The sequence below is a fragment of the Phyllostomus hastatus genome, unplaced genomic scaffold (assembly GCF_019186645.2).
Source record: "Phyllostomus hastatus isolate PE091 unplaced genomic scaffold, TTU_PhHast_1.1 phas_scaffold_93, whole genome shotgun sequence".
Classification (NCBI taxonomy): domain Eukaryota; kingdom Metazoa; phylum Chordata; class Mammalia; order Chiroptera; family Phyllostomidae; genus Phyllostomus; species Phyllostomus hastatus.
This window is the reverse complement of record NW_025334042.1, coordinates 4371669-4443757: the sequence shown is the minus strand read 5'-3', so window position 1 is coordinate 4443757 and position 72089 is coordinate 4371669. Positions and strand designations below refer to the sequence as shown.

The following is a 72089-nucleotide window of genomic DNA, read 5'->3' as shown; positions in this document are numbered from 1 at the left end:
TGGAGAGAAATATTCCAAGTCATGAAAGGCAAAGACCTACATCCAAGATTACTCTATCCAGCAAAACTATCATTTCAAATGGAAGGGCAGATAAAGTACTTTTCAGATAAGGTCAAGTTAAAGGAGTTCATCATCACCAAGCCTTTATTTTATGAAATATTAAAGGGACTTACCTAAGAAAAAGAAGAAGACAAAAAACTATAAACAGTAAAATGACAACAAACTCACAACTATCAACAACTGAACCTAAAAAAAAAAACTCCACAAAAACAAGCTAAACAAACAACCAGAACAGGAACAGAATCAGAGAAATAGGAGTCATACGGAGGGTTATCAGTGGGAGAGGGAAGGGAGAGAGAAGGGGAAAAGGTACAGGGAATAAGTAGTATAAATAGTAAGTAGAAAATAGACACGGGGAGGTTAACAATAGTATAGGAAATGGAGAAGTCAAAGAACTTATATGTATGACCCATGGGCATGAACTAAGGGGGTGGGGGGTTGTCATTGAGAAGGGGTGTACAGGGCAGAGGGGAATAAAGGGGGTGAAATGGGACAACTTTAATACTATAATCTTTAAAATATACTTTAAAAAAAAGGTCAGATTCCAAGATGGCCTCTGATCTCCAGCAGATAAGGATCACCATGTTATGGAAGACTGGAAATTTATAGTCTTAAGAGTGAAAAAAAAAATTTGCCCTAGAAGATACCAACATAGTCACTGGAGGTATGCCATACTGAATTCAAGAAAATAAAGGAATATTTCATACCAAATACTAGAACTTTCAGCCCTCTCCCCCATCTCTGCCTTTAGAAAACTGGCAGTCAGGGTTATACCTTCTAGGCAGGGGAGTAGGAGTCTTCCCCAGAAACTCTGGCCAGCCTAAAGAAAAAGATCTAAAAATACTGACAGCAAGAATTCCCTAGAAAAATAGTCCAACCTGCTCTCCACCATCAAGCCTATTGTCCACAATGCAGAATGTACCTAACTCTTTCAGAACGTTCCATCGGCTCTTTAATACTGTAACAGGGTGCAGCCAAGAGGGGAGCCTCAAATAGGGATCTGTAATAAGATCCAGAAGAGCCTGGAGATAACTGGCTCCACACCACAGGGCCACACCTGCCCAGAATCTGGCAGCTGTAGCCAATTGTGAGAGGAGCCGGAAATGGGGCTTCAGAGGAAGATTGGCGCTGGGATTTAAACCGAGACATGGCAGCCATTTGAGGGGGAGAACCATGCGCAGCCCTGCAAGAGAGAACCACACAGCTTTAGCAGAGTGAAGACTCTCGCGGCCCTGAGGGAGAGAACCACGCGGCTCTGGCAGAGTGGAGACTCCCATGGTCCGGGGAGAGAGGACCACGTGCCTTTGCCAGAGTAGGGACCCCCACAGCGTTAGGAGATATGGTACTCTGGACTGGGCAAAGGGGAAAGGAAGGAAGGACTGTGTCTGTTTATGGGTGCTTTAAGGGACTTTAGGATTTTTGGTGAAGACATTAGGTCCCTACTTTAAGTTTGTATAGCATTAAATAAACGTTTCCTTTCCTTTTCACAAATCTCTGGCATTGAGAGACGTCTTTCCTCTGGCAGCGGACATAACAGACCTGGGGGCTTCTTTCAGTAATAGTATATCGTCTCAGCCTCCCCCCCCCCCCGCCTTGTTTGCTCTGTAACAGTACTACGACTTTAAACATGAGCAGTCAAGGAACCCCAGACAACTAAAGAAAACCTCTAACATGAAAGACAGAGAACAAAAAAAAAAAAAAAGCAGCAAATAATCAACAATGCAAGGAGATAAAAACTTCAAAAAACTACCATTCATATAGTCAGAGAGGGAAAGTGAAATATGAACAATATATAAATAAAGGGAGCAATTAAAGAGTAAGAAAGAGCTCTTATAAAAATAAAAATGCTTGCAGAAATTAAAAACTTAGAAAAAGGATTAGAAGATATTCAGGAAACCTATAATGTACATCAAAAGTAAGGAAATAGGTAATATGGAAAAGAAAATTGGAGAATTGTTCAAAGAAGTCCAATATTCAAATAACAGAAGTTTCATAAAAATGAACAGAGAAAATAAAGGAAAGGAAATCACTAAGTAACAAATTCAACATTTCTTACATTGAAAGCATCCAGACTTCTTTCTGGTCAAGATGGGGTATAGGTAAAGGTGGCTCACCTCCTTGCACAACAACAGAAAATCACAGCTAAACTACAGAACAAATATCACTCAGAACCATCAGAAAATTGAGCCAAATTGGAAGTCCAACAACTGAGGAAGTAAAGAAACCACATTCATCCAGACAGGGAGGAGGGACACAGCGGCAGAGACACGGAATGGGCTGATCTCAAACACATGTGTGGTGGATATACAATGGAGGGATATCTCAGGAGTGAGGGATCCCAGCCTCACACAAGACCACTCAGCCCAGGGTTCCAGTGCCAGGAAGATAAGATCCCATAACTCCTAGCTGGAAAAGGCCAGTGGGGATTAGGTCAGCAGAAGAAACTGTGGAATTCTCGGGTGTCTCCTCAGACTTATTCAGACTCATCCTGATGGGATCAAGCACTGGGGCAGCACCTTGAGGGGCAGCACCTTGAAGGGCACCAGTGGCATACGGGGAGAAACTGAAGTGTCTGGCATCAGGGCGAGAGCTGGAGACAGCTTCCTCCCAGACAAAACTGCCAACAGTAGCATTGTCACTTTTCAGAGACCTCCCCCACACAGACCCACAGTGTGGCGGCACCATATCCTAGTCTCCACCAACCTGGGTCACACGGTAAGTAAGCCTTGCCCTAATGTATACCTAAGGGTCTGCCCCATCCAACTTACAGGCCCACCCAAGATGGTAATAGTGGCTTTTCCATATGAATGGCTGGGCTAGGCACAGGCTTCAGATCTATCTAAATATGCTCAGAAAGCAACAGCTGAACCCAGCCCCCATACCTCTCATTGAGTGGTCCTAGGCCCGGCACTACCAACAGTCATCCACAGATCACTTTATAACTTACACCAAGGAACCCCACATAGAACATAGGTGGAGGCTGACCTTGGCACCACCTGGACAACTCCAGAGTTTGTGCACCCTGTAGACAGTCACAGACCATGTTAGAGCACCACCACCCAACCACCTCTACAAACCATAGAGGTAGGTGGTTTCTGGCCATGGGTCACAGACAGTCCTACCAGTGCTGTGGACTGCATAAATCCCTCCTATAGACCTGCTGATAGCAATTAAGTCTCAACCACAAGAGGTGGGAGTACTCAGTCCCCGTGGAGGGCACACCTCAGGTACCCAGCTTGAGACACAGGGGAGGCTATACCACTGGGCCCTAAAGGACACCTATTACATTAGGCCACACAACCCTGCGAGACACAGCAGCTCCACCTAATATATACAAACAAACACAGGGAGGCTGCCAAAATGAGGAAAAAAAGAAATATGGCCCAAATGAAAGAACATAACAAAACTTCAGGAAAAGAACTAAACAAAGTGGAGATAAGCAATTTATCAGAGGCAGAGTTCAAACCACTGATTATAAGGATGCTCAGGGAATTCAGTGGGTACTTCAACAGCATAAAAATGATCCAATCAGAAATGAAGGAGACACCTATTGAAATAAAGAACAAATTATAGGGAATCAACAGAGGAGGGGATGAAGCCAAGAATCAAATCAAAGTTTTGGAACTTAAAGATGAAAAAGACATCCAATCAGTACAGCAAGAAAAAAAAAAGAATCTATAAAGCTGAGTATAGTATAAGGAGCCTCTAGGACAACTTCAAGCATTCCAACATTCACATCATAGGGGCGCCAGAAGCAGAAGAGAAAGAGCAAGAAATCAGAAACTGATTTGAAAAAAACAGTAAAAGAAAACTTGCATAATTCAGTGAAAGAAATAGACATACAAGTCCAGGAAGTACATAGCATCAGTCCCAAACAAGATAGACACAAAGAGAATGACACCAAGACACATCATAATTAAAATGCCTAAGGTTACAAATAGAGAATCTTAAAAGCAACAAGAGAAAGGCAAATAAGTACCTACAAAGGGATTCCCATAAGACAGTCAGCTGATTTCTTAGCAGAAACTTTGAAGACTATAAGGGACTAGCAAAAAGTATTCAAAGTGATGAAAAGCAAGTATCTACAACCCAAATTATCCTATCCAGCAAAGCTATCATTTAGAATTGAAGGGCAGATAAATTGCTTCCCCGATAAGGTAAAGCTAAAGGGGTTCATCATCACCAAACCATTATTATATGAAATGTTAATTGGACTTATTTAAGAAAAAGAAGATAAAAACTATGAATATTAAAATGGTAACAAATACATAACTATCAACAATTGAATCTAAAAAAACAAACTAAGCAAAGAAGCAAAACAGAAACAGAATCATAGATACGGAGATCACTGGGATGGTGGCTAGTGGGGACGGGCGTCTGAGGGAAATGGGGGAAAGGGTGAAGGGATTAAGAAGCACAAATTTAAGCCCTGGCTGGCATAGCTCAGTGGATTGAGCACAGGCTGCGAACCAAAGTGTCACGGTTCGATTCCCAGTGAGGGTACATGCCTGGATTGCAGGCCATGACCCCCAGCAACCACACACTGATGTTTCTCTCTCTCTTTTTTTCCCTCCCTTCCCTCTCTAAAAATGAATAAATAATTTTTTTTAAAAAAAAGAAGCACAAATTTGTAGTTACAGAATAGGCAGGGGGATGTTAAGAGCAAATATAGGAAATAGAGAAGCCAGAGAACTTATGTGCATGACCCATGGACATGAACATAGGAGAGGGGATTGCCAGAGGGAGCAGGGGCTACTGGATGGAAGGGGGCAAAGGGGGAAAAATTGGGACAACTTTAATAACATAATCAATAAAAAAAATTTAAAAGCCTCCATGGAGTTGCCCCCAAATATAACAGATTAAAACACATTCATATTAAGGCATATCCTGAGAAATTTCAGAACACTGGACAATATATATTCTTAGAAAGTGACTAGAGAGAAAAATAAAGTGAAACATAAGCAAAATTAAGTCACCTGCAAAAGATTAGGAATTAGAATGGCTTTGGATTTTTTTTTAACGACACAGAAACAATGGCAGAATGGCTGTAAAGTTCAAAGGGCAAGTAATTTCTGACTCTGAATTCTAGACTCAAAATACAGCTACACTACCAATTAGGTCTGATGATAGACTGCACACATGGTTAGACATTCAAGAACCCAAAATATTTATACGCATCCCCCATGCACTCTTCCTCCAGAAATTACTGAGAGTATTCTACCAAAATGAGAGCGTAGAAACAGGGAATCCACCTCAAGGGTGAGGCAGAGGAAATCCTGAGTGATGAAGAGAGATTCCAGGAGGACAGCTGTGTGCCAGGTGTGGATAACAACCAGCCCAAACTGGAGCACGTCAGAGGCTCCAGGAAAGAAGTCTGTGGGAGCTGAAAATGATAGAATCCCTGATGTGTTTGAACACAAGGGCAGATTTAGACAACTGATGAGGAGTTAATAAGTACACTGAAAAAATTAAGTAAATGAGTGAAGAAAAATTGCTCATTCCAAGAAATACAAAAAGGTGTATGGGAAAGAAAATATAACCATGTGATTCTCCTGTGAATGATGATTAAAAATCACAGTTATGTGACAACAAAATTAATATACAACTAGAAAGAGTTCTTGGAACTATATGTATAGGGAATGGTGGTAGGATGAGAGAAATCCTCATCTTTCATAGATGTGGTCAGTAGATATTGCCTACAGTGGAAACATCAAGAAATAGTATGCTATGTTATATAGAAATATGAAGAATACAAAGATAAAGGAAATAAAAGTATATTGCCTATGGGCTGAAAGAGAGGCAAAACCTTAGAGAACTATTTGACTCTTTAAACTGAAATTTTATCAAATTTACATTTTGGTAAAAATGTAAACTACATTTTAAAAAAGTGAATGGGAATTGAAGGCATAGAAATAAGCACATGATTTGGGGATAGATTTGGTGGGGAAGAAAGGGTAGGTTGGTTAAACAAAAGGAACAGGGAGTTTTTAAAAATATTTATTAGATGCTTAGGCATGTGTACAACTTACAATGTCAAGGTTAGAAAATCAAGAGAGGCTGAATATGGAGATGAAAGAGGAAACAATCAAAGTACTGGGTCCTGGCCTTGATGGCGGTGGGAAGACTGACCTGCAGAGCACACCTCTTTGCAAAGTCAAGGGGCACCTCTTCTAAAACTTGAGAAAAGGAAGGGACAGTGCATGGGGATGCAGACAAGAATGAAGGGATCTTGGCAGGGAGGAAAAGGGACTACGCACCACTCTAATGTTGAATTTTCAAACCCCAGTGCATTGTGGAATGTGAATCTCCACTAGAAACGTGAGATACTCTTTCTAGTTCCATAATCACTCTCTACTATTTTTGTTTTTAAATTTTGTGGGGTCAGTGTACTCACTGGCCCCTAGATTATTTCCCCGTTCCTTTTCAAGTCTCTCCTGCAACAGCAAATGTGGGCTTGTGCACACGCATAAACACTCACTCACTTCTACTCACTGATAGGCATCTGCTTACTGAAAATATCCCTTCAGGAAAAACTATGTTGATAGCATAGTAAAGAAGGCCTTGATATTCTTTTATAATGAAAAGATATTCTTTTTCTATTTGCATCTCACAAGAAGACTAAGGAAACAGCAGTATCTTGTGGCTGCTGCCAGCTCAGCTTCTGGAGACCCTATACTCAACTTCGGAACCACAGCTCAACAACAGGTTCATCAAATCACATTTTCTATGCATTTCTTGGGCTATGTGCCTTTTATTATGTTATTCTTGTTTGCATTTCAAGCACGAAATAACTAACATTAGCAGAGAATTTGCAGTGTGTCAGATGCTGTGCTAAACTCTTTATATACATGTATGCATTTTACATTCATTGACTTCTGTTACTCTCCTAACAGCCACCCTACAATGTAAGTATGATATTAGCTCCACTTTAAAGGGTTTGGAGTGACTGAGGTAGGATTCAAACCCAAGTCTTTCTACTTCCGCAGTCCTAGGAGTAGGCACTACTGCCTCTCTTGTTTCCATGGTCCAGGGACAAAAGGATGAGTCTCATACCTGGACAAGGGTCCACAGGGGAAGGAGGCATGGACTCCTTCTTCTCTTCATCCCACAGCCCATTTGATACAAGTCTTTAATAGTGCTACAAGGGTACATAAATACACCCTCCTGTTACAAACCTCCTTGTCAAATTCTTTAAGGTTTGGAGATAATCGTGTATGTGTACATGTTTGTGTTCATATGGCAGAAACTACATATGTATTAATTTATCAAATCTGACAGTAACCTGACACATCATATATTATTCTCCCTGTTTTATGGGAAAGCAAATGGAAGTTCAGAGTGGCTAAGTGACTTACCTAACTTTAAACAGCTTGAGACTGCTGGGCCTGAGTTACGAAGAAAATGCAGCAATAGAGCCATGTGTAGAGCCAAGCTTCGAGTACTGCAGCTGAGAGTAACACTGTATAGAACTGTACCCCCACCTCTGTTGCTCTTTTTTACATGCCCATAAGTGATGGTAATATGTAAATATTTTTTATTAATATAAAAGCCCTTTGATAGTCCCCATTTAGGAAAATATGTATTATACAATATACATTTATATAATAACAGATTTATATTATAGAAACGCACAAAGTACATCCTAATTCCCATGTGACTTAAAACCGGGAATTTGTAGGTTAAACCCAGCTCATTATTTTTTATAGTACATGAACAGACCAAAAATGTGCATTGCACATAAACAGAAGATCATGCAACAATTGTTCCTTCGTAGGACTTATGTTTTACAACACAAGGTTTAACAATCCCATGTGGGTGCTGTAGACAGATGGGCCTGGTCCTCAAATGACAAAGACACTTCACTGAACAACTCATTCCTTTCTAGCTAAAGCAGTCATGCTAATCGTGAGTTCCTCTGCCTTGCAATATTCAAAGGACAATCTTTTCTCACTATGAACCAGGAAACAATATCCTGTTTCCTGAGGAAAATTTGCTTCACAAAATTATCCTGACATTGAGATGTTTTTGAAGTAGAATCAACATGAAAAATGTCCTTGGGCAACCCTTCTCCCAAGAAAAGTTCATGATAAATTTTCATTACCTAAAGTGTTTAGTCATGGTTTTTGCTTTCTTCACATCTTATTCTTTGCTGACAAGGTCCTTTCACATCTTATGTTGACAAGGTCCTTGTCTATTTCCGTTGAAGCAGACAGAAAGAATGGCATAGCACGGGGCCATTTTAATAATAAACCATGCCCTTGGGAGTTAGAAAAGGATAATTCACTTCTTTTCTAAATCATATAAAACTGTTTTCTTTCTGGGCTTTCTTGCTGTACACGCCAAATCCAGACACATTAAGAACATCAAAAACAGAGTGTGTATGTTCATGCTCCATGTGCCATCTTCAGAGAGCTCTGCCTCCTTTAGCAGGCTCTTTCTTTCCACACGGAAGCTTGTCTTGCTAGAAATGAAAAAACAATGCGTTTGCACACATATGCCACCTAAACCCACAAAAGACTAAAATACAGAACAGTTCCACATTCATATCTACGCACGGCATTCCAAATATGATACCATTACACCCAAGGGAAGCATACAAATTAAAAACTCTCATCACTTCTGTGACTTTGGGAGACTGGAACTCTTCTCCCATTTCATGCTACATCATGTGTTACAGTTTCATCAAAGCAAACAGTTTCATTTAAAATATCTTCAATGAGCTTAGTGAGAACAGCTGCAAGGCAGGTCTGTCCTATCACATTAATACTATTGAGTATTCCTTTTTGTTCTGTTTCCAGTCTAGACTTGATTAATCAGATTTGCAAAATGTCTGCTCAGCCACCTGTCTCTGTGTTCAAAGTTAATCGTTGTTTTTCCCAGGTAAGCATGAGAGTAAATGAACAACATTAGTGTACTCTTTACAGGATGAACAAACATGTCATTAACAGCTTAAAAGGAGGAGAGAAAGGAAACAAGAGAAGGAGGGAGGAGAAAGATTTTTATAAGGTTTGTCCTGGTCATTTTTTTTGGCATGACTAATCAACATAAAAGTTGTATTATCATTAGCATAAATCAGTTACCCTGAGACAGAAGTCAGAGCAGAGGCAGGAAGGATCATTTGCCCTGCTGGCTTCAGTAAATGAAATATAGTGATATCTTACACATGGTCTCTATCATAACATCGTTTGGCCAATGAGTAAATATTCGCCTCGATGGAAGGGGTAAAGCAGGCCCCTCTTCTCACCTGGCCATTCTGTGAATAAGCTAACTTCACTACACTATGTTTCAAACTGGTTGCAATTCAACAAATTATTTTCTGTAAGATTCAAGACATATGAACAAAGGTCAAAGAATAAATTAAAGAAAACATTTTAGCTATTAAGATGAAAACACTGCTTCAATAAACTAATCAGATGTTCATTCATACATTGCACATAGAATCACCATCAATATAGTGGAACTGTCAACATTGAATCCTGGAAATCAATTAAAAGAAACATTGGCACTACTAAATTTACACACATTTTGGATGTATCACTTTAATCCCTTAATTCTTTTTAATTTCACAAATCTAGTCCTCTTTTTTTCCCCTGTGGATTTCCATATATAAAGAAATACTAGTAAAGTCATAAGTTTTGTGTTGTTCTCTAAAGCAGTACAGTTCTGTTGAACCTGCCCAGGATGCAACTTTGCAAACACATGCTTCGTTGTTTGGGGTGACATATTCAGAAGACTAAAAACTCATCACCTAGGGGTGCAAAAAGTCTAGCTCAAAAGCCATTAACTCACACTGACAAACCACTGGTAGCAAAATACATATACACGATGGCCTCGATCACAGGTATATCACCGCCTAAGCACATCCTACATTGTAAGAGAGTCTCTGGAAAAAAAATCAGACTATGCAACTGTGATCCACTGATTAGGGCAAAAAATCTAGGGGCCATAGATACATTGAATATGAATTTCAAGCCTCATCTACTAACAATCCCATCCACTCAAGTGAAAGGGTTGGGGAGGGTAATGCCCCCAAGATCCTGTTAATTTCACCACCTACTAATGAAGAAAGTGAGATGAGACCTAATTTAATTAGCTAAATGCCCTTATGTTTCTTTTCCAGGGAAATGAGTTTTTTTTAAAAAAGAGCCCCAGTCTGAAATCTATGAGCATTCTTCACAGTGCTGTACACACAGCAGTTTCATTAACAAGAAGCAGCATGATGCAGCAAGGTGCTGGGGTGCCCAGTTTTCCCATGCAGTAGCTATGTGATGCTAGGAAGTTTGTTTAATTTCTCTCTGCCTTCATTTGTTCACATTTTCTGAATGATAGGAAATATGTTTGTGTGTCTTGTTCTGTTCTATACCCATAATGGTGTTTAAACTCAGTTACTGAAATGTATACAGGGCAGAAAAATTATATTATATTGTAAAACTAATAATATTAACTTAGAGTTCTATCTCCTTCTATTTCTATTGCATTAGTTCTATGCAGGGCACAACCATTACTAGGCAAGCTAGACAGCTCAGCAGCCCAGGCAAATATTAGCTTGATTGTCCAGTATTAATATCCCCTGATGCAATTAATCAAGCTGACAAAACTTCCTGGGAAAACAAATGCCTACAAGGGCAAACAGCATAGATCTGCTTCACAATGATTTCCAGGCAGCTCTCCTAGTCAATGCCAGATGAGCAACTAAATCAGGATCCAGAAACTTTTCCTGTAAAGAGCAAGAAAAATGTTTCAGGTTTTGCAAGTCTTGCTGCTCAGCTTTGCTGTTATTGTACAAAAGCAGCCCTAGGCAATATGTAAGTGAATGAGCATGATTATGTTCCAATGAAACTTTATTCATGGTTGTTGATGTTTGAATTTCACATAATTTTCACATATTACAAAATAGTATTCTTCTTTTGATTTTTTTCAACTATTTAAAAAATGTAAAAACCATTCTTAGCGCTTAGGTGTACAAAAGCAGGTGTTGGCCAGCATTTGACCCGAGGACTTTGGGTCACATATCCCAGTTTCTAAGTGAAATGTTAGGAAATTACATAGGTGTTTCATCTGGGCTCTGACGAGATATCTGTTTGGGTAACATTGTATGATTATTAATTGTTCTCGGCATTGATGACCCTTTTCAATGTGCGGTGATTTTGTCCATGGATCAGAGACACTGCCCAAAGTGAATACAGAGGGATGGAGAGAGACAACAAAATAAATCTCACATGTGGCACTAAGAGAAAGACAAGCAGAACGGTGCAACAAGTCCTATGCCAGGTGGCAGGTGCTGTGGTCTCTGATTCTGCTTTCGGCACAGAACCACCCTGAGACCAGACGAAAGATAAAGGAAGGCGCCCTGGCACAATCAAAGCAATGCCATGTTACTGCCGAAGAACAGAGCACCGATTTCTCCTCTCAGAGCCTGAGCATCAAGCCTGCTCCTGAACTGGTCTGGCGGGCCTCAGAGACTGCCTACCCATTGTGGACAGTAAAATTTTACCATGTAGATTCTGTCCTATTCCTAACTTCTCAAAAAAGATAACTTCAAGTCATCAGCATTAATAAGGTAAGATTATTTTACTCAGGGCTTGGAGGAAACAGAAACAGCAGGTCGGGGTTAGGGATGATCAGGCATTCAAAGGGAGAAAAAGAAGGTCAAGAAGAAGAAGGAAGCACCCAAACTTTGCCAGTTTCATAGTTCAGGCTAAGTGGATATTTGCCATTCATTCCATAGTGTTCATTGGGCTCCTGGCTCAATTCAAAGTGCTTGGCAACTGGAAACTTTACCTGCATTATGCTTACAAACACAGAAATATGACTGAGGCATTCTTCCTGTGTTAATAATAGCTAACATTAAACTTAAACTAAGGTCAATTGGACTCTAGTAAGAAAGCCAAAGTTAGTTCAGAATTTCGGAAGTATCATTTTCTTTCAAAATAACCTATAATAAAATCCTCAATATAATGATATACTGAGCTGATTGGCTAGCAGATTCTTTTTCTTGTATTTTTCCTACATTTGTAACCAGAATACATTGGTTATTCAATGCTAATGTAATGGTTCTAATGGCTAATCAACCATGTGCAAAAAAATACATACAGGGTATAATCCCAATTTGAGTTTGGCAAGAATTCCTACCATTTGCTTCACTAATATTTTGTGGTAAGAATACAGCTCAAGAAATTCTCCATGGAACATTCAGCTCCTTAAAATACACATCAATTACTGTATTGCCTTTAACCATGTTGGAAAGGCAGATCAAAATTATAAATGCCTAAATTATAGGGATAACACCAGGAGTGAGATAAAGTTTAGAGTCAGATGGACCTAGATTTGAGTTCCAGCTCAGCCACCTAACAACAGTGTGACCTCAAGCAAGTGATGTCCACTCCCCATGCCTCGGTGTCTGCATCTATAAAGCATGGGCAGCAATTTTTACCCACAGACTCGTGAGCATTCCGTGATGTGCTATCTATAAGAGGGTTCAGAGCAGCAGCTGACACAAAGCAGGCTTTGAATTAATGTCAGTTTCCCCTAAAAGACCAGTTACGCTAGTCTCTATTTGAAAGCCCTACAAAGTCAGAATTGAGCTCACAGTCATTGGCTTCCTGGGAAACTGAGGTTATAAAATAATTCCCTTTCTGAAGTCACTAGAAAACCTAGATTTATTTTTCTGCTTTCAATAAGCAATCTCTAAAAAAATTTAGAGATTTTTTTTTTTTGGTAACTGAGGACCTACCAGTGACTCTGTCTAGATTTGAATCTTGTCATCTACAAAATACATGACTTTATAAGTTTTTTTTAATCCTTACTATACCTCATTCTTCTATCACTTAAATCAGAATAGTAGTACTTAATACGCAGGCTCTTAGGATTATGTGTGGAGGTTATCAAGAGAGCCAGCCTTAACTTAAAAGGTAGATCCTTCATACTTTCATGGAAGGTACATTTAAGCACAGGCTCCAAGTGCAAGGATTCCTTTAATGGGCTTCATCTCATATGACACAGCAAGGATGTGCTCCACTCAGAAGCTAAATTGAAAGGTGGGAGGTGAAAGGACTCCTACAGAACTAACCAAAGGAATGAATCCATAAGGGGACTGTAACTAAGAAAAGATTCTAATGGACAAACTGTTCCTCTCTCCCATCAGATTTTAGGAGAAAAAAGTAAATAATTTTCTCTTCCTTTAGATTTTAGGAGAAAAAGGCAAATGGCCATAGCATAACTTTATGGCAGAGATTTATTTAAATTTTTAAAAGCAAGCAAGTATCTTTGAAGGTATAGCTTCTGTACCTCCCCTCACCAAAAAGAAGGGTGATGAAGAACAGTACCTTGCACAGTGCAGTACTCAATGATGATTTCCTAAATGAATAAATGTTGATCTCTTTGTACAATTAGCTGCCTCCTCTATACCTTCTCAATCTTTTAGCTTCACTATTTTTTCTATATATTCTCATTAATGTCTGGAATGTTAATATTCATCATAATGGCCAATACTTACAGACTTACATAGGATTATTACTATTATTAAGCTACACATACACACACATATAACCTAAGTCAGAAAGTGAGATCTGGCAAACTGGACTTAGGTCAGATCATGAAAGAATCTGAGTCCATTTTGTTTGGTCAACAGTTTTGTTCAGTCAGGAGAAACAAAGTCTTGCCAACTTAGGCCAAAGACAAGAACAAAAGGGAGAAGACAATTTATTGAAAGAATGTGGGTAACACTCAGAAGCAAAGAGAACATTGAATAAGCATTATGTCCTGAAAGGCTCCAGGGCATCTAAAAGAACCCAGGCAATAGGAAATGGACAATGTTTTTAGAGTGCCTTAATCTACAATATGAGTCAGCAATGAAACCTACACTATGTAGCTGAAACAAATCACCACCACCACTTTCAATCCTTCCTCCTCTCTCCTCAAAATTGAACATTTCCAGGAGAGAATTGGCCTATCGTGGCCAGGAGAGCAGAGGGCTTCTTGCATAACAGTCCTGCTAGCCTGCAGGCATTGTGATTTGGGTAATTCACCAAAATAACATCAGTTGTATGGCTCCCAGGGGAACTGAGGATGAATATTCCACAAGCAAAGAGACCCACACAAGTCCTGCATTCTCTGCCAAGGAGTTTGGACTTTATCCTATATGCAGAGGGAAGCCAGAGGATGGAGATGACCCATGCTTATGTTCTCTCTGGGAACACAAAACACTCTGGGAACTGTAGCAAATACAGTCATAAAAATCTGTTTTATGGTTTTGTGTCTAGGTTACCATAAATAAATAATATACAATTCTCATGACATGTATTGGTGGGCAATATCACAGGACGTTAGAAAGATAAGTAAATTTAGAAATCACGTAGTGAATCCAATTTCATGTTACAGGTAACTACACAGGCTCGGAGTCCACAACTTTTCCTAGGTCGTAAGTCTGCTTGTCAGCACTCAGAACTTGTGACTAACTGTTTTCTTCGTCATGGTACGGCACCATCACGTAAAGCTATTATAAAAACTCATATTAAAATACCTTCCTTTCCTAAAATATTGTGCTGTAGCAAAGATTCTGAGGTGCCTTGGATTATGTCTGCATACTACGTAATACAGGGCATTTCTCTCACCATTAGTTAGAATGTTGAAGAAGTAATGGTGTCTTCCACTATCTTTCACTATTTGATTCATTCAGCAAGTACCTAGTAAATATCAGGCACTGTACTGACTGAGAGTAAAAAGGTAATTGTAATGATAGTGATAATAATAATATGAATGGTAATATTAGCAATCACTTACATGGCACTTACCAGGTACCAGACAATATTCTGAGTGCTTTCCACATATTAATTCATCTAATCATCATATAAACCTGTGGGCTGAATTGGGGTGTGATTGGTGATGTGAGTAGGATTTGTTTTGGGGGTGATAAAGATGTTCTAAAATTAGTTTGTGGGGATGGTTGCACAACACTACACTAGAAAACATTGGCATGTACACTTTAAATGGGTAAATCTTGTATTTCAATAAAGCTGTCAAAAATAAAAGTAAATCCCAGGAGACAGAACATGAGCCCCACTACGCATGTACATAACATAAGGCACAGAGAGGTTATATCATTTGTCCCAGGTCACAAAGCTGGTCAGTGACAGGGCTGGGATTCGAATCCAGGCAGTCAGATACAAAGAAGTAATGTACAGTGTCTGACCTGGAAGAATTCACAATCTGAGACATATTTACAAACATGAAGCATAGACATCTTGCCCTTGTATTTAAGTTATACAAATCCATTAATACACAGTTAGAGAAATATGTAAATGAAAACTGATAGTGCTGAATATCTGTAGATGTGCCATCACGTCCAAAGCCTGATTCTGTTCCTGAGGATGTCGGTGTAGTCAGAAAGGAAGTATCATAAAGTGAGTTACATTTGAAAAGAAGATGAAGAGAGCAGTTTACTCATTGTCCTTTAACATGACAAGCTACTGTTGCTCTGTGTCCGTGTGTACATGCATACGTATGCATGTGAGGTTGTGGATGGATGTGTGTCCACTGGAAAATATGCCTCTGAGAAGTCCTTCATTGTTCACTGGGTACCTCGCAGGCAGTTTAGAGCTAAATGCCTGACAGTGAATGAATAACTTTGCACTAGTTAAAGAGTAGCTTAAATTGATCTCCAACTTCCTGGACTTTAGAACGACTCAGATTTAGACTGTAAGGAAAAACTGCACATGATTATCTGAAGTATGCAGGTGTTAAATGACTAATTAGTCACTTGGTGAGCACCTGGAGTTAATGAGGGTATAGCTCCAAGTCTATAGCATGGTTCTCACATACAAAGTCCTTTTCATGAACACAAACTACAGTTATCTTGAAAATGTTTTTAACTGGTTATGAAAAGAACTGAGTAAGAGAAAATGGGGGACTGAGCTACATTCTGTTCTACTACAAGAAAAATTCACTGTGCATTCTTGGTGATGAAAAGCTAAGGACAAAGCATTTCTGTAAACAGCAAATATTCAACCTGTTACTACAACTAAAATGTGGCAAGCAGAAACATAAAATTCGTAAACAGAATTCAGCACTATGACCTAGAAGAGACTGCTCTAAATTGTACTGCGTGGCATTTATGCACAGGCACTACCTGAACTGCTGAATAAATAATATATAAACTCTTCTACTGAAGGAACTCAGTTTAAATATTTATACCTCTTCAAAATTTATAGAATTTCTGTATTATTCCTCAGTCAAATATTCTTCACACTGTATAATGAATTATGAATGTAATATCCATCAAATACCAAATAAAACTAATCTCTTCTGTAAAAAACAAAAAGGTACACAAAAACCACAAAGCTGTAATTTCTCACTAGAGTTTGAACAAAAGCTCCACTTATCATTTAAATGGCAAAAGAAATAAATGTTAAATATGGTAATAAATCCCAAATAACTTATATTTGGTTTTTGACTATTTAAAGAAAGAGATACACTCTTTACCCAGACCCAATTTCCCATACCCCAGGAACTTTATACATTCTTCTGTTAGCTTATTTCTTGTTTGTATTGGAGGCAGGAGAACCAACTGGTTAGCAGCTAGGGTGTCCATATAATATATTATCCAAATCAGAGCATTTCTGAGAGTGAATTAAGTCACAATAATTACAATGGGACAGCAGAAGTAACCTGGGATCATTAAGGAAAATTGAGGAATATGTTCACCCTAGTGAAAGCTTGTGCTTTGAGGTCAGAGTTCGCTGGTGGGCAGAGATAGACAATGGAAGGCTGTTGAATAATATTGTTAAATGACCAGAACTTCAGGAAGCTTAATATAAAAGAGGGTTTTGGCTGGATCGGAGCAGAGAGATGGGAAAGTCCATGAAAACATTCATAAGACACTAGGAAAGAAATAACAAGAGACCAAGCCAGGATGGTGACAATAAAAAAAGAAAACTTATGTAAAAGACGGAGCAGTTAAAGTCAGACAAGTTGTAAAATTAGTCTGAGTAGGTAGATATTACCTCAAGGAACTTTGACAGGTGCAAGTCAGGCATGGCAGAGAAACTGCCAATAGGAGAAACCAAAAGGAGCTCAGATTCTAGCCCAAAAGCTGTCTGCTCCTTATCCATTTTTATACTTCCTGTCCATAAGTGTGTTAAAATCGTGGGTGTACTTCATCCCAAGGAGAAATGGACATCCTAAGAAAATGCCACCAACAATTGCTCCAGGCACCACTTGGTGGCACCAGTACCCTAAAATGATTGAATGCAACCTGCTCTTCTAGATCTTACCCTAGAAACCTTAGACTCAAAGGTCATCAGCCAACCCTCATTCAATTTTTTCCCCATGATTATCTAAGTTCTTCCAGAACTTTCACATCCTCCTCCTTTATCTCTATGGAGATTCTAAAAACTAGAAGATGAAAATGTTTTATTTTGGTATCACTTATTTCAAAAATTCTCTGCATATACATGTAATTTTACATAAATGTGGCCATATCTTTCATATCAATATTTTCTTATGTTAGTCTTTTCCATTTTTGTTTATCTTGCTCACCCCCACCACCATTCTTCCCACCTCCTTTCAGATGATAATCTGTCTTAACAACCTGGTGGGTATCCATCTAAATTTGTTTCCATCATCCTACAACCTTATACAAATATGTGTGTATACAAATTATAGAGAAATAAACATATGTATAAGTTTTTGATCAAAGATATATAAAATGGGCTCATATAAGTACTCTTCTATACATCTTGCTTTTCTCCCCCAACACTATCATTCTGAGCAACTGGTATTGCTCCAGTTCATTCTTCTGAGAGACTACATAATATCCCATGGTATGTACACACCTTAATTAGTTTAACATCAGTCCCTTATTAAAGAGTATTCATTTGGTTTCAGTCTTTTTATTTTTCCCAGTACTTAATGTTGCTGTAGAAACCCTGTTTCTACATCCTTTATACCAGCACTTCTGTTTCTATGGCGTAGATTCCCAAGAGGAAAATGCTGGATTGAAGGGCAAGTATATGTTTCTAATTTTAAGAAATACTTACTTCCAGATTTACTTCCAAAGAGCTCTTTAAGATCCCCATTTTCACTAGCAATCAAGGAAAGTGCCTATTTCCTCACATATCCACTAGCAATATATATTTGTATACTTTTCCCCAACTAGTTGTGATTTTGAGCACCTTTCCATGGTTTCTTTTTGGGAGGGGTGGGGTGGCAGGTGCTTGTTGATTTGATATTTCACAGCTTTTTCCCAAAGCAAGGGTATTTTAGAAGGTTTTTGCTTAGCTATAAGACTATTGCTAAAATATATTAGAAAACAGAAAAATAAAATTTATCATAGCCACCAACATCCATGTGCAATATTTAACACTTAATAAAAGCACTGAAATACCAGATAATAATCTTGTGAGTACTATGTAGTTCTGGAATATCTACTCTAAGGGCAGAAGATGATTATTTTTCTCTTCACAAGGAATTGTCTCCCTCTTAGTGCTTTGTTTCAAAATGCATGATATATCTATTACTGTATACATTTAAGTAGGATTTGGTATTAAATAGAACCAGTCCTTTTTATCTGAGTGTCATTCAAAATACTTGTTAAAAAAAGAACAAAAATCAGTAGGGAAAGAAACTGTATTTTTAAGCTTCTAAGGACATTTTATAAACAATGGAGCCTAGAGAACAAAAAAAGTCATAAAATGACTTGACAGTGTCCTTTTAAGTGAACATATGTGAGTTTCATGCATCCATATGTGTTCACATATGCCCTACATATGCACAGCCAGCTGCTAACCAACCAGATTGTACAATGTGTATGTTTACTGTAAAACAAGCCGAAAGTGTCTGGTCTCTTTGTTAGAGAAACTGCTCATAATTTCAAGTATACAAACGTCAGTTGTTTCTCATTTCGTTTTCTTCCAAGCTAAATGAGCTGTTGATGCTCAATTTGGCAGGATCCTAACTGAGGCTGACTCTTGGCCAGCCACAGAAACCCAGCCCTGGAAATTCGGGGAATTTTTGCAAGAATAAGGAGCTCTTTTTTAATGGTGCCCTAACCATAGGAAGTCTCCTTAGAGCCTCAGCCAGTTCTTTCCCACTCAATATCCCAAAGAATAATCACTAACATTGTTTGGATACTAAGGATGGAGTTAGGGTGTGAAATGAGGGTATCCAGTCTCCCCATGTTTTAGTGAAATACTCTTTTGAAACCCACTATTAAGAGAGAATAGCCGGGGTGTGTACAGATTATTTTTGTGGTAACAACTTTATCTATGAGCCCTCAGTATTCCATCTTTTATTTCACCCTCTTATGACAGTACCCTGCAGCTTAAAATGATAACGTTTGGACCAATTTCTATTTGAAGATGAAGACTTTGGAATAATTATATGCTAATTCTATAATCAGAGTATTAAACCCAATTATCACTATTAGTATTCTCTAATAGCAACATTAATATTATTTGAATAACAGGAGGGAAAAGCCTGCAAGAAAGCCAGTGGCACTACTGAGAAGAGCTTGTGCTGTGGAGTGAGAGTCTGTGCTCCATGTGGACTGTCATTTCCTGCTGTGTGGGTTTAGGTAAGTAAGGAGCTTCCCACTTTCCACTTTAGTTTCCCTATAGCTGGATGGGAATCGCAAGGCCGAGTTCCTAAGTTTCTGATGGAGATGCAATGAGATAACCTACGAACAGTACCAGGTATCCTATAAATAGTCAATAGGTGTGAATTCCTTTCCTCCTCAGTTCTAAACTTCCTCACCCCATCCCCTACCAAAAGAGAGAGCTATGAGAACCAGAAGTATTTCTCAGGGAAGCTGATAATCCAAAAGTCCCCAATCCCAAGGATGGGGGGATAGAAGGAGATGCTAAATTCAATAGAGAAAGTTCATTTAAAATCTTAGCTCTTGATATTAACAGAGACTAGACTAACAAGGTAGACTGATAAGTATATACTTAAGTACACATAATTATACTTACCAATATATATGTTCTTAAATGTGTACTCATTTATTTAGCACCTACTCTATATCTAGAACTGTGTTGGACAGATAGTAAATGTCCATAAATTTTTCTTAAAAAAAAACAACAAATAAAGACCAAGCCCTTAAAGCACTATTATAATTTCTTCCTTAGCTTTCAGATCCCTGGGATGTATGCATGAGTGATGATGCCCTGCTTTCCAAGGTGAACGTCACAGGAAGGAAGAGGTATGAGTAGTTGTTGTCACGGACTTACGTAGTGTGTGAAAAACTACTAGAAGTATGCTGTCCACCTTCAGCTTGGCAAGCCAGGCTCCTCCTATATCTAACCACCTCTTACTCCCTCTTTTCCCTCATCCATTCAGCCTTCCTGAATCTGTCCAGTATTTCCCCACAACTGAAAAATAAAATTCCTTTTCCTGCAGGTGTCCATGTGCTTGAGGCAAAATGAGCCACTGCTGACAATTGTAAAGAAAGAGAGAACAGCTGTTTGCATCTGGATATGGAATAAGAAAGAGAGAACAGCTGTTGGCTGCTGTAGCAGACAAGAAAGTGAGCAAGTGAGCAGCTGCTGGTAATTCAGACTCCACTAGACTGCCCAGAGTAATTGAAATCCAGAAGAAGCATGCAAGACTTGAGTTAACTGCTTTACTGTGTCCTGCTCTTCATTAGATCCTACTCGTCCTTCTTTATAGACATTCCCATGACAACCACATGAGGACTCCCAGCAGGAATATCAACCCCACCCCCGACCCCAACCTGCATACGTAACCCTTAGGAAACTCAAGCCAACAGAGGTAAAATGGCACAGACCTTTCTTCCAGTAAGTCTATACATATTTTTAAAAGAAGGAAGTAGCCTGTGGTTGGCAAGGGAAGAAATATTGACCAATGATGGATTTCTCACAAGATTAAGCAAAAATAATTCTTTCTATATTACAAGAGATTAGAAGAGATCGTCATTTTCATGATGATCCCACACATTAGAATTAAGTAGGCTAACATAAAAATATGATGACAAGTATAATTTAAACTTGTAAAAAACCATTTAAAAATCCTCCAATGGTTTCAATGTTTCTTTTTTCCTTTAGATATAATTCTATCAATTGTCTACATAGAAATATTTCCCTTATTTTTCATTTTTGATAAAATGTGTGATTAAAACTAAAGTAAAAATGATAGATATAGGACAATGATATGAAAGATTTTTATTTATTTTTTTATTGTTGTTCAAGTACAGTTGTCTCCAGTTTCACCCCACCACAGCCCCCAACCCTGCCCATCCCTGCCTCCCACCCTTGAACCTACCCCCTTTGGCTTTGTCCATGTGTCCTTTACACATGTTCCTTGATGACCCTTCCCCTATTTTTCCCCATTATCCCTCTCCTCGCTCCTCTCTGGTTACTGTTTGTTCTTTAATTCAATGTTTCTGGTTATATTTTGCTTGCTGATTTGTTTTGTCAATCAGGTTTCACTTACAGGTGAGATCATATGGTATTTGTCTTACTCCCTGGCTTATTTCACTTACATAATTGTCTCCAGTTCCAGCTGTATGATCACAAAGGGTAGGAGCTCCTTTCTTTCTGCTGCATAGTATTCCATTGTATAAATATACCATAGTTTTCTCATCCACTCATTTACTGGCGGGCACAAGTTGCTTCCAGCACTTGGCTATTGTAAATTGTGCTTCTATGAACATTGGAATGCATAGGTTCTTTTGAATTAGTGTTTAAGGATTCTTAGGGTATAATCCCAGCAGTGGTATTGCTGGGTCAAAAGGCAGTTCCATCTTTTGTTTTCTGAGGAAATTCCATACTGTTTTCCACAGTGGCTGCACCAGTCTGCATTCCCACCAACAGTGCATTAGGGTTCCCTTTTCTCCATATCCTCACCAACACTTGTTTGTTGATTTGTTTATGATGGTCATTAAGACTGATGTGAAGTATTATCTCATTGTGGTTTTAATTTGCATCTCTCTGACGGCTCAGTATCCTTTCATATGTTTCTGGGCCCTGTATGTCCTTGGGGAAGTGTCTGTTTAGGTCCTTTTCCCATTTTTTAAATGGGTTGTTTGTCTTCCTGGTGTGGAGTTGTCAGAATTCTTTATATATGTTGGAGATCAAACCCTTGTCCAAGTTATCATTGGCAAATATGTCTTCCCATACAGTTGGTTCCCTTTTCATTTTAATGCTATTTTGATGAGAAACCATTTGTTTATTCTTTTCTTTATGTCCCTTGTTCTAGGGGACATATCAGTGAAAATGTTGCTGTGTAGAATACCTGAGATTTTCTTGCCTATGTTCTCCTCTAGGACTTTTATAATGCCATGACTTATATTTAAGTCTTTTATCCATTTTGAATGTATTTTTGTTTATTGTATAAGTTGGTGATCAAGTTTCATTTTTTTAAATGTAGTCCAGCTCTCCCAACACCATTGTTGAAGAGGCTACTTTTACTCCACTTTATGCTTCTGCCCCCTTTGTTGAATATTTAATTGACCGTAAAGACTTGGGTTTATTTCTGAGTTCTCTATTCTGTTCCATTTGTCTATGTGTCTGTTCTTATGCTAGTACCATACTGTTCTGATTACAGAGACCTTGTAATACCTAGTTTTATATCAGGTATTGTGAACCCTCCTACTTTGTTCTTTCTCAAAATTGCTGGAGCTCTTCAGGACATTTATGGCTCCATATGAACATTTGAAGTGTTTGCTCTATCTCTGTGAAATATGTCATTGGTATTTTAATGGGGATTGCATTGAATCTACAAATTGCTTTGGGTAGTATGGCCATTTTGATGATGTTAATTCTTCCACTCTGTGAGCATGGTACATGCTTCCATTTGTTTGTGTCTTCCTTAATTTCTTTCTTCAGTGTTGTGTAGTTTTCTGAGCACAGGTCTTTTACTTCCTTGGTAAGGTTTATTCCTAGGTACTTCATTTTTCTTGTTGCTACAGCAAATGTGATTTTTTTCTTGATTGCTGATTCTGATATTTCATTGTTGGTGTATAAAAATGCCTTTATTTCTTAATACTGACTTTGAATCCTGCTGTTTTGCCAAATTCACTTATTAGGTCAAGTAGTTTTTTGGTGGAGTCTATAGGGTTTTCTATGTACACTATCATATCATCTGCAAACAGTGACACTTTTACTTCCTCCTTTCCAATTTTGATGCTTTTTATTTCTTTTTCTTGTCTGATTGCTGTGTCTAGGATTTCCAATACTATGTTGAATAGGAATGGTGAAAGTGGGCATCCCTGTGTTGTTTACAATCTTAGTCAGAAAACTTTTAGTTTTGCCCATTGAGTGTGATATTGGCTGTAGGTTTCTTGTATATGGCCTTCATCATGTTGAGGAATGCTCCCTCTACCTCACTTTGCTGAGTGTTTTCATCATAAATGGGTGCTTTACCTTATCAAACTCTTTTCCTCCATCTATTGATATGATCATATGATTTTTGCCTTTTCTTCTGTTTATGTGATGTATTACTAGAGAATATTGTACCATCCTTGCAACCCTGGAATGAACCCCAGTTGATCATTGTGTATGATCTTTTTAATGTATTGCTGGATGCAGTTTGCCAATATTTTGTTGAGGATTTTAGTGTCTATGTTCATTAGTGATGTTGGCTTGTAGTTTTCTTTCTTTGTTGTGCCTTTATCTAGGTTTGGAATTAGGATGATGCTGGCTTTGTAAAAGGAATTTGGGAATCTTCCCTATTCTTTGATATTTTAAAATAGTCTGAAAAGGATAGGAGTTAGCTCTTTCTTTTTTTTTTTAAAGATTTTAATTATTTATTTATATTAGAGAGGGAAGGGAGGGTGAGAGAGAGAGAGAGAGAGAAACATGAATGTGTGGTTGCTGGGGGTCATGGCCTGCAACCCAGGCATGTACCCTGACTGGGAATAGAACCTGCAACAGTTTGGTTCGCAGTCTGCGCTCAATCCACTGAGCTACACCAGCCAGGGGCTCTTTCTTAAATGTTTTGTAAAATTCTCCTGTAAAACCATTTGCTCCAGAGCTTTTGTGTGCCAGGGGTTTTTTGATTATTGCTTCAATGTCATTAGCTGTTATCATCCTGTTCAGGCATTCTGCTTCTTCTTCATTCAGTTTTGGAAGATTATATTTTTCTAGAAATTTGTTCATTTCACCCTGGTTTTCAAATTTCTTGGCATACAGTTCTTCATAGTAATTTGTTACAATCCTTTGTATTTCTGTGGTATCAGTTATAATCTTTCATCTTTCATTTCTGAATTTGTTTTTTTGGGCCCTCTCTTTTTTTCTTGATGAGCCTGCTTAAAGGCTTTGATTTTGTTTATCCTTTCAAAGAACCAGCTCCTGGATTTATTGATCCTTTGGGTTATTCTTTTAGTCTCTATGTTGTTTAATTCTGCTCTGATCTTGGTTATTTCCTTCCTTCTGCTTGCTCTGGGCTTTGTTTGTTGTTGTTCCTCCAGTTCTTGTAGATTTAGGGTTAAGTTGTTTATTTGAAATGTTTCTCTTTTTTAGAGACATAGGCCTGTATCACTATGAACTTTCCTCACTGGACTGCCTTTGCTGAGTCCCATAAATTTTGGATTTTTGTGTGTTCTTTTTCATCAGTTTCCAGAAACTTTTTATTTCTTCCTTGATCTAATTATTAACCCATTCATTGTTTAATAGCATGTTGTTCAATCTGCACAAATTTGAGTGTTTTTCTATTTTTTTCCTTGAGGTTTGTTTCTAGTTTCAGTCCCTTGTGGTCTGAGAAAATGCTTGCTATGATTTCAATTTTCTCAAATTTGTTAAGGCTTGTTTTGTGTCCTATCATGTGGTCTATCTCTGAAAATGTTTCATGTGCATTTGAAAAGAATGTGTATTTTGCTTCTTTGGAATGAAAGGCTCTCTCTATATATCAGTTAAATCCATTTGATCTAGGGTATTGTTCAATGTCACAATATCTTTGTTGATATTATGTTTGGAAGATCTATCCATTTTTGACAGTGGGTTGTTAAAATACCTTAGTATAAGTGTATTGCTGTCCATATCTGTCTTGAAGTCCTCCAAGATTGTCCTTATATGTTTGGGTGCTCCTATATTGGATGCATTGGATCCAATGCATTGGATCCTATATTGGATATATGTTTACAATGTTTATGTCTTCTTGATGGATTCTTCCTTTGAGTATTATGAAATGTCCTTCAGTATCTCTTTTTATGGCTTTTGTTTTGAAGTCTATTTTGTCAGATATAAGTATTGTTACCCCAGCTTTTTTTTCCTGTCCATTTGTTTGGGATATTTTTTCCCAACCCTTAACTTTCAGTCTTGTAGGTCTTTTTTTCTGAGATGTGTCTCTTGTAGACAGTATATGTGCAGGCCATGTTTTCTTACCCATTCAGCTACCCTATGTCTTTTTATAGCAGCATTTAATCCATTAACATATAAGGTTATTATTGATAGGTAGTTATTCATTTTCCCCCCTTTGTACCTGTGTTCCTCTCACTCTTTTCCTTCCTCTTCTTAGAGCAGTCTCTGTAGCATATATTGCAGTGCTGGTTTGGTGGAGGTATATTCTTTCAGCCTTCTTTTGTCTGGGCAACTCCTTATTTTGCCTTCCATTTTAATTGAGAGCCTTGCTGGATAGAGTAGTCTTGGTTGCAGGCCTTTGCTTTTCATTGCTTGAAATATTTCTCATCATTCTCTCCTGGCTGTTAGTGTTTCTATTGAGAAATCAGCTACTAGCCTTATCAGAACTCCTTTGTATGTTACTTCTTGTTTCTCTCTTGCTGCTTTTAAGACTCTTTGTCTTTAAAACTTGGCTTTTTAATTATGACGTGTCTTGCAGTATGCTTCTTTGGGTTCATCTTGATTGGGATCCTCTGTGCTTCCTGAACTTGCGTGGTTTTCCCCTCTCCAAGTTCAGAAAGTGTTCTGTCATTATTTTTTCAAACAGGGTTTCTATGCCTTGTTCCTTTTCTTCTCTTTCTGTTATTCCTATGATTCCAATGTTGTGGCATTTCATCTCTTGCAGTTCCCTAAAGCTATCTTTATATTTTTTTAGTCTTTTTTCAAGCATTTGCTTTACCTGGGTATTTATTTCTCTTTGTCTTCCAGCTCACTACTTTGGTCCTCTCCTTCATCCAGCCTGTTTGCAATTCCTTCTAGTGTGTTTTCATTTCAGAAATTTTATTGTTCATTTCTTTCTAGTTCTTGTTTATAGCTTCTATTTCCTTTTCCATACTGTTGTAGCTCTCACTCAGTTCCTTGTGGATGTCTGTGAGTTCCTTCAGCATACTTATAACCATTCTTTTGAATTCTATATCTGAGAGTTTGCTTACTATTTCATTTAGCTCTTTTAGTGAGGAGTCTTCCATTCCTTTTGATTCAGGTTTTTTATTTGTCTCCCCATTTCAGGTGACTCTTTTTGCTTGTTTCTGCAATTCCCTATGCTCTGCTTTGCTAGCTGTCTTTGTAGGGCGAACTTATATGGTAGGAGTTCTGTGGGACTCAGTGTGGTGGTGTCTTTGATCTCTTTGCCTGGATGCTCTAGGGCACAAGTGGCAAGCACAAGGCCCATGGGCCAAATCTAGCCCTCCACCTTGTTTTATCTGGCCCAGCACCTTATTTCCACCCAACAGCAGCACCAAGCTCCTTGACCCTAGTTAAGGAGTAGTTACATTTATACAGTCCTAAAATTACATTTGGCCCTTTAAAGGCAACTGTAAGGCTGATGTGGCCCCCAGTGAAAATGAGTTTGACACCCTGCTCTAGGCTTGCCCTTTTTTCTGTTTGAGTGGGCTCTCTTTCTGTACTTGGATTTTACATGTCCATAGCTCCTTTGCTGGTGGGTTCTCTCCTCCAGTGGGTTTACTGGTGTTCACAACTCCTACCTTATCTTGTATGTGATCTGAGTCATGGATGGTGAAGGCAGAGTGGATTATGATAGTGGGAGAGTATTCTATGGGATTTTAAGTACCAATAAGTAGAGAACAGATAGGAGATCCTTTGGAGAAGTACAGCAATAACTGATATTTCGTCCAACTACCCACTTTTTTTAAAGGTGAAAAAGAGATAAGACTCTTGTTAGAGGGGAAAAAGAATGTGAACTGACTCCAGGAAGCAGAGCACTTATGCTAGGTTAGATGGTAAGATAGAGTGAGAGCAAGGAATAGACTAGGTGTAGTGTGTGAGAGAATGAAGTTAACCACAACAGTAATAAAACTCGGGAAGATAGTAAAGTGGACCAAGACCAGGGAAGGGTGCTGTGTTGGAATGGGAACAAAAATAATATCAAAACAAATATATGATCTGCATAAAAAGAATGAAAAGTAAAACAACAAGAGTAGTGTGTTATAAGAATATGAGTGAGGTGAAGGAAGAGAAATTGTAATGCAATATGAAAGGGAGAACAAAGAAAACCAATCAAACAATAAATCAAACAAAGAAAACTATACAAAAGGAAGAGAAATATAATAATATAAAGGTAATAACAAAAAATAAAAGTAAAAAATAAAATGCAAGTTCTGTAGGATAGCAACATGAATTTTGTCTCAGTTGTTGGTCTCTCTCTGGATCTGTCTTTGATCCTTTCACAAGTCCAGGTCTTATTGTCTTACACATGGAAGAAAAAGAAAAAAAACACACATCCTGTTGACTTTAAACCCACCAAGCAGGATCTACTGGTCTTCCTGGATATTGCAGGCAGAGCGGGGCTGGGCTCCATTGTTTTTCCTTTCCTATAGTTCTACTTTGGGAGCTTGCTCTTGGCTCCAATATTCACAGGTATCCAGCCTCCAGCCCAAACCCTCAGAGCACTATGAGGCCCGCACTGCCCATATGCACCAGGCTGGCACCTTTAATCTACCAAGTTGTGCCATCCTTTGATTAATTCATGAGGTGCACCGAGTGGGAGCAACTCACATCCCTCCTCCCTCTTTGCTGTTCTAGGTGCTGTGCACTCACAAAGTACCTTCAGGGAAGTTTAGCTCCCTATTAAATTAAGTCTCTCTGAGGACTGCTACCGCACTGAGCCCCTGCTGCCCCACTTTGATCAGCCTGTGAGGTGCCCTGATTTGGAGCAAATTGCTTCCTCGCTCTTCACTGGCCTGGCCATAGCATGCAAGGGTTCCTTAAATAGTAGCTGAGAGCCTTTTTTTTAGCAAATTCCCCTTGTTTGAGCCAACCATTCTTAATAAGCACCCAGCTTTTCACACAGCCCAACTCTCTGACCAGTCCCAAGACTACCTGGGTCATGGTCATTGTGGTCCAACTCTTCTCCCATCTCCAGGAGTCACCTAGATCCCCAATTTCTCTGGTACTGTCCCAGCCAGTGACCATAGTCTTAGCCGGGAGCACTGCCTCTGTGCATCTCCCACTGAGTTTTTATCCCCTCTCCCCATAACTTTAAGCATCCAGGTCTCTCCTGGTACAGGACTAACTCCCCTGATCTAGGAGGGGAGGGAGCTGCAAAGTTAAAATCACTGACCTGGCTCTCCTCTAAAACTCCTGTGGCAGCCACTGTCCCCAGAGCCAGGCGCCAGGCCAGGGATCACAGCAGCCATGGTCCCTGAGCAGGTCCCAGGGACCTTACCTTCCCTACAAAATCTCCTTACCATCTGTTTTTCAATGTGTCTGCAGTCTTTGGCTTCCAAACTTCATATAAGCTGGGATTCCATGGGCTGTTCACTCTGCTCTTCAGAAGATCAGCTAGGTGTTCCAGTTGGGTGCATGCTCAAGTGGGTTCACCTCCCACCTACCTTGCCACCATCTTCCCAACTCTGAAAGGAATTTTCAAATAGAAGTCAAATAAGATAGCAGAGGGGAAATTTTTTAAGATTTTATTTATTTATTTTTAGAGATGGAAGGGAGGGAGAAAGAGAGAGAAAGAAACATCAATGTGTGGTTGCTGGGGGTCGTGGCCTGCAACCCAGACATGTGCCCTGACTGAGAATTGAACTTGTGATGCTTTGGTTCACAGCCTGCACTCAATCCACTGAGTTATGCCAGCCAGGGCTGCAGAGGGGAAATTTTTAATTTCATTTCTTTTGCTACTTTTCTGTTTATGCTGATAAATTATATAATGTAAAATATCTAAATAATAATTAAATTATTGTAAACATTACTAATAAGATCACTAAACTATACATTATAAAGACCAGCTCCTTGCCTGGTTTTGATCATCTTTTGTTTATAATACCTGCTACAGTGCCTAACCACCAATAAATATTTGTTAAGTGAGGAGATAAATGAAACAAGTGAATCATCTACATTGTTAAACTGCTGTTGCAGAAGAAAGTATGAAACCATTTCTACTGATGACATATGTGTGACTGAGATTAATTAGAAACATCCTCAGAAATGTGCACTCACAGCATTTTGAAAACAGCTCTATCTTGGTGAGATATGTGGCCCAGCCTGACCTAACAAGCCCCTCAATTCTGAATTAGGAAGGAGAAACTAGCCAATTTCTAAATATGCTTCTAACTATAATATATGATTCCATGACTTGTATTAGGTGGAAAGGGAAAGAGATAAATTGTTAAGGACTAATGTCACAAGCCCCTGGCCCTTAAATTTACCAACCAAAATGTCCCATGACAAATCTTCCAGATGGTTTATGCTCTAGGTAAGAAACTTTACACAAAGTGAATTTGATTAATGTTTCTACTTATACCTTCCCTCTCAGATCCAGGCTTTCTTCCCCAGTCTTTCACTGAAAAATGTGCTTCAGCTTTAAATAAAGTGGTAAGAACGTGAGATGTTGGTTGTTCTTGGTTTTACTGTCTCACACTCCTACAACAGGAGATTCCAAAGCTTAAAGACTTTTCACTATGTTAAAGACTGCCTCTGAATCAGCCTGGTCTATGAAACTGTCCCTTAGGGAAACTGTGATATACTCATGAATCCAATATGAATATCTTTATAAAAAGTCTGTTATCCAGATATTTTGAAACTTCCCAACCCCTTTTTGTATAAAATGTGAATGTTCCATGTTAACATGAGCTACTCCTACATGCAGAGCATGGTGTAACTCAAGATCCTGACAATTTTGTATGTTATCCAAAATATGTTTGCAGATTTTTCCCTCTTGCCTATAAAACTGCATTAAAGGAAATGTCTTGCTCCATAAGTATAACTGTCAAGTATTTAAGTGACTTGCACTTCATCATCATCATTACCAAAATCATAAAGTTCTTTTTTGGTCCAGATCTGGGGTCATAGCGTATTCAGCCTAATCAACATATGTTTGAGTAACGCACTGAGAAGATGCAGTCACTAGGTTTTTATCCCTAAAGGGACTATAACATCCAGTTATTTCCAGATGTAATTTCTATAGGAGAAGCAAGATGGTTAAATTCATGTGTCAGCTTGACAGGGTAATGGGATGCCCAGATATTTGCTGAAATATTTGGTGCTTAGTGTGAGATTAACATTTAAATTGGTAGACAGAGGAAAGCAGATTGCTCTATAAAAGAAGGTGGGTCTCATCTAATCAGTTGAAGGCCTGGATAGAACAAAAAGTCTGATTCTTCCCTGAGTAAGAGAGAATTCTTTATGCCTCAAGGTCTTTGGATTGGCTCATTGGCTTTTTCCTGCCTTTGATTTCAAACTGAAACATTGACTTTTCTGAAATCTTGACCCTATTAGCCTTCAGTCTGGAACTACACCACCTTTTGGCTCTACTGGGTCTCCAGCTTTGCTGACTCACCCTGCAGTTCTTGAAACTTTCCAGCCTTCATAATCACATGAGCCAGTTCCTTATAATAAGTCTCTGTTTCTTTATTACATATCCTATTGGCCTGCTTCTCTGGATAACCCTGACTAATACAACACATAAGATTCAACCTATATAATTCAACACATAAGATTTCATCCACTGATAGAGGATTTGTGGAAGATGACAGAATAGGAAACACCCAAAATGTTTGAATGTCCTCCCCACCCAGAGGACAAGTACACTGGCAAAATCTCTATGATGCAACTATTTTTGGAACTTGGGAGTTTGTTGAAGGATTGCAACTTCCATGGAAAGAGATTTGGATAGTAAATTGCAGTTAATTTCAGTCAATTTCAGCTCTTAGAACAGTAGCAGCTACCCATCCTCTATCCCCAACTCTATGGCAGGCAACTATGTACACACATATTCCTTGAGCAGCTTGCACACAGCTTATAGGGACCAGAGTAGGCAAAAAGTGCCCTGTCTTCTAAACATTGAAAATCTGCTTTCTGCTCATCAACTATATTTCTGATCACAGAGGGGCAGACAAAAATACAGCAGCCATTGTTATCTAACCTCTGCCTAGTTTTGCAAGCCCCTCCACTCCCAACAGAAGTGATCTCCAGGAGATTTATGTGCCTCCACCTTCTTTTTTTACATTTTCCCCTTTTAGAAACCAGATATTAGAGTATTACAGAAACTTTCAAAGTGTGAAAAAGGTGGGGAGTGGTTCCATGAAAAGTAACCTCATAGGGAGATCTGATCATAAATTCCTAACTGGGCAGGTCACGGTGAGTAGTCATTTCCCAGAAATATAACTTTTTAGTAGAAGGTTTATCTGTGCCTTAAGCAAGCCTATATATTGTTTCTGTGCATTTGGTTAACACACCCTTGAAACAAGGCTCAAAAGAGCACATGATCTTGTTAACTATCCTGTAATCTAACCCCCATCTTACTTTCTCTCACCTCCATATAATCTTCCTTTGTTCCCTCATTAATTTAAAATTCATAAAAGAAGCCACAAAACTTATTCTCTGGAGCATTTGAGATCTTGCTCTTGAGAGTATGTCATCAATTTGGCTCAAACAAACTCTTATAAAAATTATCTACAATTTTGAATGTTCTTACATTGACCAAAAAAAACTATAAATGAGAAAAAATAGAAAGTGATCATGCATTCCCAGGGAAAGGCTCAGAAAAAAAAAAAACAGAGAAGCCCTTAAATTTACATGTTAGGCTGACCCTTGGCCTAAAGACAACCTACAACCACCAAAAAATAAAAACAACAAAGAACAGCAAAATGTTGGGAAAAAGAATCTGACTTCCATGGTTATCACATTATTAAATTCAAATATTCAGTGTGCAACAAAAAAGTACACGGCATATAAAGAAAAAAAGTGTGACCCATTAAAAAATATATCAATAAAAACTGTCCCTGAAAAGACCTAATGGCAGATCTAGACAAAGACTTTAAAACTATCTTAAAGATGCTCAGAGAATTATAGGAAAATGTGAAGAAACAAAAAAAATAGGTATGAACAAGATGGAAATATCAATAAAAAGAAGATCTTTTAAAATCCCAAAAGAAATTCTGGAGCTGAAAAAAAATCACCATAGAGTTTCAAAATCAGATGTGAAGACAAAAGAAAGTGTCAGTGAACTTGAAGATATAACTACAGAGATTATCAAGTATAAGGAATAGAAAGGAGAAAGATTGAAGAAAAGTAAACAGAGTCTAAGGGACATGTGAAATACTCTAAAACTAATTCTGTAGAGCTAAGATGTGCAAAAAAAAAAAAAACAGGACCTATATGTTTGATTAGTGAACTTTTAGTCTGGTCCAAGATGTTAACCAATAAATATCTGAGGTCGTAAAACAAATCAACAGTTTATCTGGGATATTAAGAAATTCAAATCCAGGAGACAGAGCCAGATAACAACCCAAACTCTCCTTCAAAGAGAACAAAGAAAGATAGGGTTTATAAAGGCAAACCCCACACATTTTGCAATAAAGAGAACTTGCTGTTGGTCAGGTCTTGGTTGTGATACTATGAAGTAAGGAAGCTCCAGAATGTGTCTCCACAGCAAGCACAGACATCCTGGAGTTCAATCTTTATTTGGGTCTTCTATACAAATGAAGGCTACTGGCTAGTGAACCTGACTGGCTCCTTTCAAGATGAAGAATACAGGCGGTCTGATTGCCATGATGAGGAAGAAGTAACATTCAAGATGTAGTCTCGACAGCTGGTTCAAAAGTTCATGGTAGATCAAGCATTAAGGAACCTCTTCATGATCTCCCAGCTCCATTTTAGTTCCTATGACATAAGTGTTTCTATTGTGGTAATTTCCATGCACAGCAGCTCCCTGTTTTCATTGAGATCTTTCCATAGAAAGCATTGATGGTCAACCATTTGGGTATAGAGTTATCCAGAATATTTGGGCTCTAGTTATCAGGAAGGCTCATTTCTGGTGTGTCATGTCTCACATGGGAATAGAGGAAAGAGGTGTTATCTGAACAAAAGTCATAGTCATAAGGCTAATTGCCATCTTTGAGCAAAAAAAGGAGGTTATCAGAAGTATTGGATATGTCTTAGGCAGAGTCCTTACCCAGAACTGTCTTTCATCAGGATTTTGGTTATGGGTAGTGGTCCTTTGGAATGGAAGCCTTGATTGATCACCTCAGATCTCCATGAAATCACTTTCTGATATTTATAGACTTTTTAAGACACTTGGTTATACGAAACATCAACAGTTTAACAATGGAGAGATTTAATTAAAACAATTTACAATCCAAACTTTAAAATAACCCCAGTCCCAGTTTGGAGCCAGCTAAAAATATTGGAAAATTTAAATCCTAACCATTCATTGGCACTTGCAGGTAAAATGGAATGTACCTTAAGGGACTTTGAGAGTTTAAAAAGCTTGGCTATTTCTAATTATACCTGGAAAGTGGTATTTATCAGGGGCAGCAAGAGGTATTAGCTATGGCACAAACTCATCCTTGGGCTGCAAGCAAATAAACTAAAGCAATCCTGTGTAAAGAACTACTTAACTAGGGAATCTAAAGATTGTTGTTGAGCACTGTTCGCTCTAGTGCAGCAATTTTCAACCAGTGTGCCAAAACATTTTTGAAACATACAATACTTGACTATTTAGTCAGGAGTAGTGACATCTTTTTCCTTATATTGTCAAAGTTTTTTTTAATGATAACAGTCAATACAACAATAGCCATCCAGTGTGAATTAGTTAAAATTATACATATTTTTGTGTGAGATCAGCAAAAAATAGATTTTTGATGTGCCAAAGAACTTTAGTAGTAAGTGTATGTGTGCCACGAGATGAAAAGGTTAAAAATTAAAAATCCCTAGTGGCTAAGTAGGTTATTTTGTTAATGGTTCTTATTAGATTTTACAACATTATATCTAATTGGGCAGTGCCAAGGCCAGCCCATGACCCTATAATTCTAAGGAAGTGGTTGCCTTCACATATTAGCCTCAAAATTCTATCTGCCTTCAGCTTGGAATGATCAATATTTAGCTACATCTGAGAAGAGTTAAGAGGAATGGGACTGATAGAAATCAGGAGCTATAAGTAAACACCATATTCTTACATGATTTTTACATGCTTTCAACTGATGGCATTTATACATTATACAACTGGATTTATTTGCTGCATAAAAAACTCATTTGGAATTAGAAAAAAAAGTACCACTTACATCTACAGAAGAGCTAGAATCATACTCAGACTTACAAAGATGTATTATAATGTTTACCATGCAACTGTAAAGTCTTGTGAAGTCTATAATGGTTAATATGAAAAATTTCATATGAACATAGTACTAATGTGTAGCAAATTACACCAGTAAGTAAGCACCTCAAATTTATAAGGGTACACTGAATATCCCTTAATTTCTAAATTCATTTCTTTGCTAAATGGTTTTGCCTAAATGTTATCCCAATAGAAAAGAGATTTTAAATACCCTCCCCTTTTTAATGCATCATCATTCTTTCAGAGGTGAAAAAAGAACAACTTAATTGCTCTACCACTTTCACCCATTCTCATGAATCTGATGTAGTGTTATTATAGTATCTAGGCTAACATAGATGCTCTAAAGGATAAAAATGAATTGAATTTCTAGGTTCTGGAATAATTCTGGTATTGTACAATAAGCTTGTCTGCCAAAAAGCCATGTCTCTGGTTGAAACACAGTGTCCAGCAGAATTAATGCCCGCTTGAGTGTGGTTGATAGGGTAATAACATGGGTGTAATAATTTATAGTTTCAATTTGAACATTTCACCTAAAATATCATATGGTGTGCTTGAATATGATATTGTTATGTTACAGAATTACATGCTTATGATTTTGTATCAAAAGATTTTGTAATAAAAAAGAAGCATTATTTATGCCAGGCCCTGTATATTCCTGCATCAATAATTAACAACACTAGCTGTCAATAAAGTTGGGCTATTCCCTAATTGTCAGGTGACAGTTGATTTTCTCTATTAAATTAAAATTTTGTAGTGGATAGGATCAGTTCTCATTCATCCTCATGTATCCCCTATCATACCTACTAAAGTGCTGGGAAAAGATACATGCTCAAGGAAATAATCAGTGATGGGGAAAGAACTGAATTAAAGATGAATATGGTCATGTTGAAACCTTATTTCACCCATCATTTAAAAAGCAGTCACCAGAATGTGTCTCTGATGTTGTCACCAAAGAACAAATGCTTGCCCCCATCACTGTATATGAGGGAACAAACTACTAGGACCTCTTATTTCTTTCTCAGTCATGAATTTTTACTTTACCACATTGCTCTAAATCACCTCAGTTGAGACTTAGGTCCTTTCCACTTGAATAACTGATCAGATATCAATATAGAGGTTATACATTTTCCTAGCATAAGAAGAAATATAAAAAGAATATAATGTACTTTTCATAAAAAATAGCAGCATTTTATTGTTCCAGGACACACATATTTGGCTTCATTGACTGGCCAGAAACAAAGGAAAATGCATATAGGCCCAAAATAGCTTCTATTCAAGGAAAATGTGAAGCTACAATTTTTTTCTGAAAAACTATTTCCCCATTAGGTGGTTTGTGAAACTATTGAAGTGTCCATTTCAGTGGCAGAGAGGTGGGAGTATGTGAATAAGGCTGCTTCCTGCCATAGTGGATTTAAAGAGGGGGCTTTATAAAATCAACAATGAAGTCAGGGACAGTGGAGAAATTGCTAATAAGAATAACTATGGGATCATGAGTTTTACCAAATATAGAGGCAGGCATATGGTAACAAATCCAGCATTCAGACAGATTCCCTGGAGGGACTAAGGTTAGAGAGTACTGTATCATTACGTTTTTATGCCAAGGTTCCCCAAGGGTTAAAACAACAAAAAACAGGAAGTACTACATAGTCAGAAGCTAATGATAAGGGATGATCAAAATATACAATCCAAAACACAGGGAGGGTGACGTGCTAGTAACAAGAGTACTGAGATCATTAATATACCTAGGAATATAATTATTGTGACAACTATGAAATAAACATAAGGATTATGTATAGTAGGAATGGGCTTTACTGGTCTGGTTCCATATCTTGGGAAAAGCCCTGTGCTTCAGATGTCATCTGCTACTCATCTGAGAGGATGTCAGCTCTGAATAACTTCAATCTGAGGTCTTCTGCAGACTGGGATGTTCAATCAGGAGAATTACATGTAGGTGAGATGGCCATTTTAAATGAGAAACATGAATCTATGAGTCAATACTTTTTAAGTTTGCAGTGCAAGGATTAATTAACAACACCTAGTAGGGAGGGCAAGATGGTGGTGGAGTAGGAGCATCTGTCTTGCACCACCTTTCAGAACCCAACTAGAAATTTTAAAAAGAAGAGAACAACTACCTTAAATAAACAACCAAAGACTACCTGAAGAAGGAGACTTTTGGCCAAGGACAGGTAGAAACCACCTGGAGACTTGTAGGAAGGGTAGGGATACAAAAGGAGCTGGCCCACTGCCACAGACAGCAAGCCCAGCTCACAGCACAGCCATGGGAGCCACCCTCTGAGAGGAGTAAAGCCTGCACCCCACTCAGGGCTCCTAAACACAGAGCACCAATGCCAGGATGAGCCACCCATGTAGCAACCAGTGGTGAAAGGCTGCCAGGGGAGAGAGAAAACCCGCTGGAGAAAAAGCCACTAAGGTATTTCTTTTTCTTGTCTAATCACTGTGGCAGCTAGAACTTCAAGTACTGTGTTGAATAACAGTGGTGAAAGTAGGAATCCTTGTCCTTGTTCCTTATGTTAAGGGAAATGCTTTTAGATTTTGCCCATAAGTATAACATTGGCAGTAGGTTTGTCATATAATCTTTGTTATGTTGAAATATGCTCCCTCTATTCCCACTTTGCTGAATGTTTTTATCATAAATGGGTACTGGATTTTTTCAAGTGCTTTTTCAGTATCTATTGGTATAATCATGTGATTTTTATCTTTCATTTTGTTTATGTGACTTATTATGTTTATTGACCTGTGAATGTTATACAGTCCTTGCATCCCTGGGATAAACCCCACTTGATCATGGTGTATTGCTGAATCCAGATTGCCAAATTTTGTTAAGGATTTTAGCACCTATGTTCATCAGAAATATTGGACTGTAATTCTCCTTCTTTGTTGTGTCTTTACCTGGATTTGGAATTAGGATGATACTGGACTCATAAAAAGAGTTTGGGAGTCTTCCTTCTTCTTGATTTTTTTTTGAATAGTTTGAGAAGAGGTATTAGTTCTTTGAATGACTGGTAAAATTCGTCTGTGAAGCCATCTGGTCCAGGGATTTGTGTGCCAGAAGTTTTTTTTATTACAGCTTCGATTTTGCTGATTGTTATTGGTCTGTTCAGGCTTTCTCCTTCTTCTTGATTCAGTTTTGGGAGACTGTATGTTTCTATAAATTTGTCTATTTATGCCAGCTTCTTGGCATATTGCTGTTCATAGTAATTTCTAACAATCTTTTTTATTTCTATAGTATTGGTTGTTACTTCTCCTCTTTAATTTCTAATTTTATTTATTTGGGTCCTCTCCCTTTTCTTGATGATTCTCTTTAAAGGTTTGTCAATTTTGTTTATTTTTCAAAGAACCAACTCCTGGATTCATTGATTCTTTGGACTGGGCAAAGGACCTGAATAAACACATCTCCAAGGAAGACAGACAGATGGCCCATAGGCATATGAAACAATATTGAATATCACTAGCTATCATAGAAATGCAAATTATAACCACAATGAGATACCACCTTGAACCTGTCAGAATGGCTATCATTGATAAATCAACAAACAACAAGTGCTGGCAAGAATGTGGAGGAAAGGGAACCCTATTGCACTGTTGGTGGGAATGCAGACTGGTGCAGCCACTGTGGAAAACAGTATGGAATTTCCGCAAAAAATTAAACATAGGACAGCCTTTTGACCCAGCAATTCCACTGCTGGGAATATATCCTAAGATTCCTGAAACACTAATTCAAAAGAATTTATGCACACCAATGTTCGTAGTAGCACTATTTACAATAGCTAAGTGTTAGAAACAGCCCAAGTGCCCATCAGTAGATCAGTGAATTAAAAACCTGTGGTATGTTTACACAGTGGAATTATATGCAGAAAAAAAGAAGGGACTCTTATCTTATGGGACAGCATGGACAGAACTGGAGACTATTGTGCTACCAGAAATAAGCCAGTCAGCCAAAGACAAATGCCATATGATGTCACTTACTATGGAAATATAATGATCAACATAAACTTTCAAGAAAAATAGAACCAGAAACATGGAAACATGGAGCAGACTGGTAGCTGTAGGCGGGGAAGAGTGAGCGGAGAATGGTGGAAGAAAGGGGAAGGGACTAGTCAAAGAACATGTATGAATGACTCATGGACATGGACAATGGAGAGTGGATTGACTATGAGCAAGAGGGATGGGTTATGTGGAGGGGGGCAAAAGGGAAAAAAGTTGGGACAACTGTAATACAATAAACAATAAAAAAGGAATCTAATGAACAAAATAGTACCAGAGGCATAGAATCATGGAATAGACTGAACTATAAGAGGGGAGGGGTGAGGTGAGGACTGGTTGAAAGAAAAGGAAGGGATTAATCAGAAAACATATTTGAATGACCTATGGACATGAACAATGGTGTGGGGATTGATTGCGGGGGTGGAGGGTGGACTGAGTGGAAGAGGGAAACGAGGGGAAATTGGGACAACTGTAATAGCATAAACAATAAAATATTTAAAAGAAAAAAAATAACACCAAGTATGGTCTCTTCCAGCAAAGCTGGAGGTAATCCTTATGAAAATGTCTTTTTCAATTGACCATATCTCCAGGTTATAAGCTATAATGATCAACATCTTTGTCTCCTGAGAGTGCACTATGAAAAGATTTTTCTACAAGCCTGTATTATTCTTGAAGTCTTTCACAAGTTTCTTATTTTAGGTCACAAGGTCTACTTTTAGCAAGGCAGGTTCACACAATCTTTGGCCTAGCTTCATAGATCTCTGAGTAGTAATTCCAAGAGGAGACAATACATGTTTACCAAAGGGAGCAAACCTTTGGTCAAATAACACTAAAGGAAGGGCTTTAAGCCAAGACAGATTAGAAGATTCAATTAATTTTGTCAATTGAGTTTTGCTTATCATACTCACTTCTATAATACAAAGCCAGAAGAATCGAGATAATAAGCAGATTGGAAATGTTGTAATATTGAGCAAATTTCACATACTCAGTGCAGAATTTGTCCTGAAAAGTGACATCGATTACTCGGAAGCTCTGTAGGGATTCCCCATGTTGGAAAATCCTTTCTGGAAGGATTTTAGTGACTTCTTCAATACAGAAATGCTTCTGCCCAATTAAAACTCATACAAATAATCACTAGCACATATTTATCCTTGAGAAGGGACAACTAGATTAAAATCCACCTTTCAAATCTTAATTCTAACATATCAATTAGAGATCCTAGCATATCAGTTAGGTCTATTTAGTTTAGTTCCCCCTTTTGTAAAGAGAGATTTCTTATGTTTAAAAAAAACCCATGTTATTTTCAGGTTAAGATCAAGATTCTACTTAAATTTTTAAATTGTCAAACATATCAAATGTTTTAAAACACTGGGTCAAATAGAGAGCATAGGTCACTATGGAATAATACTTAACATTCCATTTCACTATCACAGGAAAATATAGAAAATTAAATGGTTGGAATCAAAATTTATCCCTTTTATTATTAAGTTGATTTGGTTTACCTAAGCAATCAAAGACCTATGATGAAAGCTCAGGAAATTATCTTAATAAAACATAAAGTCTTTGTTTTCCCTTTATAATTTTATTAAGAAGCATACTAATAATACAGGAAAACTTTGTCCTTTTAACAGAGAGAGAAAACCAAATTTTTTTCTTTTTTTTATTTTAATCTTTGTTCAAATACAGTTTTCTCCCTTTTACTCCCATTCCATCCCATCTACCCAACCCTCCCCACTTCCCTCCCATTTCCACCCTCCCCCTAGTTTTTGTCCATGTGTCCTTTAAATTTGTTCCTGTAAATCCTACCCATTCTCCCCTGAAATTCCCTCTTCTCTCCCCTTCTGGTCACTGTCAGCCTGTCCTCTATTTCAGTGTCTTTGAGAAAACCGAATTCTAACAATGTATTAGAACATTTTTATATTAAAAGTTAATTTAAATAAATCCATTCCAAAATTGCTTAGTTTGACCATACATAAAATTTCTATTTCAAGATTCCTATTCCATAAACCTTCTGTAACTTCCACAAACCTTTCACAGCTTTCACAAACACTTCAGCTTTTAGCCTTATCTTTTTTCTTCCTTATTCTGGAGCAATCATTTTACTTTAGGACAAAATTACTTTCTTTTCCTTTAATGAAAATGCATTTCCACTCCTCATACTTCTTTTTTTCTACCAAACATAACATCTTACTTTTTTATATACAATCATTTTCCATCATTATATCATCTTCCTCTGTATTCTCATCACTTTCCAAGGAATCTCACCTCTTAGTATTCTAATCAGGTTTTGTCAGAAATGCTTTCATCTTAATCTGAAGCATGTTCTGCTCTCCTAGCTTCGCAAAATCACACACCAAGGTCTCCAACTTATCACCCTGCTTTCCCACCCTTGTCTGTTGACGTCAAAGTTGGAAGAGCAGTGTATAAGCATATGTGCTTTTCTCCTGTCAGCTCTTCTTTAAAGATTTAATTCATCATTTAACTTAAATTAGCAGGCTTTAATAATCTGAATAACCAAAATATTTTAGAAAACCTTTTACTGAAAAGAAACTCTTCTCATTTACCTCTAGTTAAACCGTTTGTTTTTACAATCACATCTAGAATACTCTTGAAGTTTTCAAGAGACTTTGAAGTGATTAGCCATCATCTTGTTATTTTTCTTGCTGACAAATTTTGTATCAGATATAATACAAGCTTATTTGATTAGTAAGGCCAGGTAGAATAAGAGTGGCACATTTACATTATTTTACAGCAAAATGCTAAAGACCTGTCTGTTTCAATTAGGCCAATAACTGTACACTAGCTTTAATTTACTAAAAATTAATCCTAAATCACATGCACTTGGAAAGCATTGGGGTTACTTTCTGCCGTATTTCTTCAATTCTTACGAGCACTTTGTTTTTAAGTCAATTGAGCAGGGCTCCCTTACAATTCAATCTTGAGCTTACCAGTTAAGTTTGGTAACATTATCCAGAGATCGAAATGTCTTACCTATAACATATATACCTGGACTACACAGACAGGACACAGACGGAGATCTCATAGCTTATATTTTATAACTGTTGTTAGCTTTTATGTGCCAGGCACAATAGTACAAAATGCAAATTATGTTACTAGCAGATGGACTAAGTTAAGGTTATTTGCTCAGATGGTCAAAGTCTGCTGCATGCTGTAAGGGTCATTTTTAAACCATTTTAAAGTCAATTTTTATTTTAGACCTTTCTGAATATCAATCAAAGAATGGATTCCAGCCCCAGCTGGTGTGGCTCAGTGGATTGAGTGCCAACCTGAAACCAAGTGTCACTGGTTCTATTCACAGTCAGGGCACATGCCTGAGTTGCAGGCCAGGTCCCTAGTAGGGGGTGTGTGAGAGGCAAACACACATTGATGTTTCTCTCCCTCTCTTCTACCCTCCCTTCCCCTTTTTCTAAAAATAAATAAATAAAAATCTTTTTTAAAAAAGGATGCATACCATTTTCCCTGAGAGGCCTCAAAGAGAAGTTCCCCAGAATGACCATTTCAATCCCAAGTTATCCAAAAGCTCCAATTACCCAAAAGTTCACCCATTTTTCCAGAAAGGCCCAAGACTTGTTTCATAAACCAGGAGGAACCTATCTTGCCTTTGGATTCCTTAAAATGGTTTAACTCTGAGGATCACTGCTTCCAAAAGCTGTTCAAAAATGCTGGGAGTCACATGCTTTCCCCCTTTTGAGCAGGATGGATGACTTACAGAGAAGCTTCAGCAAACAGAAATAGAACAGAACAAATAGAAATAGAAAGCAAGGGTAAACAAACATTCATGTCAGAAGGCTCAGAATATAAGAGTGGCCTCAGAAGGCCTGATTAAAAAGGGGACAGATTTTAGAGAAGAAGGCTACTTCACCTCTGGAGACAAAAATGGGGAAGGAACAGGACTTTCAGCCAAGATGGAGGTGTAGGTAGATATACTTTGCTTCCTCACACAACCGAAAGAAGGACAACAACAAGTTTAAAAACAAAAACAACCAGAACTGCCAGAAAATTGAACTATATGGAAATTTCACAACCAAGGACTTAAAGAAGAAATATTCATCCAGATGGAAAGGAGGGGTGGAGATGGGCAGCAGGGGTGGAGAGGACTCCTGGCAAGGTGGGCTGGGGGTGGGCAAGGCAGCGGCTGGCAGACCAGGTGAGGCAAAGGCTGGCAGGCTGTGTGGTCCCACATTCGTGTGCACATAAACTGGGAGGAACAACTGGGGAGCAAGGCAGATCACACAACCCAGGGTCTCAGTGTGAGGAAATAAAGCCTCAATATGTCTGACTGAAAAAAACTTGTGGGGGTTGCAGCTGTGGAAGAAACTCCCAGCCTCACAGGAGAGTTCATTGGAGAGACCCACAGGGTCCTAGAATGTACAGAAAGCCACCTACCCTGGAATCAGCACCAAATGGGCCCAATTTGCATGTGGGTAGCAAAAGAAGTGACTGAAAGTGACCAAGAGCTGAGCAAATGGCATTGTTCTCTTTCAGACCCTTCGCCCATATACAACACCACAACACAGCAAAGTGTATACCTGCCCTGCCCTGGTATATACCTAAGACCCCACCATTTAATATATGGCAGGCATGCCAAGACAAAAAAATATGGCCCAAATGAAAGAACAGATCAAAGATCTGGAAAAAATACAACTAAGTGATGTAGAGATAGTCAAACTATCAGACGCACAGTTCAAAACACTGGTAATCAGGATGCTCACAGAATTGGTTGAGTGTGGTCACAAAATAGAGGAAAAAGTGATGGCTATGAAAAGTGAAATAAAGAAAAATATACAGGGAACCAAGTGACAGGAAGGAAAATGAGACTCAAATCAACAGTTGGAAAAGAAGGAAGAAATAAATCTTCAACCAGAACAGAATGAAAAAACAAGAATTCAAAAAAATGAGGAGAGGCTTAGGAACCTCCAGAACATCTTAGATGTCCAACAATTGAATCACAGGGGTGCAAGAAGGAGAAGAGGAAGAGCAAGAAATTGAAAACTTACTTGAAAAATAAGGAAGGAAAACTTCCCTAAACTGGCCAAGAAAATAGACTTCCAGAAAGTCCAGGAAGCTCAGAGAGTCCCAAAGAAGTTGGACCCAAGGAAGCACACACCAAGGGACATCATAATTACATTAGCCAAGATTAAAGAGAAGGAGAGAATATTAAAAGCAGCAAGAGAAAGGAGACAGTTACCTACAAAGGAGTGCCCATGAGGCTATCAGTTGATTTCTCAAAAGAAACCTTACAGGCAAGAAGGGGCTGGAAAGATGTATTCCAAATCATGAAAGGCAAGGACCTACATCTGAGATTACTCTATCCAGCAAAGCTCTCATTTAGAATGGAAGGGCAGGTAAAGTGCTTCCCAGACAAGGTCAAGCTAAAGGAGTTTATCATCACCAAGTCCTTATTATATGAAATGGTAAGTGTAAAATGTCTAAGAAAAAGAAGATCAAAAACATGAACAGTAAAATGACAACAAACTCACAGCTATTAATGACCAAACCTAAAAAAGCAAACAACTAGATCAGGAAGAGAATCATAGAAATGGAGATCACATGGAGGGTTATCAGCAGGGAGGGAAAGGAGGAGAATGGGGAAAAAAGTACAGGGAATAAAAAGCATAAATGGTAGATATAAAATAGATAAGGGGGACTTAAGAATAATATGGGAAATGGAGAAGCCAAAGAACTTATATGTATGACCCATGGACATGAATTAAGGTGGGGGAATGATGGTGGGAGGATGGGTACAGGACGGAGGGGAATAGAGAGGAGAAAAAATGGGACAACTCTAATAGTATAATCAATAAAATATATTTAAAAAATTTTAAAACAGAGGTGGGGAGGAAAAGTAAAGGCCTAAAAAGCCATTTTTACTTCTTTCAATTGTTCATTCTTGGATAATTTACAGTCCTGAATAGATTTGGAAGCTTCAAAGTACAATTTAAAGTACATATACTATTCAGTTAGTTTTATTTTATAGCTGCATTATTTAGATTTGTAAAAAGCAAGTTAACAAAGATCAGCAGTTCCTCAAAGTGGCCAATTTAGCTGTGAATCATCCCTGGTAATCGTAGCCCACCGAGAAAGGAAATTGCAGGACAAAGGCCCACAATTTTTGAACATCAACACATTCTAGCTGGAATTCTAGAAAGTGAGTGCTCAGCAATCATTTCCTAAGAACATGACCTTCCCATTTTACAGAAATTGTATTCTGACAAAGGGATAGATGAGTAATTATGCACCAGACAAGCACATTGAATCCCAAAGACAAAATCAGATGGGTACTTTACATTGTATAGACAACAGCTGGCAAAAGAGGACACCCAAATAATCCTGAACCTCAACTTTGGTTGGAAGGTTTGGGTCCAAAGAAGACTTATGATGCCAACCCAGGACCATTGAGGAGATGACTGAGTACAATGGACTCTTTCACTTACCTTAGTTGAATCCAGGTGGCATGGGAAGAGGCAAGGAAGATCCCACGTATCTGACACCATGTATCATTGACCAATAAATATCTGAGACTGTAAAACAAATTAAAAGTTCATTTAGGGTCTTAAAAGACTCAAATTCAGGAGATACAGAGTCAGATAGCAATCCAAACTGCACTTTAAGGAGAACGAAAAAAAAAAAGTCGAGTTTCTAAAAGCAAAACTTACAAAGTTTGTAACAAATTAAATTTTTCCTATTGGCTATCTAAGTTGAGGTGATGAGTAATTCAAAAAGGATTGGTCACATCCTGGTTGCGAGACTCCAAGATTTGTTTCTGTGGCAAGCACATAAGTCTAAGAGTTCAAACTTCAGTTAGACCTTCTATGCAAATGAGGGATACCGGCTGGTGAACCTGATTGGCTCCTTTCAAGATGAAGAGTACAGTTGGTCTGGTGGCCATGGAGAAGAGGAAGTAATATTCAGGATGTGTTCTCATAGCTGGTTCAAAAGTTCACAGATAGACTGAGAATAAAACAACCTTTTGTTACCAGCAGGCTTCATTTTTAGCTCCTTGATGTAAGTGATTCTATCCTGGAAATTTTCATTGATAAAAATGTCCACAGAGACATTTGCCCCACACCAAAAGATCCTTGAAAAATAGTCCTGTCCAAAATGTCAATGCTTAGAAAACATCACTGGGTTCAAGTAATGCATATTGTTTATTTATACTTTTAGTTTATAGATTGAATACATTAAAAAATACTATCATGTTTTATTGGTCCAATAATTGTGTTGTGGCTATATTGCTAATGATAATCCTTGTTGCCTCAGTAATATAGCACATGAGGTTAGGTAGAGGGTGGACATAGACTAAATGTCTCTGTGGGCATTTCAGACAAAACTAAGCATCAAGGACCAAATATCAAGCACATTTTGGAGATCCAATATGATGGAGGAGTAAGTGGAAGCTACACTAATCTCCTCCCAAGACCAATCTGGAATTACAACTATATTGTAGAGAAATCATCCTGAATAACCAAATGAACACTAGCTGGGGAGAATCCTTATAACCATGGGTAGACAGAAGAAACCATCTCACCACAACAAGACTGATAGGGAGTTTAGAGAAGGTGTGAGAGGACTGTCTGGGCTCCCATGGGCAGCAGCTGAAGTTCTGGAGGGATATTTCAATGACTGGGGGATTCTCCTTGAGAACTGCAGAGTCTGAACCCCAAGCTGGGCTCCCCAGCCTACAGTACCAGAGCTGGAAAGGAACTCAGATAACATCTAGCTGTGAAAAGCAGCAGGGTTTCTGCCAGGGAGAGACAGCTGAGGACACAGAAAGCCTCTTAAAGGGCCAACACACAAGATTTCATTTGCAGCCACTTACTCTGGGCTCTGGTAAAGGGAGGGCAGAGTGGACTAGAGACACTTGAGCAGAGTTTGGGGTTTGTGACTCTGGGGAGAGAACCTAAAGAACACCTGTGATGAGTCATTCCCCATACTATAGAAGCTATCTTTCTCAGTCGGAACACTCCTCTCCAAGCAGCATCAGCCTGAGGGGAAGCAATAGTCCTGTCCACAGGAATTACCCTGCCCTACCATGTGATGCTTAAGCCAGGCTGCTGATTACAATTTAAGGCTATATCATTGGTCAGTTTAACATCTAAGGTGGAAAATACAAAGAAGTACTTCTCCAGAAGGACTAGATGAAAAGGAAGCAAGCAATTTATCAGATAGAAGTTTAGAGTAATGATTATAAGGATACATAACAGCATTAAAAATATACATAGAAATATACATAAGCCCAAGCAGAAATAAAGAATGCAGCATCTGAAATAAATAATATACTGGAAGGAATAAACAGTAATTTAGATAAAGCAAAGGACTGAATCAGTGATTTGGAAGATAAGGTAGAAAAAACACCCAAGCAGAACAGGAACAAGAAAAAAAGTTTTAAAAGAAGAAGAGAGCTTAAGAAACATTTTGAACAAGAAATGTAAAAACATCTGTATCATAGGAATACCAGAAGGAGAAGAGAGCAAGCAAGTACTCAAGAATCTGTTTGCAGAAATAGTGACTGAAAACTTCCCTAATCTGGTGAAGGAAAAAGACATACAAGTACAGGAAGCTCAGAGAGTCCAAAACAAGTTGGACCCATAGAGCCCTACAGTGAGACACATCATAATTAAAATAACAAGGCTCAAAGACAAGGATAGAACCCTAAAAGCCACAAGAGAAAAGCAGGTAGTTACATACTGGGGGGCACCAATTAGACTGTCATTTGATTTCTAAACAGTAACATTTCAGGCCAGAACTGATGGCATGAAATATTCAAAGTGATGAAAAGCAAGGACTTACAGCCAAAGCTACTTTACCCAGCAAGGTTATCATTCAAAATCAAAGAATAAATAAGAAGCTTTCCAGACAAGAAAAGGCTAAAGGAGTTTGTAAATACCAAACCAGTACTGCAACAAATGTTAAAGAGCTTGCTTTAAGAAGAATAAAAAGAGAAAGAAAAAAGAGAAGGAAAATAGTCTATCAATATAATGGCACTAATACGTACCTATCAATAATCACCTTAAATGTAAATAATTTCAATGCTCTACTCAAATGACATAGTATAGCTGAATGGAGAAGAAAACAAGACTCACATATATGCTGCCTCCAAAAGACCCATCTCAGATCAAAAGATACACACAGACTAAAACTAAAGAAATGAAAAAGATATTTCATGCAAATGGAAAGGAAAAAAACGCTGGGGTAGTAGTACTTATATCTGACAAAATAGACTTTAAAACCAAGTCTATAGTAACAGACAAAGAAACACCCTACATAATGATAAAGGGAACATTCCAGCATCATGATAGAACCCTAGTAAACATTTACACAGCCAAAGAGGATGACCTAAATATGTGAAGCAAATTTTGATGGACATAAAAGAGAGATTAACAGCAATAGAGTCATAGTAAAGGATTCTAACACCCCATTGACTTCAAAGGATAGATCTTCCAGACAAATAATCAACAAGGAGTCCTGGCTGGTGTAGCTCAGTGGATTGAGCATGGGCTGTGAATCAAAGGGCTGCCAGTTTTATTCCCAGTCAGGGCACATGCCTGAGTTGTGGGCCAGGTCCCCAGTGGGGACTATATTAGAGGCAACCACACATTGAGGTTTCTCTCCCTCTTTCCCTCCCTCCCCTCCTCTCTAAATAAATAAATAAAATCTTTAAGAAAAATAATAATCAACAAGGAGACAGTGAACCTAAATGACACCCTGGATCAAATGGATTTAATTGCTATCTTCAGAGCATTTTTACCCCATAGCAGCAGAATATGCACACTTTTAAAGTTCACATGGAAAGTTTTCTAGGACAGACCACATGTTAGGACACAAAACAAGTCCCAATAGATTTAAGATGATTGATATCACATCAAGAATCTTCTCTGACCACAATGCTATGAAACTAGAAATCAGTTACGAGAAGAACACTGAAAAACACACAAGACTTGAAAGCTAAATAACATGTTATTAAATAATGAAAGGGTCAACAATGAGACAAGAACGAAATCAAAAGACACCTTGAAACAAATGAAAATGAGGCCATAATATTCCAAAATCTATAGGACACAGAAAGCAATCCTAAGAGGGAAACTCATAGCATTAGAGGCCTATATGAAAGAGAGAGAGAGAGAGAGAGAGAGAGAGAGAGAGAGAGAGAGAGAGAGAGAGAGAAAAGAAAAATAAAGAAAAGACAAAGCTCAAATAAATAATCTAGCTTCACACTTATGGTAACTAGGGAAAAAAGCACCAAACAAAGCCCAAAGTGAGTAAATGAGTAGAAGGAAGGAAATAATAAAGATCAGAACAGAAATAAATGAAATAGAGTCTAAGAGAAAATGATACAAAAGATCAATGAATCCAAGGGCTGGTTCTTTGAAAAGATAAACATAATTGACAAACTTTTCACCACACTCATCAAGAAAAAAAGAGAAAGGACTCAAACAAATAAAATCATAATGAAAGAGGAGAAATAACAACTGACACCAAAGAAATGCAAAGGATTGTAAGAAAATATTATGAACAACTATATGCCAACTAACTGGACAATCTGGATGAAACAGATAAATTCCTGGAAACATACAATCTTCCAAAACTAAATCAGGAAGAATTGGAGAATCTGAATATAGGGATTATACCTAGTGAAATTGAAACAACAATAAAAAAACTCCCAACAAACTAAAGTCTTGAACTAAATGGCTTCACAGGTGAATTTTACCAAACATTTCAACAGGCACTAATACCTCTCCTTCTCAAACTATTTCATAAAATTCAAGATGAGGGAAGGCCCCCAAACTCATTTTATGAGGCCAGCATTATCCAAATTCCAAAACTAGATAAACACACCAATGAGAAAGAAAATTATAGGCCAACATCCCTAATGAAGACAGACTAATTCTCACCAAATATCAGCAAACTGAATACATCAATGCATCAAAAAGATCGTTTACCATAATCAAATGGGATTTATTCCAGGAATGCAAAGGTAGTACAACATTCACAAATTAATAAGTATGACTCACCACATAAACAAAATGAAGGACAAAAACCACATGATCATACCAATAGATACAGAAAAGCATTTGATAAAATCCAGCACCTATTTATGATAAAAATGCTCAGCAAAGTGGGAATAGAGGGAACATACCTAAACATAATAAAGGTCATATAGGACAAACCCACTGCCAGCATCATACTCAAGGGGCAAGAGCTACAAGTGTTCTCCTTAAGATCAGGAACAAGACAGGAATGTCTGCTTTCACCACTCTTATTCAACATAGTACTGGGAGTCCTAGCCACAGCAATCAGACAAGAAGAAATAAAAGGCATCCAAACTGGAAAGGAAGAAATAAGACTGTCTTTATTTGCACATGACATGATACTGTACATAGAGAGCCCCAAAGATTCCACACACACAAAAAAAAACTATGAAAACTGATCAATGAATTCAGCAAAGTAGCCAGATATAAAATTAATGTCTAGAAATCATTTGCATTTTTATGACAATAACAAATTAACAGAAAGGGAAATTAAGAAAACAATCTCATTCACAACTGTTTCAAATAGAATAAAATACCTAGGAATAAACCTAACCAAGAATGTAAAAGACCTGTACTCAGAAAATTAGAAGACACTGAAGAAATAGAAGAAGATACAAATAAGTGGAAGCACATATCATGTTCATGGATAGGAAGAATTAACATCATTAAAATGTCCATACTACTCAAAGCACTCTATAGATTCAATGACTTCCTATCAAGATTCCAATGATGTATTTCACAGAACTAGAACAAATATTTCAAAAATGTATATGGAACTACAAAAGGCCCTGCATAGCAACAGTGATCCTGAGAAAGAAGAACAAAGTTTGAGGAATCACACTACTTAATATGAAACTATACTCTAAGGCCATAGTAATCATAAGAGCATGGTACTGGAATAGAAACAGATACATAGACCAATGGAATATAAAAGAGAGCCCAGAAATAAATCCACACCCTATAGTCAATTAACATTTGACAGAGACAGCAAGCACATGCAATGGGCTAAAGACAATTTATTCAATAAATGGTGTTGGGAAAATTGGACACATATGTTCAGAATAATGAAATTAGGCCACAAGAATAAATTTAAAATGGATCTAAGACTTAAATGTTAAACCTGAACCCATGAAAATCCTAGAAGAGAACAGAGGCAGCAAGATCTTGGACACTGGTAGCAGCAATATTTTATTGGATATATCTTCCTAGGCAAGGGAAATGAAAGAAAAAATAAACAAATGGGACTACAGCAAACTAAAAAGCTTTTGCATAACAAAACAAACCAACAAAACAAAGACAACCCACTGAATGGGAGAACACATTCACCAATACATGTAGTAAGGGGTTAACATCCAAAATTAATAAAGAACTTACAAAACTCAAAAACTGAAAAACCCACAACTGACCTAATTTAAAAAATGGGCAAAGGACCTGAATAGACACTTCTCCAAAAAGAACAAACGGATGGCCAATAGACATATGAAAGGATGCTCAACATCACTAATTATCAGATAAATGCAAATTAAAGCAACAAGGAGATATCATCTCACATCTGTCAGAACAGCTGTAATCAACGAATCTACAAACAACAAGTGCTAGTGAGGATGTGGACAAAGGGGAACACTTTTGCACTATTGATGGGAATGCAGACTGTGCAGCCACTGTGGAAAACAGTATGGAGATACCTCAAAAAAATTTAAAATGGATCTTCCTTTTGGCCCAGCAATTCTACTCCTGGGAATATACCGTAAGATTCCTGAAACACTAATACAAAAGAACATAAGCACCCTATATTCATTGCAGCATTAATTATAATTGACAAGATATGGAAGCAGCCAAAGCATCCATCAGTGAAAAAATGGATAAAACAACTATGAGATATTTATACAATCGAATACTACTTGGCCATAAAAAAGAAAGTTTTAACATTTGCAACAGTATGAAAGGACCTGGAGAACGTTATACTAAGTGAAATAAGCCAGTCAGAGAAAGACAAATACCATATCATTTTAGTCATATGTGGAATCTAATAAACAAACTGAACCAATAAGCAAAACAGAGACTGACTCATAGATGGAGAGCAGGGTGACAGCTGGTAGCAGGGAAGTTAAGGGGTGGAGACATTGAGCAAAAAGGAAAAAGAGCTCATGGACGTGGACAACAGTGTTGTGATTGCTGGGGGGAGGGGAGTTTAGGGGACTACATGGTAATGAAAAAATTACAATAAAGACCAAATTTAAAAAAGAACTTTTTGGTTAGACCAAATATCTCTGTGGATGTTTTAGACAGGACCAAATGTCCTTCATGGTTATTTTCTTATCCTTATGAACTCAGTCTCTTCCAGATTAAACAATCTGTTTGGTAAACACTCAGTCTTTGAAATGTCCTCCCTCTCCTTTGCTTCCAGAGGTACTGATGTGACTTAATGCTGGCAAGAGGGTGTGGAGGACAGGGAACCTCAAATCCCATTCACCACCTGAGTTCTTAATGGTTCCTGCTACGGTATTGCTGTCCAATTACCGATCTGATATCTAAGAAGGTGGAACTTCATCTTTTGGGCATTATGCTGGCATTCACTGCTGAAGTCAAAAAGAGCAACCAATTATCTCTGGTCTTGAACTCTTTTGGATCCCCCATTGTGTTCTTTGTCCAGCCCCTATGCCTCCGTAGACTCTAGTCCCACCCCCTTACCTCTCTGACCTCTTCCCAGTCACTCTTTCCCTTGCCTACCCTGCCCCAGTCACATTGGTCTCCTTGAATACCCTGGCATATTCCTTTCTCAGGGCTTCTGTGACTGTTCCCCCTGAACGCATAGCTTGCTCCCTCTCTGTTCAAATCTTTGCTCCAATGCTACTTTCTCCATAACACATTCCTTGACCAGCATTTTAAAAACTGAATACCATTCCTGAGCTCCCACACTCCTTTCTTACTTTATTCATTTCCATAGCAATTATCACTATCCAATATACCATACAATTTATTTATTTGTTTGGCTTGTTTTCTGACTCCCTCCTTGAGAATGTAGGCTCACTGTAGAGATTAGGGCTGGAAAATAGTGCAGAGGACTCAGCATTGATGTGGTAATTGCTTCAGGGCCTTGGGATTCAATGAAGTGCATAAAAGCCTTAAGTGAGTTTGAGCAATGAATGGTACAATAAACACTTAATAAAATTTTGAGTGGGATGGAGTCATGACTTACACTTTTCAGATTTCCATATTTGCCCTCTTTCTGAGTGCCTACTGGCTTTCATTTTGAAACTCCAAAGGTACTAATGAATGACAAACATGTTCTATTTCTTGTCAACAATTTATTATACCTCTCTGTATTTTATATTAGTGAAGGTCATACTATCTGCTCTACCAAAAACATTTCAACCAAACAGAATTTTCTTTCTCACTGAGACTATCAGCCTAGTGTGGTGCACACAGCTGGCAGGTAGGTCTTCCCCATGGAGGGATTTCAGGACCCCAGCATCTCTCATCTTATGGCTCAACCTCCCTACAAATTGCTCAGCATCCAGGTGGAAGAGGGAAGAGAGGGTGAAATAGATATAATGGATTCCTAACCACCCCGATCAGACACCATTTCTGTTCACATACTTTGGGTCAGAATAAGATCATGATATAAGTGAATGGAAAGAGCTATGGAAATCACAGTCCCTGCCCAGGGAATTGTTCCTGTGCCAATTCACTACTGTAGAAGGAAAAGCATAGATCATTTCAGAGAGTTAGCCATTTCTATTTTTCATGCCATATGTGTATGGGCATTCTCATATACATTGCTTCATTAATTCTTTCATCATCCTTACCAGGTATTAATATCATTCCCATTATAAAGAGAAGGAGACAGATACCCCAAGAGATGAACTAACTTCCCAAAACTTTAGAATGTGATTTCATTCACAGAGATTTACAATTTTAATGAGGTTTCTTTATTGAGATGATATAATTTACATCCCACACAATTCAATGATTTAATGAATACAGAGTTTTGCAATTATCACCATGATCAGTTTTAGAACATTTTTACCCCCAAAAGAAATCTTGTACCCATTATCATTTACTCCTCATTTCCTCCCAGCTCCTTCTAGCCCTAAGCAACCACTAATGTACTTTCTGTCTCTATAGACTTGTCTATTCTGTATATTTAATATAAATGGAGTCACACAATATGTGGTCTTTTGTGACTAGCTTCTTTCACTTTGCATGTTTTGAAGGTTTATCCACATTGTAGCATGTGCTTATACTTTACTTTTATTGCCCAGCAACATCACATAGGCCACATTTAGTTTATGCATTGATCAGGTAATGGAGACTTTCATTTCCATTTTTAGCTTTTATGAATAATGCTGCTATGAACATTTGTGAATAAGTTTTTGTGTGAACACAACAGTTTTCTTTTTCTTGGGCATATACTTAAGAATGGAATGGCTGTATCCTGTTCTAACCTGTGTGTATGAGGGTCCCAATTTATTACATCCTCCCCAACACTTATTATTTACCTGTTTTATGACAGTGGAACTTGCATTTGGAAGCACGGCTATTTCTGATGACTTTAATGCTTACTATTTGTAAGAAACTAGATAAAAGAGAGAGAGGCTTAGTAAACATGTTAAAGGATGAAGTTTGTCTTCTGGGCTCTTCTTCCCAGGTACACACTCTTGTTCTGGGCTCCTAAATGCCCAGGAGCCTGAAGCCATGGTTCTTCATGGATGCTCACTCTCCTCGGGTTCACTTCCTCTTCCAGGCTTTTCCTGCTGCTTCTTTCTCCACACTCCACAGTACGTAAATGGGTACAAGAAGTTTGGAGCCTTTTGTTTTGACCCATCCATTTTGACCCTGTGCACTTTCTGACCTGAGAATTTTTTGAACCCTGTGTTTAGGAGTAGAAAACTTTACATCAAAGTTATGCTTACATGAATAAATACTCACTTAAAAAGTATGTTTAAAGCTCATTTCTATTAAGCTACTTTAATTCCTGATAAAATTTTTAGACCAAGGTATTAAGACATTTCTAATTTTTTCCATTTTGATTTTTTAATTTACTGAAATTAATTTCATTGGAATCAATTATATTCCACATAAGGTTTCAATGAAAATGTTATTAATGTGGTTTTTTTCCTTGTTGTTCATATCAAAATTTTATTGATTATAATTTCTGCAACTGCAAGTTTTCTTTTATAGGCAATATTTGTACCAAGTCTAATGATCTCAGGTCAAATTATTCATACCTAAATTTAGTCAAATAATTGGATTCTTCTGTTAATTTTTGGCAATAAAATTTAATATGTGCCCACTTAGCTGTTAGCAGAGTTATTTAAGTGTTGATTACTTCTGCCAAGTCTAATTTTTTCCCCATTCAATATTCATATGTTTCAGTGTGAGTGTCAGGATATGATCCCTTGGTCCAATTTTCATTGTTCATAGATTTTACCATGTGTAGTTTCAACTGTTGTCATCTTGTTTTGTGCTGACCACTCCTACCAATAACATGTATCATGAATTTGATGAAGGACTGATACTTTGGATGTTTTTCTTTTTTTGCTAATTCACAAGAAAATATGAGCAGTTTCCCTCAGCTATGCCACAGTTGCTCTGCTGTCTGGGATTTGTCTGTACTGATGCCCTCATCCTTTAACATATCCCAACCAACTGGTATACTCCGTGCTAACCACTCATGGTGATGGCAGAGTGAATAGCAAATGGTGGAATAGTCTTGGGGGTCCAACATCCCTAGGTTAAAATATTCTAAGGGTTAAAATAATTCAATGTCAGAAAATTAATCTGTTCAATGTATTCTATACATGGTTTGTCACTGGAATCAGCTGGAGAATGTCTTTCAAACATATAGTTTCCTAACATGCCTCTTCCCATTCCTATCTGTTCCTGGCCAGAAAACTCTCCCTTTGTATGTCTGGGATAGGTTCCCAACATCTGTAAGTTTTTCAAGTTCCTCTAATAATTCTCATTTGTATCCACGAAGCCTTGGGATCTCCTGGGCTAAGTGATACCCAGAAAGGGGCTGTCCATATGGGTCATAGGTATGTCAGAATACTTTTATAACTTTTTATAGAGATATGATTGACACATGGCATTATTTTATATAGTTTCAGTGTACACATGATATGATATGTTAACATATGGTTAAATGGTCTAACCATAAGTCTATAAGTCTAGTTAACACCCATCACCACACATAGTCACAAAATTGTTTTTCTTGTGATGACAATTTTTAAGGTCTACTCTCTCAGCAACCTTCAATTTTACAATACAGTATTATAATCAGTCACCTGGCTGTACATTGCATCCCTAGGACTTATTTATGTTGTGACTGGAAATTGGTACCTTCTGACCACCTTCCCCCATTTGGCCTGCACCACCACTACCACCCCTGCCCTGCCTGCCTCTGGCCACTGCCCATTTGTTCACTGTATCTATGAGTTAAATTTTTGTTTTGAAATTTATAATTTGAATTTACAAAAATAGGACTTTAAGGAGGAACAGGGAGACTGCTGGTAGACAAGGAGGCATGAACTGGTGTACCTACTAGTACAGATGTAAAAGGCAAACAAGCAGTGTCGCCAGTTTGGAGGCTGAGAGAAGGAAGTGGGAGTGAAGCAGCACGTTTCTGAATCTAGGTTCTCAAACCCCAGGCGCTATCAGGTCTGCCCTCTTTTGAGGCCTTTTTTCTGCTTTTCCTAATCTGGGGCAGACTTTTAAAGAGGATAGGCTGGGCAAGATGGTGCACTGCTCAGTGACTAAATTGTAAGGTAACTTGATATAGCAGACATGATTCTCAGTCTGCAATGCAAAGTGTAAAAGAAATAGAACTTATTTACTGTGATTCAATTTGTTTTCTAGTTTTGAGATGCCCATTCACCACAGAAAGGAAAACAAATTCATTCAGCTTCAGGTTTTCCTTCTTTTGCCCTAAGGTGCATCTGAAGTAAGGTGGTAGAACAGTAGTTTTGGTGCCTAGGTGTTTGGAACGACAGGTGTATGTCACCTGCAGAGGCAGACAGACCTTCTACTGATGCCACCACACACACACCAAAAGGGTATGAAAATACGTATTACCTACATAACTGGTCCTTCCCAGTGAAGTCTGAGAACAATCATGTTATTATCATTTTCCATAACCCAAAACTCAAGGCTCAAGTTCGTGCAGCAGTTCCTGTGGTTTATCACTAGGAAAAGCTGCTTGGACCTAGTGATTATACACTTCAACATACTGTTTTAATCTGATACATATTTTGCCATTTTTGACTGTAAACAAGCAGTTAGGGTAGGGAGTGAGGCCCTAGATGCATTGGACAGACAGTCACCAGTTCATACGAGGATAGTCTACGAGTTCCTATTAGATTGGCCCCAATGGCTGTGAGAACTAAGGGCAAAGCCTTTGGCCCTGGCAACTCGAATTCCTCAGACAGCTAGTCTTACAAGTCTCAGTTGGCATCTCTACCGCTGGATGAATAGGTGGGTATTGACAAGTAGAAAACACAAAGTATAAATGTTTCTTTGCTACTGTCAGAGCAGTAATTTTATGGCAAAAAAAAAAAAAAACCAGGCTACTAGAAGACCAGGAAACAGAGACACAGTAGGAAGGACATAATCACAGAGGTGAATATCTGAATGAAATCCATTTGTAGATAGATGTCCAAAAGATGTTTTGGCTTGTGCCCATGCCCTAGCTTTACAATTTTCCCAAGAGGCTGAGGCTGGGTTTGACAAATTTGTGATACAGCAGAGATATCCTCTGAAATCTTACTCAAGTATTCTGCCAATGCTCGATTATGACTGTTTTTAAACTTTCCTTTGCATAGAGCGTCACAGCATGTAATATTTTTTGAGAAGGTCCATTTCAGCAACTTGGGGCAGACCAAGAGACCATCTTGGTGCCACCATGGCTATCTGAGAGGAGAAAACCATGTGATCTTTTCCAAGCATTTGATCTTCAGATTTGAATGCTTGATGCTGAAGTTAACTTAAGACCTGGTGCCAATAGTTAGGAGTTAGTTTTGGCTTTGACTCTTGGACTCATTGGACAGTCTAGAGGTGTTAAAGCAGTTCATTTGTGTAGTAATCTGCTAAAGTATTACCCTTTGCTTCTTGAGTGTGCTTTTTAATGTGAGGTTCAACCTTAATATAGCCAATTCATTTGGAAGAAACAAGGTATCTAATAGGACTTTTATATGACTTCCATGGATAATTGCAATACCAAATGTGGTTAAGAAGCCAAATTGCTTCCAAAGCATACCTAAATTATGAACTACTCCAGAAACATATTTGCTATCTGTGTACATATTCACTCTCTTCTCTCTCCTTAACTAGCAGGCTGTAGTATATGCTACAAATTTCAGCCACTTGTACAGATTTAGCCTCTAGGAAAGGATAACATTTAAGTAAGTCTAAGTGAGTTGTGATCACATACTGAGCTTAATAGCCTTCGTCTTTGTTTCTCAAATAGGCTCTATTTATAAGCAGTTCTAACTCTGGGTTGTCTAAAAGAGTTTCAAGGAGATGAGAGGGAGGCAAGGAAAACTCCTGAATCAGTGCATGACAGTCGTGAGGTTCTCCTCCTCTGGGAATGGAAGAATGTTGGAGGAGGCAGCTGGGGTGTTGTGGGTAGGGCTTTAGGGGCTACAGCAATGAATAGAAACATATGTGAGTGAGAAGGATTTCACAAAAGGTCAGTCCAGCAGCAGAAAAACATGGATTGTTTTAGGTAAGAGTGAAGTCTGAATGATGTAAGGGATCATAAGATTAAGTGGAGATCCTGTCAGTAGAAGCCTCAGTTGACTTTACTGCTGTTGCCACTGCCCGCAGAGGCATTTTCTGTAGGGTAAAATGAGAGGCTATTGTAAGTGATGAGTGTCTGAAGCCCATGGAGCTGTCTAGTTAGAACCCTCAAAGCTTGTCTTTAGGTGTTTCATATACAAATAGAAAGAAAGGTGCTATTGGAGAATCCAAGCATAGAAGCTTTTGAAGGGCAATTTTTTTTGTTTGTTATAGAAGGATATTAATCAGCCTCAGGTACTGGGAAATCCATCTGCACCAGCATCAAATAACTATTCTCTTCCATGGGTTTCCAAAAAGAGGTTACCCAGCCCACATTTAAGAGTAGCACCTCATTTGCCGTTAGATCTCATCTTCAACAGATTCACCATGATGGGGCCACTATGCAGAAAAGTATGTTGACTAGTGAGTTTCTGAGATTCTTATCATTGAAATGTTTTGGTTACTCCAAGGAAGAAATGATGGAAAGGTGGGTTTATGGTAGTATGTAGGTTAGTATCAACTAAAAAGGAACATCTTAGGTGTTTTGCAGTTTCTTGAAAATTATGCTCATAATATTAACTCTGTATTCTCCCTTTTGTTTTAAGGGCAATTATGAACAAACAGGAGCTTCTACCCTCTCTAAGGGGAGAAATTCTATCACACAAAGTTGGTCCATTCTCACTTTAGATACTGTCTTTCAAGTTATTTCAGAACAAGTGTTTTTCCAGTGTCCCTTCTCCTTATAACACCCACAAGTGCCTTTGTGTAGACTAGCCATAGAGATGTTTTGTTCTTGGGTTTATCTAATTGATTAATCTGAATAACTATTAACTTAATTTGTATTTTTGTCTGAGCCAAAGTACCTTCAAAATGCTCATCAAACTCTTGTAATTCGGAGAGAAGGCAGTCTTCCATCTTCTATTTCCTAGCTAAATATAACTAAATCTTTCACCTTAGGCTTAAGGCCATCAACAAAGAAGACAGTTGTGCAACTTTGATATCTTCACTCCTATTGAGAAAAGAGTATTGTGGAAGGTGGTAGGTACACTATCTCTGAGATCAAGAATGGATTTATTTCTTTTCCTTCTTACATAACTCAATTTTGACCAATCATTTCAGACAGATAAAAACTCAGGAATAGCTACTAATAGATCGTGCCTTATTGTAATACTTTCTATATACACCCACAATTAAATGTTGTCCCATGTTTATGTCATTTTAGTAGTCCATTCATCCTGCTTTCCAAACTAAGTTCTATACTCTAATTCTCACAGAGAGATGAGCTAATTGATACAGATTAGAGATTTCCAGACTATAAATTCCTAAGACAATGTTTAAATTCTTCAGTTAACTTCTAGCTTTTTTTTTAAAGAAGGGATCAGAAAGTCCTAGCTCTCATTATGGAAATATCATTGGCCAAGGTTTAAATTAAAGCTGTAAGATCATTTCCATCCACATTAAAAGATATCATGAAGGTATGTTCTCCAAGGAGAGGACTGTTCTAAGGATGAGGCAATGGAGGACAGGGAAGGGGGTTGACAGAAGGTACAAAAGGAGGAGGAGGAGGGGGTCATCAGGGAAAGAGAGTTGAGATAGGGGGAGCCAGGAGGGAAGCCAATACAAAGATCAGGCAGAAGGGGAAGGAGAGTTTAAGTCTGGATTTTTAGATCTTCCATATTTTTATTAGCTTTTCCCACAGAGTCCTTAAGTAATTTTATATTTTTGTTGTCTTTTAGAATTTTGATCTTTAAGAGCCTCTTCATACCACTTAAAAACTTCTCAACCATTGAGTATTTGGAATCTTTGAAGACTTTTATGCTAAGGTGCCATACAAATGGGTTGTCTTATTCGTATCCCAAGTTCTCCAGTGTGGCCACTGAAGTTCTGAAATCCTCCAGATCTCCCAATGTTTAGTGCTGTTGGCTTTATAAAGTTAACCCTATGTTCGAATGGCCTGAGAAAACTACCAAAATCTCTTTGTCACTATGGTCCCACCATGATCATGAGAACCTCGATTTGTAGCACCAAACTGAGAGATGTATACCAAGAACAATAAAGAGGAAAATTAAGATATAGGCAGTGATTCACAGCTAAAGAGTCAGGCACTGGTCTCTGGTCCATAGAAGGGCTCATTCCACTTCAAAGTGGCCTGGCCTGGGCAGCAGAGGAGCCAATCCTGCCCACGTCTCAGCAGCAAAACTTTGGAAGAAAATCAACTAAAGATCCATTAACATAAAGCTCTGAAGGAAAGCTCCAAAGGAGCATTCTAACTTGGAGAGGACAGCGGAAAATTTTGCATGGTTTTAGCAGGAGGGAGTTGGCTGAGGTTCAGCTAGACTTAGCAAGATGGGGGTTGGCTGAAGTCCAGCTAGTTTCAGAAATGGAAATAGAGGGATTGTTCTTAGAATAGAATAAGAGACATTGTTTGGTCAGTCTAGATTTTATTGAGAGAAGTGAAGAAGAAGAGTTAGGGGCTAAAGTCATATGCAAGAGGGGGTGGGAAGGAATAGCTATAAGGTAAGGGAGAGGATACAGGGATCAGTGGAGGGCACGACGGAAAGTTCTCTGGTCTCAAGTCATTTGGGGTCTCTTACATACAATAGCAGTAAAACTTGTTTTCACAGGGGCCTCAATGCCTCATTCAAAGTGATTTCCAACAAAGTGACCATGTCAGTGGAGGCAATGCCTTGTAGCAGAACTCTCCTGAGTAAGCTTTGTTAAGCTACTGGAGGAGCTGTGGATTTGGGGGACTCTGGAAAAATAAGATGAACATTTCTTGTGATTCCCTCTTCTTTTGACAGATAGTGCAGAGTTGTCAGGAATTCTGCAGGATAGGATTCAAAAAAAAAAAAAAGGTAAATCCAGTGTATAAATTCCTTCATATTACAGCATATCCAGATAAATTGGAAAACCTTTTAGAATTCAGCAGTGTTCTTTTATTCTGTCAATACCCCAGGATAATGAAGCAGAATTTTGAGGAAGAGAATTCAAAGTACTTGGATGTTTGCTTATTTTGGTTCAGGGGAATGCTGGCACTCTTAGACGATCAGCTCTTAAGTATGCGACATTGGAATAGAAGTCAAGTAGGAAAAAGTGTTGGTTCTTCTTACATAAACTTCAGCTGAATATAACTTTCTCATGACATTTCAGAACCACCCCCCCCCCAATCTTGGATCTTGTATAAAAATAAGTGAAAAGATAGTACCAAAAGAAGGGACAGCATTCAAAAGATTTTCCAGATGCTTTAAACCCTCGGAAAGCATTCAGTTCTGGTTTGATCTGGAGTATAAATTAGTCCGTTTATTTTTTTTCTCTGAATCATACAACTGGTTCCTGAACTGAATGTCCATCCGTGCCCTTGTGAACAGTTCCACCACAGTTGGAGGTGAAATTTTTGGAGAAGCTTCCACAAATCTGAGTCACTGAAGGGAAGTCATGTTACTTTTGTCCTTCTCTCCTCTCCTTGATTAAAAAAAATGTAACAAAAGCATTGTTTTTCGCCATAATTTCAAAGAAGGTCAGAACATTTATGGATCTTGGCAAAAGTACATCATTTAAGTAACTATGTATTACAACTTTGAGACAGATGTAGAGTAACATGCTGTAGGTGTTTCTTGTCTGTACTTAAGAGTCTCATGAAATAGAAAACCCATTCATTATTAAACTTAAGTCTTTTTTGAAGTTTATTTGAACTTGTTTTTTCAATTTGCATGGAAAGTATAAAAATTGACTTGCTCAAACCATTCATTTAATTGCTTTTGACTGCTTGGTGAGTGCTCCATGTACCAGGCATGACAGTATTTTGTGTGAAATAGCAGAAAAACAGGATACTATTAACATAAAACTCAACGGGGCCAGAACACTAATGTTCATTATTTTATTCTTGTATTCCTGAACACATCTCTATGCACCAGTTGCTTCTTTCAGAACACATATTTTTCTCTCTTTCATTTGTCATTTAACTACTGCATTCCACTAAATGCAATATTCAAGACTTTTTATAATTGCTTCAAGAGCATAAACTATAGAAGTCCTACCATTTTAGTGCTATTATTTAAAATTTATACATTGCCCTGGCTGGCATAGCTCAGTGGATTGAGCATGGGCTGCAAACCAAAACATCACAGGTTCGATTCCCAGTCAGGGCACATGCCGGTGTTGCAGGCCACAGCCCCCAGGAACTGCACATTGATGTTTCTCTCTCTCTTTCTCCTTCCCTTACCTCTCTAAAAATAAATAAATAAAATATTTAAAATAAATAAATAAATAAAATATTTAAAATAAATAAATAAATAAATTTTATACATAAAAATAAAACCCTTTTCTATACACAAAAGAAAGAGTCTTCTTTTTTAATATAGAAAAAAGTTTTATAAGAGTTTATTTGAGCCAACTTTTGAGGATATGCCCAGAAGGAAGATCTCAATGGATTGAGAAAATGCTCCAGAAAATGGCAGTTTTCCAGTTTATTTTATACATTTGGGATCAAAGGAGAAATGTAATGAGAAAGCTACATGAACTCTGTTGATGGTAGTTTAAGGGGGCTGCAGAGAGAAAAGTGGGGAAATCTCCAGGTTTGGATGAAAAGCATTGACAAACCTGTAGAGAATTTGTATGAATATGTTTATATGAGCCAAACTGACTACAGTTGCCCAGAAGCAAGATCTCAAATGCTCCAAGAAAGGGACTGTTTAAGGGAACTCATTTTAACAAGCTTATATCAAGTTAAGTGACTGGAATTGTGATGAATCCTGTAAATTTAATTTAAAAACTGAGATTAGCCTATTTGTTTATGGGTACAAGGATATATGCAAAAAAAAGATACAACAGAAATTGAAAAGGAAATAATATTTTACAAATGGGCCAAGTTAGGAGTTCAGGTAAATCTTTGGTTAAAATTGTTTCATAGATAAATTCTATCTCCCTTTGCTTTCCTGTCCTTCTTAATGTTATTTTCTCTAGCTGTGGACACACTTATTCAATCAATTGAATCAATCACCTTAATTCACACCAAGGTGGTCTTGACTGAAATCACTAAATATTTGTTGATCATCTCCCATAGACCTAACCCTATACTTGGGACTATAAACTTTCTTACTTTGATCTTTAGGCGATTTCTCAACATATCAGCATTGTCTGCAAGCTTGTTAAAAATACAGAATCTCAGATCAACTAAATTGAATGCACATTTAGCATAATCCCCAAGTGATTTGCAAACACATTAAAATTTGAGACACAATGATCTAGTGCAATGATTCTCAAACTTTTGGCTTAATCAGATTCATCTGGGCAGTTCGCTACGGGGTCCACATTTGAAGAACTTCTGATCTAGAGAATGTAAGAAGCCAAAAGTGATCTTTTCCCATAAACATTTTATAACAAAGCTCAGAAGCAAATTGATCACACATTGAATAATCAAAGAACATCTGAGTGTTAATCTGTGTGGTTTTTAATTTTAATGCAGTGGAGTTTTGAGAAGGAAAAGATTAGCTTTGAGTTATCAGGAAAAGTTCTATTGCCTGTGAAAATAGTGGTACCATTGATGGAATTGAGAAAGGTAGAAATTGTGGCCAATTTGTGAGAAAAAAATGGAATGTTTCATCATAGATAATATTGAGCTAAAGAGGCTGATAGAGTATCAAAGAAAGTTCATACCACTGACACTAGAAATGCATGATCTTAGTACAGCTAAAACTAAGGATTAAAAAACTATATGCACCCTGAGGGCAGGAACCTCAAACTACTCACTTGTCTATCCTCAGTGCTAGTGGTACACCGGACACACAGGAGGTGTTCAATAGCTTTTTGCTGACTTAATGCATAAATGAATTTAGATGTGCTCCTTAAGCCATGACTGTTCACAAATTCCATTTAGATGCATTTAGTCTTTGAAAGAACACAGCAGGAATAAACAAAAGCTTGAGCCAAAACTATAAATCTTTAATAGTGGATTTTCAAGCCCTCAGGAAGCCAGAAGAAAAATATTTTTGGTGGAAGACATTTAACTTACTACATTAGCTATGATTAAGGCTAGTATATAGAGAACTCTACATATTAGTTTTATTCTAGATTTTTAAAATATATTTTTCATGTGTTCTGTTAGGATAAAAATTGTTAGCAATCTTAAACACTCCCAGAATGCTTTTAAAATGAAATTGAACCATATTATTTTCCCATTATTATTATAGAAAAGCACTAGGAGCTACTGCATTCAAAGTCTTCTACTCCAAGCCAAGAAAAACCTATATATTGTGGCAAGTTTTATAGAAAGAAATGTGATTTCTAGCCAATGCTTCTACAACTATCCATCACATCTCTCAATTTCCATTCTGTTCCTTGGAGTATAGTTTTTATACACAATGTTGAGTAGGCTGTACTGCTACCGTGCACAAGGCTAATTCTTCTACACTAAAGCAGTGTCAAGGTCAGTATGTTCCATTGCCGTGAAACTATTAATTTGAACCTAAGGTAATATTTACTGACTTGAGGATCTTGTGATATGATGTGACATTATATCTAGGTCATTCAAAATAATAAAAGGTTATTAAATGTGTGATTCAGTTTTCAACAGAATGATAGATAAATGAAGAGGAAAGAGAGACTCATAGCATCTGTGCCCCCTTTGAAACATAATGGGTAAATTGCACATACAGTTTCAAAGAGACAGTTTTTATGTCTGAGTTCCAATCAAATGTATCAAGATTTATTATCTTAATGTATGCTATAGTGTATAAACAACTTGTGTAAAAATCAATTGAACTTAAAATCTTTGAGGGTATTTCTGATTTAATAACCAGTTTTCTTCTTTACTCTGTTATAATCAGTTTTTATACCTACAAACACGTACCATATACTCCACCGCTACACAGAAATAAATATCCCACCCCTATAGTATTGCACCTTCTGAACCACAATCACCCACCTCTATTGCTTTGAGAGCCATTATGGGAAAAATCTGTGTCTCTTAAATATTTTATAGGACAAAAGTGGTGGAAAAAAACAAGTGGAAAAGAAAACTTGTTCAGGAGAGATGACTTGTTCCCCTCATCAGAATGACATTAATCCTAGATTCATTTAGGTTAGAGGAATAGCTTCTTTTTAATATGTAAGTACCATTTTGAAGGTTATGTGGCTATTTGCCATGCATACCTGTATGATTTGCTTGACCCTATGACCTCTTTAAGAGGGCTAAGGTAAACTGCACTCAGGATTGGGAGTTTTGACTGAGTTAGGGGAGGCAGGTAACCATGGCATATGGAACCATGAGGGAGGAGAAATCTATGTATTAATAGCATGTTGCAACAGAGCATAGAGGGTAGCACAGAAGTATGAGGGTTGAGGCTAGATGGCAGGAGAGAAGTATAAAAAGCAAGGTGAGGAAGTGCCAAAATGAAATTTCATGTGTTTCAAAATTTTGTTAATCTAAAAATTAGGAAAAGAAACATTTTGTTCTTCTTTATATACCCCAAAGATCCTTTCTTTTGGGATCCAGAACTCTGGTTAGTATTCATTTAAAAAGGAAAAAATAAGAATTTTGTTTCACCTATCTTTGGTTGTTAAATTGTTATGTATAAATCAATCATTCTGAGTTTCTATTTCTCAACAACATGCTCATTACACATGAAAAAGGCCTTAAATACAAAAAGTTACCTTTTCATATTTATAGTTTACAATACTATGAAACTATACACATGGAGGTTGGGAAGATAATTGTTTGGATGCACATACTAAGGCTTAGAAACATTGAAGCATCAATGACAATTATCAGGATTCTAATTACAAAGTGGTGGGGTTGTGCTCTATCATGAGTTTTCCATCACTTTCCAAAAGGTAACCAAAATAATGTGCTGTTTTCAGTTTAAGCCCTGAAGTAATATGAAGTTGCAAAATTCCAAGAAGATTAAAATCAGTTGCATGGCTAAATTGAAAGCTAATTCAACAGGAGGCAGCTGTACATGAAACAAGGTTTCTCTCTACCGCACCACTCTACCCCAGTCCCTGAAACATACTGAATGAGTCATTTGGCTCAGGAAGGGATGGTACTATTCACAACTGCCTTATCACCAAGAAAAAACTAGGGATAAACTCTGCTCTTTTAAAAATCAGAAGCCCATTTTGAACCATGGTAGAAGACCTCACTGTACCCTGCAGAAGGTCGTGCCTGTGGCTGATTGCCTACTGCCTGTTGAGTTGAGCTGAACTGTCAAAACTGGGAAAACCCGGTGCTGCTGTGTTGCAGAGTTAAAGAGAAAGCAAACAAGGAACCTTAGAGGTTCCTAGGAGCTCCTAGAGGTTCAAGGAGACTCAGAGTTCATAGAATTTGCTGGTTTTATATATACATATATTTATATATACATGTGTATATACACATATGCATGTGTGTATATGTATATATACATACATATATATGTATGTGTATATATACATATATTTATATGTATATAAAATATACATAGATGCATATAAATATATGTGTGTATATTATATATGCAGAGAGAATCAATTTTAATAAATATAACTCTAAATTCCTTATCCTAGAGGTGGGATTTCTGGTTTGAGCAGCCTTCAAACTGGAAGTACAAGTCACATAATTACTTTTGCTAGCCAGCCTTTTGGGCCGTCCATGTGACGGAAAACAAATGCTTCCTGTGGGAGTCTCCTCCAGTTTTGACAGGACAGACCAAATAATATTTGTGAGAAATGTATCATTGTGGGCTATGGTAGGCAATAAGGACCTGAACACTGACCCACACCCACTGGCATTCTCTATGCCCTTTTCAAAGCCATTAGGTTGCTTTTATAAAAACACAGACTGAATATCAAACCAAAGAAATAATAGATTGTTATTTGGTGTGGCAGTTTGTGGACACGAAATTAAGCTATAGTAGTATTTTACGAAGACTACATGATTAGGGAGAGGGAGGGAGAACTATTTTAACAGTGTCGGGGTTTAAAGTTATCATGCCCAGTTTCAGAAGCGCACATGCTTCTGAAAGACTCCAGCATACCTGAGAAGACAAGAATCCAGAAAGGAATTTATTCAGCTTCCAAATGGTCCATTAAGAAAGTTATAAAGTGCAAGAAATGTCCCAACTACTGTTTAGCAAACACATTTTTTCGTGCTTATACGTGAGCCCAAAGGACACTCATGTTTGACTCTAATAAAAGTTCTGTGCCCCGGGACCTTTTGCCAAGATCATTTATATCTTATTTTGTTAACCATACTTTTGAGAATTACCCATGCTTTTTGTTTTATGCACTTACTTTCCCCTCTCCAGGACTTGGAAAGAAACATCTCCTCCAAGGAAAAAAATTTTCTCTGCTCCAGGAAAGAGGCTAACATCTTATGCATCCATATGTCACCTTTCAACCAGTTCTAAAGATGGATATAGAGTCTCTGTGTATATAAGATGTTAAAGACATTTCAAATTGGGAACATTTTAAATCATCTCTATATTATTTAGTTATATGTATTTTTTGTAGATGAAAGTAGTTGCCTATTCTTTTAACACATCTTTGTCTTTATTATCCACTAGCTCTTGAACGTCATTTTAGGGTGGTTACAGTTCAGTAATTAGACCCAAGAGCTGCTCATCAGTTTAGGGAATCCCAAGGGATGAGCTACTACTTGTTATTTAGAATGACTGGAAATTCTCTCCTCAAGTAAATCACAACTCTCCATTTAACTAAGGCAAAAAAGAAACTAAAAATTATTTACTTAAAATAAATATGACCAGAAATTAATTAATCTTACCTAATAACAAATTGCCAAGAATGTTATTATAAGCAAACACAGCTTTTAAAAAACCTATAACCAACACCTTCCTGCCAACTTGCTCCTGAAGAAAATGGCACCCAACTCCAGTTAAGCAAGTCAGCAGACTGGAAATCCTACAACTTGCTTTGCTGCCCACATCCCACACCGGGTCCTGTAAATTTCATACTCTATTTCTGGAATGTGCCTACGGACACACTGCCCATCCAGGCCATCACTGACTCTCACCTGGTTACTCCACCAGTCCTGTCTGCAGGCTTGCTCTCCTGTTGGCCATTCTCCACACAGTAGCCAGAATGGTAAGTCTCAGCATGCTCCTCTCCTACTCAACAACCATGAAATTACTTCCCATACTCCTTGGGTTAAAAGCCAAACTTTTTATCATGACTTAAATTCATCCAGCCTTGCCTCCTCTGCCCTCTCCAGTCTCCTGTGCTGGCTCCATTCTCCATTCCTACCTTTTTATCCAGCTGCATATCCTTGATCCCTCTAAATTGAGTTAGATGGTCTGTAAAGTATACCAATAGCTTCCTGTTCCTAGGTCCTAATCTAGAACATATCATATGTTTTTGATAACTGCTTGTTTAATTTTCTGTTTCTACTGATACACTATACAAGCTACAATTGAACAGAAATTGGTCTTTATTCAAAAGTGTATCCTTATCTCCTAGCACTGAGACTGACAAATGTAAGTGTTCCGTAGATGTTAGCTGAGTGAATGAGTGAGGTAAAACAAAAAGAAAATAAAAAGGGTTATTCAACAAATAGGGGAACATAATTGATTGTAATATCATAGATCAAGTACAATTTCTTTATTAGCCAAAGGTACATACAAATAAGAAAACACTCAAAATATAAATGTGTAAAGGAAAGGAAAAATAGTTCGTCAAAGTGTAAATAGGACTATAATAAACATATGGGTAACTACTTAGCCACACTTCAGTAAAATATCCTCTTTTCAGTAAAATATCCTCTTAAATGATTGGAGAGTTTGTCTTCTAAGAGAAGGCAATGCTAGCAGTTGAGCGAGGGTGTGGTGAAAGGAATAATCTCATAATTTCTATGGAAACTATAAACTGACATAAATATTTTCAAAACAAATTAGTTAATATGCAATTTTAATGTATGTACCTTGTAGGGATTTATCCTAACCAAAAATTTCTAAATATAAAAAATTATAAAACTGTACAAAGTAGCATTATTTTTAGCAGTAAAAAAAATTGAAGCAACCTAAATATTCAATAGAACAGACTAGTAAGACATGATTTAGTCTCTAGGTACAATATTATTTAATTTTATGAGAATGATTAAGAAGCATGCTTATGATATAAATGAAAAAATATTAAATTTTAAGTACAACAGAATTATGGATATAAAAACCATGAATTTTAAAAGGCTGAAAGTATTTTTGTTTGTCACAATTATTCAGTTAATTCAGTGAAAACAGAAGTTCTGCCTGAATTATTCTTAAATTTCCACTTTGTTTGTGTGAGCTGGTCTAATAATTACGTCTTTGTTATGAAGAAATAAAAATACTTTCCATTGGCTTTGCTGTCGCTATTTTGATAGGTGTTTTGGGAGAAATGAGAGAAAGAAGTGGTCGCAGTGATTCAAAACCATGCCTTGTATGCAAGTTTCCTTTGTTTGCATGCTATCCTTATGATTCTTAAGAGGATAGTTATTCAAGTTCTTTTGAAATAGTGTCATAAAAAGCATCAAATGTGTTTCTTACAAACCATTGCTATAATTCACAAAGAAGAAATTTAATAGTTGGAAATGTCTGTATTGTTGTATGGAATAAAATAGATCACTGTTTGCCCTCATGTAAATGGATAACACAGATTGATAGGAAATTACAAAACCATAGAAAAATTTCACAATGCAATGCTCAAAGGGATCCTTCTTTTAAAAGAGATTGTGTAAAAGCAAGCAGAATCAAGATGGGATTAGTCATGCAAGAGATTTACTGGAGGAAATACCTGGAAGGGAAAATGAGGAGGGAGACAGAGGAAGCACAGAAAGCTGTCATGATGCAGGTCTGACCCCAGTGAAGGAAAGAGGGAAGGATGGAAGGTAGGGTAAGAAGCATTTTAGACTGCAGTGCAATTCTAAGGAAGTTCAGCAAGGTTGCAGGAATGTCCTTGAGACAAACTCATCCACCTAAGGAGCCCCTTCTCAGGAATGGCCCAGACTTAGTATTTCTACCATTTTTAGTCAGACTGACCTGAAGCAGCCCATAGTAACTGTGGCTTCCACATAAGTATGGGGGTGCATTCAGAAAGCAGCAGCAGAGGGAACCATCAGTTATTTATGCCCTTTGCAATGGGAGCTCTCAGATCTTTTTCAGGGCTGCAACAAGCAGTAATATTTAATTACATTCAGAATACAGCATCTTATTTTATAATAGAGCATCCATTTCAATGTTTACTCAAAGTAGCCACCTAGTTATCTGATGGAATTTTTGATGCAAGATAACCATGCATTTCTCATGACAACAGCCCAGGCAATAATGAGGAAGGCGTATAACTCCACTGTTTTAGTGGGGAAACTTAGGCATGGAGAAGCTAAAAAACTTACAAAGTTAAAAATAAGTAACAAACCAAATCACCATTGTTTTAATTGTATTCTTTCCTTTCATATTTACACATGTAGAAATAAAATAGAAATTTTAGGATCTTAGCATAGATACCATGTAGACATCCAAGGGCAGATGGCTCTCTAGATCACTGTTACATGATGTAAGAACAGAGTTTTCACAGTTAAATACACTTATTTCAGAATGAAATCAAAGGACAATCTATTCATGAATCTATAAATCTATTCATAGATTTATGAATCTATTCAGCAATATATTCATAAACTTTCCTGAAAGACACTGATTTTATATCAATTATTTCATTTTCTAACTCAGCAAATTAGGGAGAAATATCAATAAATCTTGAGACTACATACTCAATTCTGAAAATCAGCCAAAGAAGAGGAACCTAAAACGTCCTTCTGGCCATTGGGCACACAGATGTTATTTAATAACTTGAAAATAAACCCTAGCTCCAAATATTCTGATCTGACTTACATAGAAAACAGGTTTTTAAAATTTTTTATACACGAAATAATGTGATCTTTGATAACTCACTCACCTTTAAAATGAATGGTTTGGGCCCTGGCGCTGGTGTGGCTCAGTGGATTGAGTGCTGGCCTGTGAACCAAAGGGTCACTGATTAGATTCCCAGTCAGAGCACATGCCTGGGTTGCAGGCCAAGTCCTTGGTTGCAGGTGTGCAAGAGGCAACCACACGCTGATGTTTCTCTCACCCCCTTCTCCCTCCCTTCTCCTTCCTTTAAAAATAAATAAATAAAATCTTTAAAAAGAATAAAATAAAATGAATGTTTTGCTCTGCCCAACTATTGTGAGAATGGTTTCTTGCACTTTATTAAGTCAAATTTTGAAGTAAGCAAATTGGGGATATTTGAAAGCTGTATTAGCATTCAAGCAAAAGAGCTGTAACTTTCTTTAGAGTGGTCTACTAGTCTAAAAGATTTGTTGATGCTCAAGGAGCAGCTTATTGTTGTGAGATATTTATATCACATCAAATACATTCCACAACCATCATGAAGAAAGAATTTTATTTTCCAAATATCAAGCACATGTTTGCCCCAACATATGAGCCTCATCGTAACCAGCTCTAACCTTACCATCTCTATTGGTACTTTCTCTTAGTTCCAAATTTTAATATTTGAAAGTTCCCCAGGATCTTGTGAATATTATATAACAGGTTGTTGAGAGGGGAGAGTTGAATGTTAAACTCACTAAAAACATCATTTCCAAGGCACCTTTGGAATAACATCCAAAGTTGGTTTGTCTTGAATTTTTTTTCTTACCTTGACCAATCCATAAATTTTGGTAGGAAGGTGCATATATTCAAAATTGCAAGTTACATTGGTATTCTCTACTCAGGTACAATATTTAAAAAATAAGATAAAATACAATTT

The 72089-nt window shown here is 37.7% G+C and overlaps 1 long non-coding RNA gene across 1 annotated transcript; it reads right to left on the bottom strand.

Annotated features, from left to right (window-relative positions):
* Positions 1 to 28671: 28671 nt before the first annotated feature.
* LOC123812395 lies at positions 28672 to 45272 on the bottom strand. The gene is made up of 3 exons (XR_006784596.1): positions 45174 to 45272; positions 44952 to 45038; positions 28672 to 28783 (listed from the first exon to the last, which is right to left on the bottom strand). It is a non-coding gene; the product is annotated as an uncharacterized LOC123812395 (long non-coding RNA).
* Positions 45273 to 72089: the final 26817 nt, after the last annotated feature.